General features: G+C 52.4%; 2 protein-coding genes and 1 pseudogene across 5 annotated transcripts; 2 read left to right on the forward strand and 1 right to left on the reverse strand.

Annotated features, from left to right (window-relative positions):
* The first annotated feature begins 4636 nt into the window (after nucleotides 1-4636).
* Nucleotides 4637-12043, forward strand: MMP9 (matrix metallopeptidase 9). The gene is made up of 13 exons (XM_012467334.2): nucleotides 4637-4857; nucleotides 5706-5938; nucleotides 6320-6468; nucleotides 6756-6884; nucleotides 6976-7149; nucleotides 7406-7579; nucleotides 7971-8147; nucleotides 8261-8416; nucleotides 9072-9339; nucleotides 9461-9600; nucleotides 9930-10080; nucleotides 10181-10284; nucleotides 11729-12043. The coding sequence occupies exons 1-13, from the start codon at nucleotides 4720-4722 to the stop codon at nucleotides 11845-11847; spliced, it is 2112 nt and encodes a 703-aa protein (XP_012322757.1). The 5' UTR covers nucleotides 4637-4719; the 3' UTR covers nucleotides 11848-12043.
* LOC105727475 (U6 snRNA-associated Sm-like protein LSm3) lies at nucleotides 10191-14573 on the reverse strand (annotated as a pseudogene).
* Nucleotides 14574-18673: 4100 nt separating this feature from the next.
* SLC12A5 (solute carrier family 12 member 5) lies at nucleotides 18674-55766 on the forward strand. Of its 4 annotated transcripts, none has more exons than XM_064382485.1 (26): nucleotides 18674-18695; nucleotides 30545-30639; nucleotides 30991-31122; nucleotides 31357-31503; nucleotides 32326-32380; nucleotides 32860-32990; nucleotides 35703-35944; nucleotides 36662-36873; nucleotides 38763-38933; nucleotides 39242-39340; nucleotides 39485-39542; nucleotides 40563-40737; nucleotides 41373-41491; nucleotides 41829-41927; nucleotides 43224-43343; nucleotides 43764-43868; nucleotides 45259-45427; nucleotides 47365-47560; nucleotides 48657-48826; nucleotides 49269-49400; nucleotides 50599-50706; nucleotides 51818-51940; nucleotides 52033-52232; nucleotides 52565-52579; nucleotides 52835-52968; nucleotides 53177-55766. In XM_064382485.1, exons 2-26 carry the CDS (start codon nucleotides 30625-30627, stop codon nucleotides 53266-53268), a joined length of 3219 nt encoding a protein of 1072 aa, XP_064238555.1. In that variant the 5' UTR covers nucleotides 18674-18695; nucleotides 30545-30624; the 3' UTR covers nucleotides 53269-55766. The 4 variants fall into 4 exon arrangements, with proteins under 4 accessions (XP_064238555.1, XP_064238554.1, XP_064238552.1 ...); XM_064382484.1 differs by lacking the exon at nucleotides 18674-18695 and adding an exon at nucleotides 24733-24755; XM_064382482.1 differs by lacking the exon at nucleotides 18674-18695 and adding an exon at nucleotides 24829-25022.
* The last annotated feature ends 411 nt before the right edge of the window (nucleotides 55767-56177 follow it).

The raw sequence follows: 56177 nt of genomic DNA on the forward strand, positions 1-56177 counted from the left end.
CAAAAACAAAAACAAAAACACCTACATTTGACTGTTCTCTGCCCTGCCAGCTACCTCATTCTTATTTTCCTTTTTTATCTCCCACTTTCTTTTTCCTACAAATTCCAGCCAAATACCTCACATCTGTTCTCTCTGTTGATTCCTAGACATAACTCCTCCAGTCTGGCTTCTGGGCAAGCACCCCTCCCTGCCACTAGACTGCTGCCCCTATGGACTTCCTGTTTGCTAGAGCCAGTGATCTGATCTTAGCACGGGATTTGGAGTCAGAAGGCCTAGGCAGGTGCTGTGTCACTTGCCAGCTGTGTGACCGTGACCAACTTAAAGCACTTCTCTGAGCTGTGGGTCTGAATGTTAATTTGTAAAGTTGAGATGAGAGCACTAGAGTAACAGAATCATAATAGCTAACCTTTGTGTGAGCACATGCGTGTGAGCGTGTGTGTGTGTGAGCGTGTGTGTGTGTGTGAGCGTGTGTGTGTGTGTACTTGCTAAGAGCCAGGCACTGTGCTGAGAATTTGCAATGTATAATCACATTTAATCCCCACTACAACACCTCCAATTGAGGTCTGCTCCTTTCCCCACTTTAAATGAGAAAATGGAGGCATAGTGAGGTAAAGTGATTTGCCTAAAGTCACACAACCAGTAAATGATAGGTACTAGAACTTGAACTCAGGAGGTCTGATTCCAAAGTCTATGCCCTGTGGCTTCCCTACTGATGGTGCTCAGTACAGATAAGTGGGAGGTGTGACTTAGTGTTAATGGGGACTCATCACCCTGAAGCTAGGGATGGCAGCTGTGTTTGTGGGTGGGGGGTGGGACACTTTTGAGTGATGCTCTCCCCTGAGGCAATGTCTTATAGAATACACACCTTTCTATTTCATCTCAGACTTCAGTGTCTCTTCCACATCCTGCCAGAGCCTCTCTGGCCTGGCTGGCACTCCCCTTTCTGGGTGGTTTGGGAGAAAGAGGCTTGGAGTTCCCCCATCCTAGATAGCAGGACAGATTCCTCATCTTGTGAGGCTGACCTTGGTCTGGGGGTATGGAGTTATTAATAGTGGCCTGCAGGGCTGTGTCATCCAGCTAGTGACTCAGGGCTCCAGGGGTGCATAAGCTACCTCAGGGCATAAGCTACCTCAGTGAGCGGCTTAGGGTCCAAGCTATGACTGTACTTGAGGGTATATCCTGTTCTCTGCCTGCACTCCCAGGGTCTTGGCTAAACTCTGTTGTGGTATTAAAAAGAGAGGCTGGGGGAAGTGGGGAAGGGGATGTGGTAACTAGAACCACTTCCTGCCACTGCAGTGTTGAAAGCCAAGCTCTGTCCAAGTTCCCCTTGATGGGGGTTGGGGAGTCAGGGGGTAAAGGAGGAAGTTGATGGGAGTGGGGGCGGGGAGGTTAAGAAAAGGAGAATTCTTGTTTGGATTGACTCCAGGAATCCAGATCTGGATTTCCTAGCTGCTCTCTCCCTACTCCCATTTGGTAAAAACAGCTGCTGTCCTGAAGGTGATCCTTACAACCACCCCATGAAGGAAGCACTATAATTATTCCAATTTTACAGATGGGGAAACTGAGGCAATTAAATGGTTGTGTCAATTGCCCCTTCCACATAACAAGTCAGTGGCAGAGCTGAGATTTGAACTTAGGCAGCCTGGCTCCAGAGTGCAGGCTCTTGCTCTGTGACCACTATGAGTCTCCGTTTCCTCATTGCATGTTGAGGGTAATTGGAATACAGAAATACACCTTCCTTTTGTGATGTCTGCCTGTCTGGTAACTAATTATTCATTCAATTTCTCCCCTTGCTGAACTCTCAGTTCCATGAGCAATGAGACAAAGGCTATCTTGGTCACTACTTGTATTCCCAGTTCTTAGTATAATGATTGGCCTGGAAAAACTCAACAAGAATGTGTTGAGTAAATGACCTTTAAAAGGTTTGAAGATCATCAACAATGGTTGTTTGAGTATCTGATAAAAGTTTTAGACCCTTTACATAGAAAAATCAACATATACCATTAGCTGGGGGTGAGTCTGCCCTTCCCACTCGCCCAGGGTGCATTTGGCAATGTTTGGTAACTTTTCTGGTTGTCACAACTGGCAACTGGGGGAGGTGCTACTGGCATCCAGTGGGTAGAGGTCAGGTATGCTGCTAAGCATCCTGCAATGCACCTCACAGCCCAAAGTGTCAATAGTTCTAAGTTTGAGATATGTGACCTACATACATAGATATATATGTATGCCATATTTGGTACCACTGATGGCAAGTTGGGGGTAGTTATTGGATTTTTCCTAAAAGCCTGTGTTTGCCATCCAGATGAAGATTCCCCCAGATTGGAGGATCTCTTCCTCTTAAATCATGTTGCTGTATGACCTCACATTCCCGAGTCTAGAATCTAGTTCCTCGTGGGTCCCCTGTCCCAGCCTCTGATTCCCTAAATGCCTGGGCCTCCTCTCTTACCTTCAGTGGGTAGCAGGGGATCAAAGGAGAAGGATCCAGGTTTTACGTGCTGCCCCTCTCACCGCATCCATCTACTCACGTCTATACTGGGGTCATCATGGTTCCCTGTAAATGGTAATAAAGATGAAAAGCTTCAGAACCAGGCAGTTCTGGGCTTGAACCTAGTTCTGTGGATTAACTTGCTCTGTGATCACAGGCAAGTCCCTTAACTCTCTGAGCCTTAGTTTCCACCTCAAAACAGGAGGGATACTCATTGAACCTACCTTACAGGTGGTGAGGATGAAACGAGAGGCTTGTAGATAATTTATTATGGTGCTTTACATAGTAAATCTCAAAAAATGCATTATTATTATTATAGTTCAGATAAGTGACTTGCCCAAGGTCACATAGCTGGGAAATGGCAGAGCTGGGACTGAAATCCAGGACTTCGTGACTCCAAAGCAAATGTTTATTAGTGAACTTTAGAACTTCAGCTTTTCTGTAAAGGAAGTTAATTATCTCCATCTCACAGACTCATTTATTAGATAAGCATATAAAGTGCCTGGCACATAGTAGGTCCTTTAAATATAGCTTGTTGGGCTGGGCGCTATGACTCATGTCTGTAATCCTAGCACTTTGAGAGCCCAGGTGGGCAGATCACTTGAGGTCAGGAGTTTGAAACCAGCCTGGCCAATATGATGAAACCCCGTCTCTACTAAAAATACAAAAAAATTAGCCAGGCATGGTAGTGTGCGCCTATAATTCCAGCTACTTGGGATGCTGAGGTAGGAGAATCGCCTGAACCCAGGAGGTAGAGGTTGCAGTGAGCTGAGATCGTGTCATGCACTCCAGCCTGGGTGACAGAGTGAGACTCCATATAAATAAATAAATACAGCTCATTGAGTTGTTAGCATGTTTTCTCAAATAGGGCTTTGAAGAAGGTGAATATAGACCCCATCTGACATTGACTGGCTAGGAAGCAAGGAGGGAGGGAGGCTTGGCATAAGTGTGATAATTGGGGCTGGAGCTTTGGCTGCATGGAGATGGGCTGGAGGACCAAAAGAGTTCCTAGAGATCGTTTTTCCCCTGCATCCTGCCCCGATTTGCAGTTGATGACTCCTAAGCTGAGAAAGGGGAAGACGTTTGCTCCAGGTTACACTGCAGCTTAGAGCCCAATAACCCAGTCTCCTGATTCCAAGCTGGAATCATAGTCTTTTGGCAGGGTCTGGTCTGTCCCCCAGGCTGGAGTACAGTGACATAGTCAGGGCTCACTGTATCCTTGACCTGCTGGGCTCAAGCGATCCTCCCTCCCACCTTGACCTCCCAAAGTGCTAAGATTATAGGAATGAGCCACCGCACCTGGCCTAGAATCAGTCTTGGCCTCAGTAATTAAACCAATCACCACCATCCGTTGAGGACTTACAACCTACAGTGTACTAAACATTTTATAAGTTTGATTTCATTTTATCCTCATGTCAATCTAGGGACAAAGAGTCCCCCCTCCAACTTTTTTTTTTTTTTTTTAACAGCTGAGGAAACAAGTTCAGAGTGGTAGGACATTTACCCGAGGTCCTGAAGGAAGAGAGTAAAGCCATGTCTGCTGGTTTTTAGAGGCTGCTACTCTCCCCTTTACTACCCTGAAGATTCAGCCTGTGGAAAACATGGGGTTGCCCTGGTGGAATTCCCCAGTCCCTGCCTAGCAGAGCCCACTCCCTCCACCCCCAGATGAAGCAGGGAGAGGAAGCTGAGTCAAAGAAGGCTGTCAGGGAGGGGAAAAGAGGACAGAGCCTGGAGTGTGGGGAGGGGTTCGGGGAGGAGATCTGACCAGGAAAGGGGTGTTGGAAAAGGCCAAAGATGGGCCAGGGGGATCCTTAGATTCAGAAAGAAGTCTCAGGGAGTCTTCCATCAATTTCCCTCGGCTGACTTCTGGAGGCTTTCAGACGGAGGGATGGGGGAGTCCTCCAGCTTCATCCCCATCCCTCCCTTTCATACAGTTCCCACAAGCTCTGCAGTTTGCAAAACCCTACCCCTCCCCTGAGGGCCTGCGGTTTCCTGCGGGTCTGGGGTCTTGCCTGACTTGGCAGTGGAGACTGTGGGCAGTGGAAAGAGGAGGAGGTGGTGTAAGCCCTTTCTCATGCTGGGGCTGCCACACACACACACACACACACACACACACGCCCCACACACCCTGTCCCCTGAGTCAGCACCCGCCTGTCAAGGAGGGGTGGGGTCACAGGAGCACCTCCTTAAAGCCCCCACAACAGCAGCTGCAGTCAGACACTGCCACCCTCACCATGAGCCTCTGGCAGCCCCTGGTACTGGCACTCCTGGCACTGGGCTGCTGCTCTGCTGCCCCCCGACGGCGCCAGCCCACCCGAGTGGTCTTCCCTGGAGACCTGAGGACCAATCTCACTGACAGGCAGCTGGCAGAGGTGGGCAAATACCTAGTCTAGAGTTGGGGAGGGCTGTCCAGGACGGTGCTGAGTGTCCCAGAGAGGATACAGGGCTTCAGAGGAGATGCTTTAGGGGTGTGTTGGTGGTGATGGGCATATCTGAAGAACAGAGGTGTCCAGGGTTAGGCAATGGGGGGTCTTGTGGAGCCTTTGAGCAGTGATGGCCAGAAATGGGGAATGGGGCTTTCCTAGGTGGGAAATGGGAAATGTTTTGGGGTCGGGGAGGCATTGGAGGGTCCTGGGGTAAGCATGGGCTGGGAGTGAACAGGGGTAAATCTTATGCAGCTGTGGGGTAGAAATGGGCTAGCGACATCCAGGGGTGAGAAAGAGCTGAGGATGTGTAAGGGAGGGGAGATTCCTGGGTGGTCAGAAAGCACTGGTGTCTGGAAAGCATTTATACTTTATTAAATGCTAGTCCCTGCTGGGCATGGTGGCTCGCACCTGTAATCCCAGCACTTTGGGAGGCCGAGGTGGTAGGATCGCTTGAGCTCAGGAGTTTCAGCCCAGCCTAGGCAACATAATAGGATCCAGTCTCTACAAAAAGTTAAAGATATAGCCAAGCACAGTGGTGAGCACCTGTAGTTCCAGCTATGCAGAAGGCTGAGGTGGGAAGATCGATTGAGGCCAGGAGGTTGAGGCTGCAGTGAGCTATGATTGGGTGCCACTGCATTCCAGCCTGGGTGACAGAGTAAGAGACCCTGTCTCTTCAAGAAAACAACAACAACAACAACAAAGACTCCCTCCATGAGTGTCTAGAGGGAGTCCTCGCGCAGTTGGGTAGAGAAAGCGGTCAGAGCGCTGACATGTGTCTGCCCCTGCACCCACAGGAATATCTGTACCGCTATGGTTACACTCGGGTGGCAGAGATGCGTGGGGAGTCGAAGTCTCTGGGGCCTGCCCTGCTGCTTCTCCAGAAGCAACTGTCCCTGCCCGAGACCGGTGAGCTGGACAGCGCCACGCTGAAGGCCATGCGGACCCCACGGTGCGGGGTCCCAGACCTGGGCAAGTTTCAAACCTTTGAGGGTGACCTCAAGTGGCACCACCACAACATCACTTATTGGTGAGCCGGGACTGCGGGGGCGGCGGGGTGGGGCAGGGAGGACGGGTCTGGCTCCTGGGCCAGCGGTGAACATGTCCTGTCTTGGACGTGTCCCTGGGTTTCTCTACTTAATGTGTGGCCTGTGGGGAAGCGTCTCCACCTCTGAGCCTCTGTTTTCCCTTCAGGGAAATGGCTCTTGCCATCCAAGTCTTCCTGCCAGGGCCATTGTGAGGGTCTAAATAGAAAACAAAATCCAAAAAACAGTCTGGAAGCGATTTATAGATGAGAGCGTGGACGGCAGGGAGCATTGTGTATGTTGAAGTCTCTATGATATGGGGTGTCCCTGCTGCCCCGCTCCAACCTCTCACTTCTGACCTCTTTCCTCTGGCTCTTCCCCTACAGGATCCAAAACTACTCGGAGGACTTGCCGCGGGCGGTGATTGACGACGCCTTTGCCCGAGCCTTCGCGCTGTGGAGCGCGGTGACGCCGCTCACCTTCACTCGTGTGGACAGCCCGGACGCAGACATCGTCATTCTGTTTGGTGTTGCGGGTGAGAGCGCGAGGAGGGAAAATCCAGGAGAACTGGGAGGGGTCAGGGAAGGGAGGACCACGGAGAGCGTGGAAGCAGCTGCGGCGCCGGCTTCCTCTTTGCCGGCGCGGCCCTGGCTTATGCGGCCCCTCCCGCCAGACAGTGCTCAGGGCCAGGGCGCCAGGCTCGGAGAGCTTCGCGCAGGCGGGATTTCAGCCCGCACTTATTTCGGAGTCCTTGCCGTGGGCAGCGCACAATCTGCGCAGCAGTACTCGGCGAATCCTCTTCCTCTTCACCGGTTTCTTCAGAGCATGGAGACGGGTATCCCTTCGACGGGAAGGACGGGCTCCTGGCACACGCCTTTCCTCCTGGCCCCGGCATTCAAGGAGACGCCCATTTCGACGATGAAGAGTTGTGGACGCTGGGCAAGGGTGTCGGTGAGATCCTGAAGCGTCCTGGCTCCCCGATTCCCTTTTCCTCTCCCTCCCATCACCAGCCGCCCTGACTCCGGTCCCCCTCCTCCCGCAGTGGTTCCAACTCAGTTTGGAAACGCAGATGGCGCCGCCTGCCACTTCCCCTTCACCTTCGAGGGCCGCTCCTACTATGCCTGCACCACCGACGGTCGCTCCGACGGCGTGCCCTGGTGCAGTACCACGGCCAACTACGACAACGACCGCCGGTTTGGCTTCTGCCCCAGCGAGAGTGAGTGTGGGGGCGCGCCGAGGGCTGGGGGCGCCCACCACCCTTGATAGTCTTGGGTTCTAATCCCAGCTCTGCCACTAGTGCTGTGTGGCTTGCAATTCACCCTCCCGCATTCTGGGCCCAATTTTCTCATCCGAGAAACGAGGAGAGGAAGGATGAACTGCAGACCGTCCATGGGTCAAAGAACAGGACACACTGGGGGTAATAATATGCTCTCTCCGCCTTCTCCCTCTTTCCCACCTCCTCCTCGCCCCAGGACTCTACACCCAGGACGGCAATGGGGACGGGAAACCCTGCCAGTTTCCATTCATCTTCCAAGGCCAATCCTACTCCGACTGCACCACGGACGGTCGCTCGGACGGCTACCGCTGGTGCGCCACCACCTCCAACTATGACCAGGACAAGCTGTACGGCTTCTGCCCGACCCGAGGTACCTCGGCCCAGTCTAACAGGTTCAGCCCCGCCCTCTCATCACGCATTGGCCCCCGAACGCGGCTCTTTCGCCCATCAGTTTGTCTTTCCACTCTCATTGGTCCTCAGGACGGCCGTGACTCCGCCCACTTCCACCACATTTCCCCCCCTCCCCACCGTCTCTGAATTCCAATGGCCCCGCCCCATCCCCGAGGCTCGGCCTTTTCTGCTCAGCTGGCAGCCTCTTCCTTGGTCTGGTGTCCCAGGCCCCGCCCACGGGTCTAGCCTCGTCTCGAGTGCTCTACAGCGCCCCCTAGGCCACCAAGATTGTCTAGCTCCCTATGGGGTCGGCTCCTGGTTCCCTATTGGTCTCATCGACCTGGCTCATCCAAAGCCTTGGGTCTCTCCAGCCGACTCGACAGTGATCGGGGGCAACTCGGCGGGGCAGCCGTGCGTCTTCCCCTTCACCTTCCTGGGTAAGGTGTACTCATCTTGTACCAGCGAGGGCCGCGGAGATGGGCGCCTCTGGTGCGCTACTACCTCGAACTTTGACAGCGACAAGAAGTGGGGCTTCTGCCCAGACCAAGGTGGGCGGGGTCCTGAGGCTCTGGGGCTGGGGTTCCCGGCTGTGGTGGTGGTGGGGTGGCCAGGGCTGGGGCCTCGGCCCGGTGCTCACATTTCAGGTTCCCTCTCCCTCCAGGATACAGTCTGTTCCTCGTGGCGGCGCACGAGTTCGGCCACGCGCTGGGCTTAGATCACTCCTCAGTGCCAGAGGCGCTCATGTACCCCATGTACCGCTTCACTGAGGAGCCCCCCTTGCATAAGGACGACGTGAAAGGCATCCAGCACCTCTATGGTAACGCTCTGGGGCAGGGATGGGAGGGGGGAGGAAAGGGTGTGGCTGTGGCGCGGTACCAAAGAATGGGGGTTTGGGGTTCGGGGGAGGAACAGTGGGTGCAGGAGAGGTGGGACCTCAACGTCTATCTGGAAGTAGAACTTGGGCCCAGTCGCTGCCATGTCAGTGCTTAGAGATGGTGTTAAAGAGACTCTAGAGAGAGAGAGCATGGCTTCAAAAGCCAGTCTAGGTTGGGCATGGTGGCTCATGCCTGTAATCCCAGCGCTTTGGGAGACCCAGGCGGGAGGATCGCTTGAGCCCAGGAGTTCCAGACCAGCCTCGGCAACACAGCCAGAATCCCATCTCTACAATAAATAAATTAGTCAGGCTTGAAGGCACATGTCTGTAGTCCTAGCTACTCTGTAGGCTGAGGAGGGATGATCCCTTGAGCCCAGGAGTTCGAGGCTGTAATGGGCTATTATTGCACCACTGCACTCCATTCTGGGCCATAGAGGATGTCGAAAAAAAAAAAAAGTCCTGTGGTTGGGGAAGGCAGGCTGAGTGAGAAGGAGTGTATGTGCCAGAGGGGACCTCACTGAGCAGCTTTGGGGAGCAGATGTTCTAGGGGTGCAGAGGTATGCGGGAATACGGAGTGTCTCATCACATGTCTCTTTAGGTTCTCGCCCTGAACCTGAGCCACGGCCTCCGACCACCACTACACCGCAGCCCACGGCTCCCCCGACGGTCTGCCCCACCGGACCCCCCACTGTCCGCCCCTCAGCCGGCCCCACAGGTCCCCCCTCAGCCGGCCCCACTGGTCCCCCGACTGCTGGCCCTTCTGCGGCCACTACTGTGCCTTTGGATCCGGTGGACAATGCCTGCAACGTGAATATCTTCGACGCCATCGCGGAAATTGGGAACCAGCTGTATTTCTTCAAGGATGGGTGAGGAGGCAGGGATGTGTGGATGCGGGAGGGGGCTGGTGGAGGGGCTGCCCGTCCCTCCCCGCCCACTGGCCCTGGGTGCAAGGCTCAGAGCCCGTCCTTTCCCTCCTCGCGTCCTCAGGAGGTACTGGCGATTCTCTGAGGGCAGGGGGAGCCGGCCGCAGGGCCCCTTCCCTATCGCCGACACGTGGCCCGCGCTGCCCCGCAAGCTGGACTCGGCCTTTGAGGAGCCGCTCTCCAAGAAGGTTTTCTTCTTCTCTGGTTAGTTCCCTTCTCCCCCTCCGCCGCTGCGTCAATCCCCATCAGTCAAGGAGGCCCAAGAGACCATCGATAATCCACGAAACGTCTTGTGCGTTTTAGAAAAAGACGCCCCCTGGCGGACGCAGTTTAGCAAACGTCAGGGCGGCTGAGTTTCTGCCCCCTCCTCTCCACGCCCTCGCGTCCCCCAACCCAGCGCCTCTGGCCCTACGGTGCAGGGACTGCGGGCACGCGGGCTAGGAAGGGCCCCGCCAGGATCTCTCTCCTCGAGTTCTAGAAGAGTGCGTGCGCCCTCTGCGCCCCCAGACCGACGTGACCCTCCTCCCCTGCAGGGCGCCAGGTGTGGGTGTACACAGGCGCGTCGGTTCTGGGCCCGAGGCGCTTGGACAAGCTGGGCCTGGGCGCCGACGTGGCCCAGGTGACCGGGGCCCTCCCGCGCGGCGCGGGGAAGATGCTGCTGTTCAGCGGGAGGCGTGTCTGGAGGTGAGCGCCGCCGCGGCCGCCGGCAGGGGGAGCCCGGGCGCCGTCCGCCGCCCGCCCGCCTGCCCGCCGGCTCAGCACGTCTCCTGGCGCCTGCCCGCAGGTTCGACGTGAAGGCGCAGATGGTGGATCCCCGGAGCGCCAGCGAGGTGGACCGGATATTCCCCGGAGTGCCCTTGGACACGCATGACGTCTTCCAGTACCGAGGTGAGGGCTGAAGATGAGGGCAGGGGAGGGTCCCTTCATGAGACACCACGCTAGGCTCCTCTGTCTTAGTGATTGGTCAAATTCTGAGTGAGGAAGAACAAGCCCTTGGAAATGGAAGCAAGTGCCCCAGCCCAGACAAGGTCCCAGTAGAGGCAGCGGCCTTCTCCAGGTCATATAGGAAGTCAGGGATGCAACCAAGACCAGGACCCAGATTTCCTGCCTCCCTGGCTGGAAGCTCTTTCCCCTTCAGTACAGGACACAGGTGGTTTGCATGGAAGCTTATTTGACAACAGTCATCAAGTGCTGACAATGTGCCAGACAATGTGCTACAGCGAGAGATAGACAATTCACAGCTGTGTGACTTTGGGCAAGTCACTGGTTCTCTACTCTTAGAGCCTCAGTTTCCCCATCTGTAATATGGGGATGATAGCTGGAATTACACTTGACTTCCCTTTCTCCTCAGTCACATCCAAGCAGTTGACAAGGTGAACAAAATTTTCTGCCACTAAAATCTTTTTTAAGTCTGTCGTCTTTTGCCATCTTCTTTATAAACACCCCAGCCCAAACCATACTGGTTGTCCAGGACCTTTAACATATTCCATGAGATTAGGGAGGGGGTAGGAGTGGAGGGCAATAGTCTTGGGAGTGACCCCAGATCCATTCCAAGGTCAAAGAAACTAACAGGATCTGACCTGACCCCTGTGTTCTCATCTCTTCCCACTACTCCTGTTATTTACTCTGTTCCACCCACACTGGCTGCTCTTTGAACAGATCAAGGACATTCCCAGCTTAGAGCCTTTGTGCCAGTTGTTCCCTCTGTCTGGAAGGCTTTCCCTCCAGATTGTCACCGGGCCGTCCCCCTGTCTTCCTTCAGGTTTCAGTGCTAAGGCCACTGCTTCAGTGAGGCCTTCTCTGATGCTTATTATCTATTTACTTGTGTTCATTTTCTCCATAGCTTTCTCTACTTTCAAAACCAATCTTATTTATTTATGTGTTGGCTTGTTAATTGTCTCTTGCCTCACTAGAGTGTAAGCACCAAGATAAATGAGATCATGCCTGCATTTTTTTCTGCTTACCCTAGTGTCTTGAACAGAGCACATAGTAGGTGTTGATGAATGAACAGATTTGTTCAATGAATGAGCGTTGAATGGATTGTTCTGAGCATTAAGATAGTTGGTCTACTCATTTGCTAGTTCATTCACAAAATGTATATATTGTACCTACTGTGTGCTAGGCTCTGTGGCAGTGATTTGGGCCTTGAGGTCTGTGCCCTCCAGCATCTCACAGACAGGTGCGGGGGGGGGGATGGAGCTGTTATGTGAAAACCTTAGAAAGTTCTAGAAATGGCAGAAGCGATGGTTGTAAAGAACTTGTTCCTATTTCTGTACATGTGGGAGAATTAGAAATTAGAATCACTCCTCTCATGTCTGCCCATCTCCTGCAGAGAAAGCCTATTTCTGCCAGGACCGCTTCTACTGGCGCGTGAGTTCCCGGAATGAGGTGAACCAGGTGGACCAAGTGGGCTACGTGACCTATGACATCCTGCAGTGCCCTGAGGACTAGGGCTCCCGTCCTGCTTTGGCAGTGCCATGTAAATCCCCACGGGGACCAACCCTGGGGAAGGAGCCAGTTTGCCGGATACGAACTGGTGTTGTGTTTTGGAGTGCAGGGAGGAGTGGCGGTGGGCTGGGCCCTGTCTTCCCACCTTCCTTTTCTGTTGGAGTGTTTCTAATAAACTTGGATTATCTAACCTTTAGAAGCAGACTTTATTTATATATGTATGCACATATATATGCATGTATGCGTTTAACTGATAGAGTGCAAAAGAAAAAGAAATAACTGATAGAGTGCTTTCTACGTGCCAGAAAGTGTTCTAGGAGCTGTAATTGTTAACATATTCAATCCTCCCTATTAGGAAAGTATGATGTGATTATTTCTATTTTATAGTCAAGAATGATGAACCTGTTTGATGAATATTCATCAAACATTTATTAAGCCCCTACATAGAGCCAGAGCCTGTACTGGGCACTGGGGATAGAGAAATGAGTTAGACTTTCGAATGCATAAGATTGCCCTTGGAACTTACTTAAAATGAATGCAACTCCAGGCTCCACCTCCAGAGAGTCTAACTTATTTACAAGGGTAATTCTATGGCTGGTGGGGGTGGGATCACACTTGGGGAGTGTGCAGTGTATGATCTTTTATTCAATAATAATGAAGTGTATGTGTGTATGTGCGTGTGCGTGTGCGCGTGCTTGTGTGTGTCTATGTGTTATGGCTGAGGTCCAGGAATGTTTCTCAGTCAAGATGACATCTCAAGTGGAATTGAATCAAGAAGGATGAATGAGAGCTTCTTCTTGTGCAAGGGACAGTCTTCTTAGAGGGTAATTTACCAAGAACCACTAAACCTAAAAATGTAACTACTTTCTGACCCTCACACACATGCACAAGACAACACATAGAAGGATGTTGATTGCAGCATTGCTTGTTAGTGAAAAACTGGCAATAACCTATGTGCCCAGGAGTAAGGCAGTGGATAAATAAAATATGGATCATATACCTGATGATGGTAGCTACCCCTTGTACAGCACGATGTACCAGGCACTGTTCTATGTGCATTATGTGTGCTAAAACAACCAGATGAGATAGGTACTCCTATTACTTTGTAGGTCTATTATTATTGCCATCATCAAATCCTTGCTTTACAGATGAGGAAACTAAGGCACAGAGGATTATGCAGCTCACCCAAAAAGTCTCATAGCTAGTGAGTGGTAACAGTGAGATTTGAACGTGGGTTCTTGGTGCAAGTGCTGGGAGAAGAAAAAGCAGTGGCTGTCTGGAGAATTTCAAATGGCTCAGAACTCGAACGTGGGGTAGTAGCAGGTAGATAAGGGGGAATGGAGATGATTCTGGAATGGTTAAGATAGGAGTGCTAGCTTGGGCTAGATGAGAGAAGTCCTGAATGCCAGGCTGAGTATGAATTTGACCTTCAGGATCAAAATCAGCAAAGGGACTTGACTGAAAGATTGGGGCCCATGAGTGGAGGTGATGGGTTTGATCAGAGATGATCATCTGGACCCACAGCCCACATGGGAATTTAAGGAGGCGTCCAGAGAACTGCCCTCCTGAGTTTCCTCTCTTATCTGTTTCTTGCTCACAAATGACCCACTCCCACTGGTGTACAAACATTCCCCGCCATAGCTTGTTTGCAATCTCTCTTAACTCCTGCTTCCCTGTAGGTAGTAGTCCATTTCTCTACCCTTCCCACCCCTATTTATGAGAAAACTTCCCAAAAGCATAGTCTCTACTCACTGCCTCCACTTCTTCAATCCCCATTCTGTCCTCAGCCATTTCCAGCCTGGCTCCCACCCCACTATGCAACCAAAGTCACCCTCTTCAAAGCTATTTGTGACCTTCTTGTAGCCAGATGTGACAGGAGCTCCTCTGCTCATCCCACACCAACTCTCCCCACATTGACATAGTGGATCCTGCCCTTCTTCCTGAAACCCTCGGCTTCTGGAACCTTACTTCCAGGTCTCCTCCTACCTCACTGGGTGGATCTTCCTCTTTCCGGTGACAAAGACACCCTTGTGCTCAATCCTGGGAATTCTCTGCTCTGCGTATACTCATTCCCTGTGATGTCTGGTAGCCCACAGCCTTTTTTCTTTTTCTTTTTCTCTTGTTTTGCATCTTGGTGGTCGTATTTATTGGAAGAGCTTGAGAAAAATGAAAATACCATTTAGCTTAAGAAGTTGTGAGTTACTGCACATCAACTCATTTCAGGAGTGGAAGAATCCCTGGAATTATTTCTTAATATCAAAATGTATGCAGGTTTCTCTTTTGAATGTCTTGTACATTTAGAGAAGCCATTGCACAAAGCCTCCTGTTTTCCATACAGAAGAAGTTCTTCGTTTCAGTCAACTCTCAGTGGAGGGGCAACCAGGACAACGCCATCTCCCTGGACAAAGAGCACTGGAATATTCCGTTTGTTGATTTATATATCTCTTCCTATGTTTCATCATCAATTTCTATAGTACTTACGGTTTCTTCCACATCTCCCAAGATCACATGTAAATGTTGATCATAAGCATGTAATCTGCCTTGAAGCTCTCGGCCATTTCTCATTTTCACATAAAATCGCTCGTCTAGGCTGAGCCTGACAAGATCCAGGGGCTCCTCTGCAGTGTTGGTAGTTTGTTGCTCGTCTACATCGTCTGCCATGTTTCACGTCCAAAGCCTTAAATAGCATCTCTCTGCTAAAGACCTGACATTTACACTCCCTGCCTTAACCTCCTCTCCCCTGCCCCGAGCTCCAGACTCCTATGTTCAACTGCCTACTCCACATTGCTCCTTAGCTGCCTAACAGGCCTCTCAACCTAATGGGTCCAAACGGAACTTCTGGGCTCCACCTTCCAAACGTGCTCCTCTGTTTTTAACTACCTTAATAAGAGACCACATCATCCACCCTCAATCAAGCTGAACACCTAATCAGTCCTAAAATCTAGGAATCAGTTATTTAAACTTCTTTTCTAGTTCAGGGCTTCTTAGCCTCTACACTATTGACATTTTGGGCTGGATCCTTTGTTGTGGGGGATTGTCTGACACTGTACGTCTACCCTGTACCTTGTAGCATGTTCGATGTCTTCCCCTAGGAGGTGGCAGGATCCATGGCCAGATGCCAGGCCCATTCAGGGTCAACTCCCTCTGCTAAGAAAGGCCCCAGTATGGGGATAGGGTGCAGCAGGGTAATGTTGAACTGTGACTCATGGCCAGGCAGCCCTGGTACAAGCCCAGATGGCCCAAGAGGCCTTTAGCCCCTAGATGCTACCCCCGGCTCCAGTTGTGATAACCAAAAATGTCTCTGAATATTGCCAAACGTTCCCTGGTGGCAACATTGCCCCCAGTTGAGAACCATTGCTTTAATATAATAAATATACAAAGGTATCTATCACAAGTGTACATTTGAAGACATTTTCACAAATGGAACACAAGTGTATAACCTGCACCAAGTCAAGAAACAAGAGACTGGGCGTGATGGCTCATGTCTGTAATCCCAGCACTTTAAGAGGCCAAAGCAGGTAAATCATCTGAGGTCAGGAATTCGAAACCAGCCTGGCCAAAATGGTGAAGACTCGTCTCTACTAAAAATACAAAAATTAGCTGGGTGTGGTGGTGGGCACCTGTAATCCCAACTACTTGGGAGACTGAGGTAGGAGAATTGCTTGAACCGGGAGGTGGAGGTTGCAGTGAGCTGAGATCATGCCACTGTACTCCAGCCTAGGTGACAGAGTGAGACTTTGTCTCAACAACAAGAAAGAAAGAAATATAACATCATTATCAGAACCCTAGAAGCCTGCTTGCAATCACTACCTCTTCTCCCCAAGGGGTACCACTATCATTACTTCTAACAGCTTAGACTTTGACTATTTTTTTACTGTATTTAAAATAGTGTTATAGGGTATGTCTTCTTTTGGGTCTGGACTCTTTTTCTCAAGGTTCTATTTGTGAGATTCATCCATATTGTTCTGAGAATTGTAGATGATATTCCATTGTGTGAAGGTACTACAACTTATTTCTCCATTTTACTGTTGACAAGCATTTGGGTAGATCCCATGTTGGGGTATTATGAACAATGCCCCAGGAACATTCATGGTAAATGTCTTTTGGTGAACACGGGCAGTCATTTCTTTTGGGTATATACCTAGAAGGAAAACTGCTGCGTTGAAGAATGTGTGTATGTTCAGCTTTAGCAGATGTTACCAAACAGTTTCCCAAAGTAGTTTTTGCCTAACTACACTCTCACCAGCGATGTGTGAATTGCCAGGATTTCTCCTTGACTTCACTTTTATGGTCACGCGCCACATCCGATCCATCAGCAGGTCCTGATGGTTTCACTTTCAAAACCTAACTGGAATCAGGCAACTGCCACCACTCTAGTCTGCTGTCACCACTCCCCAGCTGGGGGGCTGCAGGAGCCTCCTAATTAGACTCCCAGCTGCTACTCTTGCCATTCTTTTTTTTTTTTTTTGAGGCTCTGTCACCCAGGCTGGAGTGCAGTGGCTTGATCTTGGCTCACTGCAACCTCTACCTCCTGGTTTCAGGTGATTCTCCTGCCTCAGCCTCCCAAGTGGCTGGGATTACAGGCATGTGCCACCACGCCCAGCTAATTTTTGTATTTTTAGTAAAGACAGGGTTTCACCATGTTGCTCAGTATGGTCTCGAACTCCTGACCTTGTGATCTGCCCGCCTCGGCCTCCTAAAATGCTAGGATTACAGGCATGAGCCACTGCGCCTGGCCCTTGCCATTCTTTAGTTGAGCCTTCACCCAGCAGCCAGAATGATTCTGTTAAATTATAAATCAGATCGCATCATTCCCCTGCTCAAAAAATCCAGACTCCACCCCAAAGCCTTCAGAAGACCACATGATCTGCCCTTCTGTCTTCCCTCATCTCCATTCAGTCTCTTCCAGACACAATGGCCTTGCTGTTTCTTGGACAGTCGGGGTTCCTTCTCACCCCAGGTTTCTGCACTTGCTGTTTCTTCTTCTAGAGAACTCTTTCCCCTAGATGTCTGCATAGCTGGCTCTTCTCATCAGTGAGGTTTCAGCTCAAATACCACATCTTCTAGGAGGCCTTCTCAGACCACCCCTAAAGTAGTCTTCCCTCCTACCCATTATCCTATGGCCCTATTTTTAAACATACACCCAATCTCAAATGATCTCATCTATGAGTTTGCTCACGTATAATCTTTCTCTCCTTATTAGAATTTAAGCCACGTGAGGGCAAGAAGCCAGTGGATCTCATTAACAGACGTATCCCTCGCACTATTACCTGAAACACAGGAGTGCTATCCACATGTGCTGAATGAATGAATGAATGAATGAGCCCCAGGTGTTTAGGAAGACCCTAGCAGAGGTGCCCCCATTGTAGGGACGACTCTCACCTGCAGGTGTCCTCCTCAGGCCCTTCGGGTGGCACTGGGAGCACAGGGCCTCCCAGCGAAGAGGCCAGATTCAGGAACCCTCCGCGCAGCGGGCACTAGGACCCTGCGCAGCGCCGCGTCTGGCAGGGGGCGGCGGGCGGGGGGTGGGGGGGATCCGCTCTTTCTCCCTCCTAGAACCCGACTGCAGCCACTTGTGCGATCCGGGCCCTCGCCGCGGCCGCCTGGCCTCTTTCGGCGCCATGAGCCGCAGGTTCACCGTCACCTCGCTGCCCCCGGCAGGGCTCGCCAGAAGCCCTGACCCGGAGTCCCGCCGGCATTCGGTCGCAGACCCCCGCCACCTCCCGGGGGAAGACGTCAAAGGTAGAGGCCTCAGGGGGCGGGGCTTACCGGTGCCAGGCGGGGCGACGAGGGGGAGGGGCCGGGGCGGACCGTCTGTTGGAGGGGGCGGGACCAGGACCGGGGGCGGGGAGGGGTCCCAGCTCTAGGCCTGAGAGGGGAACGGAGCCGGGACCAGGAAACCGTGAAGGGGAGGAGCCAGACGTGAGGTGGGCGTGACCACAAGGGAAAGGGGTGGGGCCAGGGAAGGAGTTGGGACGGAGGCGAAGGGGGCGGGTCTGGTGATGGAAGGGCGGGAGGTCAAGGCGGAGACTAGGCCGGATGGCACTAAAGGGGCGGGGGCATCTCGAGTAGGGAGCGGGATCAGAGCTGGGAGGTGGCACTAGGGAAAGAGAGGGCTGTGTGTTGAAGCGGGGTGGTCAGGAGCCTCTAAAAGGGAGGCGGCGGGACTAGGTCGGTTTGGGGTCAGGAAAGGTCAGGAAAGGTCAGGACCCGTGGGGAATGAGTTGGGCCAGGAGGATGGGAGTAGGGCCAGGGAGAGGGATGGGGTCGAGGGCAGGAGGAAAACTGAGTCAGGGTTGCGGAGGCAGGTGCCGAGTCAGCGGGTCCTCGGTGCCTGGCAGGTCCTCCAATCCTCTACCTCACTGGAGGCGTGGCGGACAGCGACTAGGGATCCCGGGAAGGAGACAGGAGGCAGGGAAGTTAGTGTGGAACCTGGGCAGCTAGATCCAGGGAGGATGCCGTAGGGTCGCTGATCCCGACCCTCGGGGACCCACTTAGCTCCTTGTCTGCTCCAGCTCCGTAAGAGTTGGTAGAAGCCGGCATAGGCGAGGTTGGGGCGTCTTCCTCGCGGGCCCTGTGCAGGGGTCTTGTAATGGAAGTTACACGCAGGGCACAGAGTAGAGGGGAAGGGAAAAATCCTTCTGGCCTTCTATGGAGAAGTAGCATCCTGGGTGCGTGCACAGTGTCCCCGCAGGGGCACTCATCAGGGGACCTCTCCCTGGCTCTTAGGCCCTCGGGTCTGGAAGGAACAAGGCGAATCGGCTTGTAGTGGCCCCAGCAAGGGGAGGAGGAGGAGGAGGAGGAGGAGGAGGAGCCTCCCCAAGCCGCCAGGGGTCGCTGCCGAGCCGCAGGTGAGCTCGCCCCGAAGCTAACCCAAGCGCCGAAACCCCTAGAGTAGCCCTTAGGGGGTTATCTGGCGAACCTCCTCATTGTACAGATGACCAAATTGAGGCCTAGAATTCTGAACGGCTCAGTCTCGTGAATCGAACGCCTCCTGGTTGTGGCCACTTGGATTTCTTGGGCTCCTGCTACTCTTCATCTTTCTCATAATCCATCTCTTTACTCATTTTCATGAATGACCTTACCAGCCTCCCAGATTCGAAAGTCAGAAATTATGGAGCCATTCTCAACCCTTCCTCTTCTCTTTCCAGCAAATCCACTGGTCCTCACGTCTTGGCCATTCGTCTCTGAAACTTACCCTGAATCTGGCAGCATTGGTCCCCCTCTGTCATCATTACCCTGCTCCAAGCCTCACGTGGCCATGACCACATCCTCTCCACTGGCCTCCCTGCCTCCAGTCCTGCCCTAGCCCTCCTCCACAAAAGCTCTCCATCACTTGCAAAATAAAGGCCAAATCCCTAAGTCTGTCATTCTCTTTCCTCATTTGCTTCTGGTGTTCTTGTCCACATTCATTCTCCCACCTCCATCAGCCAGGAAAACTCCTACTCATTTTGTAAGTTATAGCTCATTTAACCTTTTCCAAAAACTGTTTTCAGTTTCCTCTTCGACCCACCCACTGCACCATTAGTGCACAAGTCCCAGGGGATGGCAGTCATTTTCTTTACTTATGGATATCCTCCATTGGAACATCTCAAGGACAGGGACCATCTCCTTTATCTTTGTGTTCTGAGTTCCAGACCCAGAACCTGACACTTGGTAGGTGCATAATGCTCATCAGAGGAGAGGAGGGTGGCTGTGGGATCCTGCGTCTCTACCCCTGCCTTCTCTTCTCTCACGCCCCATCCCCTGGCTTAGGAATAAGACGGCCCTCTCTCATGTCCCAAGGTGATTGCTGTTTTCCCATTCACACTCTCAGGCTCCTGCACAGTTGAAGTGAAACACAGCCCCCAGGCTTTGTGTGTGCAGGTGTGTGTGAGCCTGGAATGCTGTGTGCTGTGGCAGGAGCTGTGTGTGTGTGTCTTGTGGGAGGAGCATCCCCCATTGGTTCTGATGACCTGTGGGGTGGTCAGTGACTCACGCAGTTCTTTTATTTGTCACTGTATTGGCAGCATGTTGAAGGGTGTGCTGATGTGTGCATTTCTGCATCTGAGAGGTGGGTACCTGTGTGCAGGAGTGTATTGGAAGTTCCATCTGGACAATGATTTGGGTGACTTTTAACCTTTTAAGCCTGAAACAGCATCAAGCACCTCCTCTTTGGTAGATCACTGCATGGGGAAGTAGACAAGGTCTCCTCAGGGGAACCCAGCATCTGGTGGTATCTTTCCCACAGCTGTTCTTGTATCAGCCCTCTAGCCTGATAGATTCTCTTCCCACCTCTTGTCATCACCCAAAGGGAGGGATGGCAGCACATCTATGATTGGGAAAGGTTAGGGGGGAGATGGGGTGTGTGTGTGTGTGTGTGTGTGTGTGTATGTGTGATTGTGTGATTATCTTTTATTTTGGGCCAAAGGAGCAGGGTTTGCCAGTTGGGGTGCTTTCTGCTGCCAGAGGATGAGCTATAGGTGAGAACATGACTTACAGGGAGTGAAAGAAGCAAGGTGAGGCCGAGCCTCAAATCCAGCACTAACCCTGGATTGTGAGTCACACACCTCACTTGCTTCACCTGTGTCATGGGAGATTGATTGGTGGTGACTTGGATGAACAGAAGTAGACCTGGTGACAGTTGTTACAACTCTGAGATGCTCACCTATTCCTTTACCTGATCCCCCACTGTGCCTCAGTTTCTCAGGGAGTCAGGGCCCTAAAAAGAGCCCTGGGCCTGGTAAGACTAACAGGAGTTGGGATATGTCCCCATGGAGGGGGAGGGAGCTAACTTATACTGGGAGGATGGAGCAAGACCACAATATAGCCCATCTGTGTCCCAGCTCAGACTCTGTTGTGTGACCTTGGGCACAGTGCTTCCCCTCTCTGGGCCTCAATATACCCATCTGTAGTATAAAGGAGTTGAACAGGAAGCTATCTAAGGGTTCTTCTAGCCATAAAAATGCTAAGATTTTGTGACAGTTTGAAAGAATGAAGTTCTCTGCCTCCTCTAGACCCTAACCTCATGTTTCACTCTCTCCATCTGTAAATTGGGAAGAATAATGCTGTTGTTGGTATAGATATCGGATCTGGAGATCTCCAGTCATCCCATCCCCAAGCCAGAACTCAGAACCACACTGCCCAGTACCTCAGCCCAAGGTGAGCCCCAGGAATCTCCATGGCAACAAACTGGTTATGAACGGGGCTGCAGTTGCCATGGTGACAGGCTGCTCTCTCTTTCTCTCTCTCTCATCCTCGTCCTCTCCCCTCCCCTCTTCTCAATGAACCAGAGCAATCTTTAGGCCTCAGTTCTCCAGGTGGGGTGGGGGTGGGGGGTGAGTGTAGTGAGAAAGGAGTCCAGATTGGGAAAGAGGAAAGATAGGCTGACTCTGCAGGGGAATGAGGGGCTGTTGGGGTGCTGTTGCTATAGTGATGGGGCTGCAGCCTGTTAATTAAACCCCCGGTTGCCACGGAGACGGTGGTGGTTGACGTGCTCCGCAGTGAGCCCTGTGTGTGTGGGGTATGCTTTGCACTGGACTCATCAATTCACTGCTAAGGTTTTGGGTCCAAGGATGGAGCATGAGGGTGGGAGAGAAGAAGAGTGAAGGAGGGCATTCAGGGCCTTGGGCCTGTGAGGCCACAGCTAGGGGTGGGTGGGTTAGGTTGTGGGGATAAGGCAGTGGAGATGTAGAGTGAGAGGGATTGAGCAGTAAGGGGGAATGCTATGCCTGCCTCCTGTGAAAAGAGGACCCAGTTCAGTGGCTCTAGCTTCCTCCAGACAGCCCCTAATTCTGGTTCAGTGGATGGAGTCCTGGGCAGGAGGTCAGGGGACTGAATTCTCGTCCCCAGTCTGTTACAAGTTCACCACATGAAGAAAATGTAAACCTTTCCATTTTCAGACTCCAATTTCTCAATATGTGGAGAATGGAAAAAAATAATTTATAATGTCTCTTCCAGTTCCCAAATCCTGACACTCAGGAGGCAGCTTCTCTGAGCTTTTTTCTCTCTGAGACATATGGTGGGAGGGGGTATGAGTTTGAGAAACTCAGAGTTTAGAAATAGGACCCTCCCTAGCTCTGCATCTTGTGCTGCTTTAATGAGAGGGTTTCCCTGGCCCCAGATTTCCCCAGGGTTCTTGGTGGGGAGGGGATGCTGTGCTGGCAGCCAGATTCCTGGGGCTCCGAGCTGCAGGTCACCTTTTCCTGGCCAGTGCCAGACTGGCAATGTAGCAGATTCCTGCCATGTGTTTCTAAACCTCACCACAGAGAGTTGGCTGGAGGCCAGAATAGGGCACAGTCTTCCTGAGAAGTGAGAGGTGTCAATGGAGGGGCTGGGGTCTCCCCTTGGGACTGTCTGTTCACTTGATATGGCCCCCTCAGGAAGGGATATGTGGCTTTGGTCTGAGATTAGTAGAGAGAGCACTAAGTTTTCAGAGCAGGAAGAAGTGCCATGGATTATGCAACCTAACTCACTTTTACAGACGGGATACTGAGGCCCACAGAGAGAAGTCCAATTTTGCCCAGGGATACACAGAGAATTTGGGGGCAGAGGATACGATAGAACCACTATCTTTTGAATCTCAGATGGCCCTTGAGATGGGAACTCTAGTGAAGGTGGACAGATGGGTTACCCAGGGGAAGAGGAATCACTACTGCCTTCACCTATATTCCCTAGAATCCTCATGCATGGACCCAGTCCCTGAGTGGCCAGAGCTGGACCACAAATGAAGGAAAATAACCCCAGGGGAACATGCAGACTTGGGATTGCTGAAAAACCTCAGCATCTTCTTCATTCCACAGCACTTCTCAGAAAAACATGCTACACGTGTTTTACTATGTTATGCATCTCTGCAGAGTAGTAGACCACACTGCTGCTGCTGCTGCTGCTGGGGTGTGTGTGTGTGTGTGTGTGTGTGTGTGTGTGTGTAGTGGAATGCTTAAAAATTTTTGAACACTGGCCTTCTCATCTGCTATTCTTTTAACCTCTGTCACCAAACTCGTCTTACCCTTTTGGTGGTTTTCTTTTTGGGAGAGCCAAGAATACCCATGCCCACAACTTGTCTGAATAGCTAACTCTTCACCCTAAAGGGTCCTTTGGGTATCCGAAAAACCAAGTGGCAGCGATACTTGGTTGGTAGGTCCCTCAGAGGCATCTTTGAGTCAGCTGCTGAAGACTCCACGGTTGACCCAGACTAAAGCCACTGACAAATTTTATCAATACAAGTAAAGCTGAGCCCTGGGCCCTGTCCATGGTTCTGAAAAAGTGCTGTCCTATATCCTGGTCTCCAGGTATATGAATGGCTCTTTAGGATCCTTGCAGGTTTTCTGGAGGCTTCCCCTTCAGTTGCAAGCCAAGAGTCCATTCTAGCCCTGCACTTCTGAAGCCTGAGCACAAGAAAAGGAAGAAAGCGCATCTCAGACCTAGTCCCCGTTTCTTTTCTTTTCTTTTCTTTTTTCAGGAGCGAATGATCAGCAGCTGCTGAGGGGCTTGGGTATGACTGCACCCTTGTCTCTTTTACGGAGGCAAGACAGATTTTATAAGTTCTATTGATGACACGAGTCCTAAACTGGAGTGAGGCAAACTGGATGCTAGACCAAATTCTGCCATTCACTGGCATTATGTCCACAGGCAGTCATTTTCCCACTGTGAGCCTTAGTTTTTTCATCTGTGAAATGGAAGCTGTGTGTAAGATACAATGACTGATCCTTTCCCAACCCTAGAACTCCTCTGGAATTTAGAGGACCAGTGAGAGAGCTAGTGTGAGTCTGAAAATTGTTTACCTCGATCAGCTCTCACCCTCAGATGTTTAGATCTTCCAGAGACTGAAAGCTTGCAAGCCTCTGATGCCAATTCCTGAGACATCTGCACCACTGGCTCAAACCTGGACCCTAGGGGCGCTGAGGGGTCCCAGGATGATCAAGCTTTTGGGGGATTGGCCTCAGGGGAGGGGGGAGGAGGACAGAGAGCATGTAGGCTCTGGAAGCCTCAGAAAGCAATCCTGGATTAGGGGATTAGACACTTCTGCCCCAGGAGAAAATCTGGTCTCAAACCGACAGGCGGCCTCATTCCCCCCTCCCCCACTCTGTCCCTGGCCAGCCTCGGGACCGGCCTGTCCTCCCTAGAGGCTGCACCATCCCTGGTGGAAAGTCAGTGCTCCCTGGAACCTCACTGCTGCCTCTTCTCCTCCTTACCAGGTCTTATCCCTAGATCAGTCTGCAGTCAGAAGGTCTCTGGCTGTGGGCTCCAGGGATTTGTCTTGGGAGTGGGATGCTGGGACTCCTGTCAGTCTAAGCACAATGAGAGAGTTCCTTGTAACTCCTCAGGCGCTACCGCCCTCCATTTTAAGACAGGTTGGGTCAGACAGTCAACCCAGTGACCTGAATGCCCCTGGGGGTAGCACATTGCTTTAGTTATGGGCCCTGGGCTCTACATGCCTCCAGCTCCAATCTCTTGAACAGTGGTATGAAAGAGGGTCTGGCTCTCCTCCCCCACTTCAGGGCTGGCCTCTCCAGTCTTGCAGAGAGGCTTCCCAAGGGCCCCATATTCCATGGCGCACCTCCATTGCCACTTCAGTGCCTTTTATTTTCCCCCTGGGGGTTACCCCAGACCCCCAATCGGGCAGCCGCTGCGGGGCCGCCTCCCCGCGGCCGCGACCTAGTTCCCTGCCGTTATTTTTAGGGCGCGGGATGGCACCTGCCCACGTGCCGGGCCCCGCCCGGAGAGTGGGTGGGGGGAGCTGCGTCTGCTCAAGGGAGGCGAGGCCCTGTCCCCTGAAGCACCCCCTTCATCCCACCCACGCAATCCCCCAGTTTTCGTGCAAGGGGGCCACTAGTCGCGCTCTGCCCGCCCCTCATCTTCTGTTCTCTCTCCCTCCCGCTCTCCCCCCCAAAACCCCGCCAGTGGCTCACGCCTCCTGCATACGGGATGAGGTGAGCAGCGCCGCTGCTGAGAGGGGGCGCGCGCGGGTGTGAGCGTGTGTCCGTGTGCGAGTGTGTGTGCGCCGGGCGGGCGGGCACTGCAGCTTCTTCCTCCGTGGAGCGGAGAGCGAGAGCGAGCTAGAGCGAACGAGAGAGCGGCGAAGGCAGGCAGAGGGGTGCAGGCGAGGCGGCGCAGCCATCCCCGGACCAGCGGCCGCGCCGCCACCATGCTAAACAACCTGACGGACTGCGAGGACGGTGATGGGGGAGCAAACCCGGGTAAGCTGTGGTCCGGGGGCGGCGGGGGAGGGGGCAGCGAGGAGAGGAGGCAGCTCTGGGGTTAGAGGCGGAGCGGGGGCCACCTCCTTCAGAGAGGAGAGTGGGACTGACCCAGGCGGTGGGCGCCGGCAGAAGCCTGGAGTCCAGCTCCATTGGAATGCTCCGGCCGCTGTCCAAGGTGCTGGAATGCGCCGCGCCCGGGGGCAGAGCTGGGGGCCGGGGGACTGTCGCTGTCCACGGCTTCGGGCCGACTTGCGTTAGCTAAACCGAGGAGGTGGTGGGAAGGGGATAGAGGAGCTAGAATGGGCTGACGTGGAGCTCGACGGCCAGAGGAGGGCTCCTTTCCCCGACAGGGGACCCCGGCGTCCTGGCGCAGAGCGGGCACCGGTGGTGCCGGGGGGCGCAGTCTGCTGCAGTCCCCGGTTCTAAGACTTCCATCTGGAAGATGGGGGAAGAGGTGGCTGTGTGTGTGTGTGTGTGTGTGTGTGTGTGTGTGTGTGTGTATAAGGGGTTGGGGCTATATGACAGCCCTCGTCCGGGCTGCGGTGTCTCCTTAAGGGAACCCTTGGTGCAATCTGGGACCCTTCCCCCAAAGCTTCCCAAGGTCCGACCTCAGACTGAAGCATACCTCCTCCATTGATTTTCAGCTCTACTTTGCAGAATCTCCCCCCGTCTCTCTCGCTTTCCCGTGGGTTCCTCTTCAGGACGGGAAGAAAGATCACCCTCCTTTCTTCCCTCTTTCCCCCTCCTCTCAGTTCTCTGGGGCGGTCCAGGGTGGGGCGGGGGGTTCTTTTCAGTTAGCTCTGCTAGTTCCCCCAGTGAGGCCTCAGAAATGGGGTCCCAGCGGCTGAATCCTCAGCGCCGCGGCGCGGACACTGCGGACGCGCTGCGGTGGGTGCGGAGACTCGCAAGGAGCCGAGGGGCTTGGGACAAGTCCTTTTGCTGCTCCCAATCTCCCCCGCCCTCCTCTGCGGTTTCCTTGCTCCGAGGTCTTGGGGCCAGCCACCCCCTCAGGCTCCCAGGTCCCCCGCCGCCCCCCAGCGGTCTCAGCCATCCATCACGGCTGTCAGCCGCCCCCACCCCCCACTCTCCAGAGGCGCTGCGTCCCCTGCGCACTAGCGCGCCTCCCGCTCCTGCTGTCTGCGCTCAGCGCCTTCAAACGTTCCCCTGGGCACTGCTTGACCCTATGAGCCGACTCCCGCAGATCCCTCTGGGGGATGGCCCCTAGGGCTGAAAGAGCAGGGTCTTCTAGGGATTGGCAACCTTGACTCTGAGGTCCTTCTGATCCTGGTTACTGAATCTCAATCAGGGCCAGTGGCCACTTGGAAAAGCTGGGGACACCAGGGTCCCTGATCCTTTGTCTGACCCCCACCCCCCGCAACTACTCATTTCTCTTGGGGGCTGAGTGGTATACAGGTGCCAGAACTCCTAGCTGGCCAGCTTATCCACCTCCCCAGTGACCCTGGGATCACCTCATCCAGCATCCACCCCCTCCCCCGCGGGCTTCTGGCTGGAGGGGGAGGGGGTTTGGCAAAGTTGAGTCTGCGGCAGCGCCAGGCATCCTGACGCGGATGTTTCCATCTGGGATCCCCTTCAGATGCCTCCACTTTGAAAGGGGGACTCAGATGAGAGAGCATCTCTCTGTTCCCTCGGACACCGGGTATGGTCCTATACCCCAGCAGCCGCTTTCTCTGCTAAGGTTTCACCAGGCCTTGGGGTTTCCATGGGGTCTTAGGAGGCCTAGAAAAGAGGCATCAATGTGTATGAGGCAAGAGTTGAACTGGGAACTCGCTTCAGTTCTATCCCCTCTCTGTTAGTTTCTAGACACTGAGTGCAGCGCACCCGTTTGGAGACCTTCTTTCTATACATAGGGTCCAGGACCTGGAACTCCAGTGGCCAGAACCTGGGTCAGGTGCTCTGGGTCCCAGAGAGAGAGGATCTCCACCCCCCCCCCACCCTTCAGTGGTGCCTGGAGATGGTGGTAAGAGGTGCTAAGGACCTTATGGACTTGAGGGAGGACCATCAGGCCAAGAACCCCTGACATCTCTGATTCTAGATTCTTGGGGATGTACGGGAAGGAACTGGTTGCTGACCTCGGTGGCAGGTGGGAATGGCCCAAGTAAGTGGGCACTTCTGGACTAAAGAAGAACCCAGGGATGTGTCCTGGTCTCCTTTCCCCTTGTGGTCTGACGCCCCCTCTCCCTCTCGGAGCTGGCCTAGGGATTCCCCCAGGCCCAGCCCCAGGCCCCGGGGAGGCTTCTTAGCCTGCGCCGCTCGCCTGTTTCCTCTCCGGGAGCTCTGGCCGCCGCAGCTTAATTGAAAGCCGATTCGGGTTGAGAGCTCCCAGGGGGCGGGGGCGGGGAGGGCTCAGCCTCAGTCTGGCCCTGCCTCTCTCGCGCGCCGCTCGGCGCTCCCGCATCACCCTTACTCTTGGCTCTGGGGAATCAGGGCGAGTTTCCCCTTAGCTGTTCTGGTTCTTTGAGAACTCGGAAGCTCATTCCCCATCCCCCTCAACCAGTGTTCCTGGCGTTCCAGGGAGGGGACGAAATCAGCCCTGGCTGACAAGTCCTGGGAGCCTGGCGTCCCGCCCAGGCAGCTAGTGGAAAGGCGGGACCCAGGATGAGCCTACCTAGCCGCCCTCTCCTTTGCCCTCATCTCCTGGCCCGGATCCGGCCTGGAGTCTGGCTCTGCGCTGCGCGCCGCGTTACATAAGCGGCTGCGGGCGCGCGGCCCGCTAGACTCGGCGCTGCGCTCTCGGCCTGCGCGGTCGCCATGGAGACCGGCGCGGGGCACCTAGTTGCAGGGTCTCGGGCCCAGACGCCCCCATTCCCGTCCCCTGAGTGCCACCCGCCCCTGCGAAGGAGGAGGCGCTTGGGAGGGGGCGTGAAAGGCAGAGGGGAGGGGTTCTCTGGTCTTGTCCTGGCCCTAAAAGGGAACCCTGGGAGGAAAGGGACCCAGCTCCATAGGAGACAGGACCCCTAAATCTTATGGCTGGTGGTGCGGTATGGGATGGGGAGCCCAGGCTGGGGGGGCACCAAGTATGTTAATAATAATCGCAATTGCAATAGTAGCAGCAATAGCCACACTTGTGGCGGACACATCTAACATGCATGATTTAATTTAATCCCCTCAAAGCCCTGTGAGTTAAGCTTGGTTAGTATCCTTTTGCAAAGGAGGAAACTGAGGCGTAGAGAGTTTGTGACTTGCTGAAAGTGACGACACAGCCAGTGAAGCTGGAACTGGAATGTCTGTTTCTATAATTCCAGCCCCCTTTCTTAACCGTTAGGAAACTTCCTCTCACCTCAGGTCCCCTTAACTTCTCTAGTCCACACCATGGTGTACTGAGAACAGGAGGCGTACTGGCAGCATTTTAACAGGAGCGTGAATCTACTTCATCCTTGTTTCTCCTGTTCTCTGGCTCCAGAGAGTTATTCTGAGATCCTGGCGTCCAAAGGGGAGCCCCGGATAATTTAGTCCCAAATACTTTTTCCTGACCACCTATTATGCGCTGGGCTCCCACTGGGAGGATAGGTCTGTTATTCCCAGGAACTCACATATATGAGAAGAAAGAGCTGACGCCCCCTATTTGGCAACCAGGAGTTTCTGCCTTGATGGATGAGGTGGAGGTGGTGGCAGAAGACTTGGTGGTGGGTTTCCTTGGAGCAGGTGAGGCATCATTCCTCCTGGCCCAATTTTTAGTCAGGAAGAGATTGGTTTTATAACAGAGACAGGCCATGCTCTGGCTGGGTGATTGAGGAAGGTTTCCAGGAGGTAGAGAGGAGGACCAGGAAGATACAGATGAATGGAGATGGGGAGAGAGGGATGTCAGCTGTTGAGGGGACAGGAGAATCAAGGTGTGTAGGCCCTCAATTTCACGTGGAATTTGGTCAGTGGGGAGTTTCTCCAGTGTCCAGAGACATGTCAACTGCTGGAACTCAGCCCTGGAATTGAAGAAGGGTCATGGCTGAAGCCAAGGAAATGTACCTTTGGGGCCTCTTATATCTTCCTGAAGGGATCTTCCCCCTGGTGCCCAAGATACTTTCTCCTCGAGCGATCTCATCCAGGCACATGGCTTCACATGCATCCTACACATATTTACATGGCTTACCCCCACCTCTTTCTCCTGGCCAGCCTCTTTGCTGCATGTATCCTGATTCATATATCCAGGTGGCTTCTGGATGTATCCACTTGAGTGCCCTACAGTGCCTCACCCTCAGCTAAATTCAGCATCTTCTCCACCTCCAAACTCCTCCTCTTCTAGTCTTCCCATTTATTAAATAGCACCATCATCCAACCATTCACCCATGCTAGAAACCCCAGGCGTTATCCTAGATTCTTCTTCTCCCCCTCCCCAAACATCTGGCATTGAAATATGCCAGTAATTCTGTCTATTGCTCTACATTGCTCTGGTCAGGGACATCATCAGCCCTAACCTGGGTTACTGAAAGTCTCTAACTACCGTACTTTGTTTTCTTCACCTAAAAGCTCGAATGATGGCTCTAAAACATGGGTTTATTCATGGCACTTTTTAAAATTTTTTTTCTGAAACTCTTCAATGGTTCCCCATTGCCCTCTGGATGAGGTCCACATTCTTGAACATGACCTGCTAAATGCTTAAGGGCCCAGCCTACACTTCCCTTCCCAGGCTCACCTTTTCACTTTTCACTGCCCCTTCCACAGACTCCAGCCAGATAATACTTCACTCCTCTAACCCACTCTGTTTGCGCTCACCTCTGGGCCATTGAACATGCTGTTCTGCTATTCTGTCTGCCTGGAACACCCGCCCTGCCTCCCTCCCAGTCTAGCGCTTACTCATTCTTCAGTTCTCAATGGACATGTTGCTTCCTCTGGGAAGTCTCCCATGACCTCCCAGGCTCGGCTGGGTGCCTCTCCTGTGTCCCACAGCCCCTTGATCTTCTGTCATAGAATTTACCATGATGGATTGGAAATTCCTGGCTACTGGTTTGTCTCCCTGCACTTGGATTGGTCTCCTGAGAGCAAGGATGGTGTCTTCTGTGTTTTACCCTGCCTTCATCATGCCTGTATTGGCACCTGGTAGACACTTGGTAAACACATCATGAATGAAGATGACTAAAGGGCATTAGAGATGCCAGAGGGGGTCACCTCTTCAAGAAGTAGAGCATCTTTGGGGTTGTAGTGCTCCCAGAAGGCAGACCTTCCTTACTGACAAAGAACATGCTTCCACCCCAAACACCAGTATGAGCCCAGCTATAGTCAAGAAGGGAACTCTGGAGAGTCTTGGGGTGCCCTGGTAAATGGAATAGGACCCCAAAGAGCAAGGAAGCACTCACACTTCAATAAATACGCAGTGCATGCCAGCTAGTGCATTAGGCTCTTTATACATGCTGTCAACTACAACTCTGCAAGGAAGGTGGTATCAGCCCCATTTTCCCAATGGGCAAACTGAGATTCAGAGGGCTACCGTGGCCACATGAGTGTATGCCTAGGTGGTTAAACAAAAGCTGATTGGTGTCAGATCCCTGACTCCTCTGCCTTCTCAGGTGATGGCAACCCCAAGGAAAGCAGTCCCTTCATCAACAGCACCGACACAGAGAAGGGAAAGGAGTATGATGGCAAGAACATGGCCTTGTTTGAGGTGGGCTGCGAGGGCTGCTGGGCCCTGCCTACAACTCATCTTCCTGATTCATCAGCTGCTCCCTCCCTAGGGGACAGTACCCTTCTCTCCACCCGTCCCTTGAGCCCAACTTCCTTGAGTCTCCCCATCCCTCCTTCTCCCTCCTGGGCTTTACTCCCTCTGCTCCCTGCTCTCCTCTTCTCATCCTATCATTCTTATCCCTGTTCACCTTGCCTGTTCCTCCTTCTTTCCCATCTCATCCCAATTGAAATGGTTTGAGCTCCTTGTCCCTATCTCTCCCTCTGCCCCCTCACCCCCAGCTCACCCCACCTGCTTTCCCAGCCTCCTAGCACTGATACTCTCCCTCCATAGGAGGAGATGGACACCAGCCCTATGGTGTCCTCCTTGCTCAGTGGCCTGGCCAACTACACCAACCTGCCCCAGGGAAGTAGGGAACATGAAGAGGCAGAAAACAATGAAGGTGGAAAAAAGAAGCCCGTGCAGGTGAGGGTTTCGGGGGACAAGAAATGGAAGAAAAGAGATGGATGATGGGGAAGGACAGGGAGGAAAATGGATTTGAATGGAGGGAGGGAAAGGGGTTACGAATCAGAAAGAAGAGGGATGAAGGGATGGATAGAGAGAAGAGGAAGGTGGGGGTGGAGGAACACAGAGGAGGAGCACGCCTGGGGTGTTGGTAATGATGAGGGCTGCAGAGACTGATGCCGGCCTCCCTGGCAGGCCCCACGCATGGGCACCTTCATGGGCGTGTACCTGCCGTGCCTGCAGAACATCTTTGGCGTCATCCTCTTCCTGAGGCTCACCTGGGTGGTGGGCATTGCAGGCATCATGGAGTCCTTCTGCATGGTGTTCATCTGCTGCTCCTGTGTGAGTGACACCCCTCCCCTCACCACCCCCTGACAGCTGGGGCTTGGCAGAGGCCTGGGGGTGGGAGGTGGGAGGATGGAAGCATGAGACCCGAGCTTTTTATAGGAACCACTGCTTATGATCTTTGAGAGTAAATTAGGTCTGACTGGTCCTTCCTGCATCTCACAGCCTTGTCCCTGATGGCTGTTAACCATGTTTCACCTGGATCTCTCTCTGTGTGTAATTACACAAGTGATGCAGCTTCATTGATGAAAATGATAGGGGTAGAGAAGAAAATAAAATTCACCTGTAATCTTACACTAGTTAACATTTTGGTAGGTCCAGACTCACAAAAAATGAGATTACGTGTTGCAAACAGCATTGTAACCAAATTCTTTCCATTCTCTCTGAAAAATCAAATATTCACCAAATGCCTTCTTCTTGACACATTTATGTATCCTCATACATAAACTTGAGACAGCTCTGCATGTGAGGTACCCAGTGTCGGAGCTGTTACGCCTATTCCATAGATGGACAAACTGAGGCTTGGAGAAGTGAAGTGAGTTGTCTCAGGTCAGGCAGCTGGTCAGAGATGAGGCTGGGATTTCCAGAGCTCTCTTATGCTGTGGCTTGCTTGGGCTCCTTCCGTTCACATGGTGAATAAGAGGTTTTCTTAAGAAGAAGGACTTGGCAGGAGTAGAAGTTGGAACGGGCCCAGGGAGCAGCTCAGTGGAAGAGAACCTGTGGGTTTGGCTGGTGTTTATGGGGTACAAGCCTTGGCCCCCACCCAGGCCACTGCGGTCCCCACCCCAGCCACTGCTCTGATGATCTTTTTTCTCACAGACGATGCTCACGGCCATCTCAATGAGTGCAATTGCAACGAATGGTGTTGTGCCTGGTAGGTAATTGGGGCTTCGTGGGGACAGGGGATGGCTGGGTGGAAGGAGGGATAGTACCTTGGGTTTTGGAGGACATTGGGACCCAAAAGAGGTAATATTATAGACTAGGGGGCTGGGCTGTATCTGTTTATGGGATAGGTAGGAGCAGCCCTATTGGGGGCAGAGGAGGAGGAGGCAGTTGCTGGTGTTGAATAGAGCAGCCCTCCCCCCACTCAGCCTGAGACCCTCCTCTCTACCATTTGATTTTCTGAGCCATGATCTCTTTAAAGGGGTAATTAGCAACAGGGTAATTAGTGCTGCAAAATCCAGGCAGAGTGGTTACCTGGGTCTCCAACCAGTCCCCTTTCTAGGGCTGCAGCCTGTAAGCCTATGAGGCCCGGAGCAACCCCCTTTCTGCCTCTGTCACTGAACACCCCTCACCCCTTACGGCAGCTCAGTGCGCCTTGACCCTCTCGCTGATACCAGATTCTCTCTGCAGCTGGAGGCTCCTACTACATGATTTCCAGGTCTCTGGGCCCGGAGTTTGGGGGCGCCGTGGGCCTCTGTTTCTACTTGGGCACTACCTTTGCTGGGGCCATGTACATCCTGGGCACCATCGAAATCCTGCTGGTGAGAGGGGCTGAGGAGGAGGTGTGGGACTCCGGGCTATCAGTCGATCAGTGCTCCCTGGACGCCTCCTATAGGCCAGGCCATTCAGTGAGGCCAAAGTCAGATGTGGTTCTGTTTCTAAAGAGTTCACAGTCTAGTTGGGGAGACAAGATACAATAATTATGTAACATACACAGCTGTCATTTATCAGGCACCCACTGAGCTCTCAGCATCCTTCCAAGTGCTTTCCAGCCATTCTCTTGAATCCTTATGAGGTTTAAGTATTATGATGCCCATTTTAAAATGAAAAGCTCAGAGAGGCGAGATAACTTGCTCAAGGTCACTCAGCTCTCAGGTAGGTGGCAGAGGTGGGTTGATGAGTTAAAATATGGCAGAAATATTAACAGTAATGTAATGCAGCAGCTACCATTGTGTGATTGCCTCCCACGGGCCGCAGACTGTGCTAGGTACTCTATGATGTTAATGGTAGATGGCTGATGGCTACTGGATTGCAAAAGAGAAGAACCAGGGGAGTGACCTGTGTGAAGAGATCTGTTGGGAATAGTGACTAACGGAGAGAAACCAGGTTACTGGGCAGTGCTTGAAGGCCAGGAGTGGTGACTTAGGTCTGCATTCTTCCTCCCCTCCCCTTCCTGTAGGGCGTGGGTGCTGATGAGGGTTCCCTGGTGGATAGGAAGTGGAGCTGACATGTCCCAAGCCTATGCAGGCCCCAAGGCTTGAAGTATATCATTTTATTTTATCCTCACGACTCTCTCATGAGGAAAGGTGGCCATTTTGTTTTATTTTTTATGTTTTTTGAGATGGGGTCTCACTCTGTTGCCTGGGCTGGAGTACAGTGGTGCAATCGTGGCTCACTGTAGCCTTGACCTCCCAGGTTCAAATGATCCTCTCATTTCAGCCTCCCAAATAGCTGGTATGCACCACTATGCCCAGCTCATTTTTGTATGTTTTTGTAGAGATAGGAGTCTCACTGTGTTGCTCAGGCTGGTCTCAAACTCCTGAGTTCAAGTGATGCTCCCGCCTTGGCCTCCCAAAGTGCTGGGATGACAGGCATGTGCCACTGTGCCTGGTTAAAAGGTGGCCATTTTACAGATGAGGAGAGCAAGGCTCAGAGCTTAAGGAATGAGTGGAAGGAATATGAACCTTGGTCTTTCTGACTTCCAGAGCCTGTGCTTGTCCATTAGACCACACTGCCTTGGAAACCTAGAACGAGAAGGTGCCACAGCAATTAGTTTTGCAGTGGGATGGAAGAGAGCAGGACAGGGAGGATGGATGGGGCATGAAAGGCCTGAGGAGGCAAATGATGAGGGAGAATAATAGACCTCCATTACTTTTAAGAATCAAAATATTTGAAAAATTGTTGTAAAAAAAATTCCACCCATTGCAGAAAATTGGGAAAATATCCAAGTCATAAAAAAATGTAAAGAAGGATATAAGTTACCCAAAGAAAATCACCACTAACATTTTGGTGTATTGCCTTCTAGTTTTTGTTTTTCTATGTGGTATTGTTTTCTATGTAAAATATAACCCTATATCATAAATGTTTCCCTAAGCAATTAATATTCTCTTGGTATATATTGTTTACAGTGAAAATAACCCTTGGAAGAATGTCAACACTAATATTTAGCGTGAGAATTTTAGAAAATGCAGATGTGCACAGAGAATAGATTATCCACATTTTTTATGATTCAGGAAAACTGATAACATTTTGATGTACCTATGAAAACACATATAGACATATACTAATATAGGTATATCTCTTCACATATAAGTTTATAAAAATGAGATAATAAGACGTATTCTTTTTCAAAAACCTGATTGTGTTCACCTAATGTACCATGGGTAGCTTTTAAAGTTAATCCATATAAACATATGTTATCTGGCAGTGACTTATGCCTGTAATCCCAGCACTTTGGGAGGCCAAGGTGGTTGTATCACCTGAGGTCAGGAGTTCAAGACCAGCCTGACTGATATGGTGAAACCTCGTCTCTACTAAAATTACAAAAACTAGCCGGGCATGGTGGTGGGTACCTGTAATCCCAGCTACCTGGGAGGCTGAGGCAGGAGAATTGTTTGAACCCAGGAGGTGGAGGTTGCAGTGAGCTGAGATTGCGCCATTGTACTCCAGCCTGGGCAACAAGAGTGAACTCTATCTCAGAAAAAAAAAATCTATGTTATCTTTTTAAATAGCTCCATAGTCTGTGTGGGGATATCATGATTTATTCACCCAACCTCTAGTGATGAACATTTATTTCCACCATTCCATTAGAAATTATAAAAATGACAAATAATTATTAAGAATTATAATTAACAAAAATGACAGAAGTAATCACTCCCAGCATCCTTGCAGTGCCATTTAAAAAATGTATTCTATATTAGTTTTTGAGATGGGGTCTCGTTATATTGCCCAGGGTGGTCTTGAACTCCTGGCTTCAAGTGATCCTCCCACCTTGGCCTCTCAAAACATTGGGATCACAGATGTGAGCCACCGTGCCTGGCCTTGCAATGTCATTTTAAAATGGCTGCATCATAGTCCTTACAGGACAGGCCATGCCTTCTTTAGCAATTCTCCTATTACTGGATGTCATTTCCAGTCTAGCACCACTGTGATTGTGCTGTGATGAGGATCTTTTTTTTTTTTTTTTTAATCCCTGCCTCTAGTGTGAAGAGCCGCTGACTTAAGTCTCTGTTCTTCCTGCCCCTTTCCCATAGGCTTACCTCTTCCCAGCCATGGCAATCTTCAAGGCGGAAGATGCCAGTGGGGAGGCAGCAGCCATGCTGAACAACATGCGTGTGTATGGTACCTGTGTGCTCACCTGCATGGCCACTGTGGTGTTTGTGGGCGTCAAGTATGTCAACAAGTTTGCCCTTGTCTTCCTGGGCTGTGTCATCCTCTCCATCTTGGCCATCTATGCTGGGGTCATCAAGTCTGCCTTCGACCCACCCAACTTCCCGTGAGTGCTGCCAGTCTGAGCCCAAGGAATTGTCCTCTTACCTTCCCTGGCTCTGTTTCAGAGTCTGTATGACAGTCTCTGCCAAACTCCCTCTTTGTGCCCCTCAGAATCTGAGTGCTGTGGGTTGGGAGCAACTTCCCTTGGAAGGGAAAATCTCTCTTGGTTTGGGGACAGTCTCTTCAGAGTGGGGCAACTTTTCTGGAGGAGGGAACAATTTCCCTTTTAAGAGTCAACTGCTTGCTGGTGGGGTGGACTTAGAAAGAATTAAGTGGGAATGAATTCCGAAGCAATGAATATTCTCTGTGGTAGGGAAACCTTTCCTGGGTGGGGACAACCTCCTGAAATGGGGCAATCTCCTAGTGTTGGACAATTTTTCAGGATGGGAAAAGACACAGAAGTTCTAGAGAGTTCAGGGGCTCAGATCCGAGTCCCTCCATCCACTGCTCGGGGAGGAGGGCTTCCCCCAAGACCGCTGTCCGCTGTGCTGAAACAGCGTGGCGCTAATGCCGTGGTTCTCCACCTTGGCTGCTTATTAGAATCACTAGGGGAGCTTAAAGAAAAAAAATGCCAATGACCAGCCTTCATTTAAATTAAACGAGGAACTCTGGATATGGGGACCTGGTGTCCATGTGTTTGAAAGCTCTCCTGGTGGGTGTAGTGTGCAGTCAGGGCAAGGTTATGTGGCTTCCCACCTTCCTCCCTTGTTTCTCTCCCTAGGATCTGCCTCCTGGGTAACCGCACTCTGTCTCGCCATGGCTTTGATGTCTGTGCCAAGCTGGCTTGGGAAGGAAATGAGACAGTGACCACACGGCTGTGGGGCCTTTTCTGCTCCTCTCGCTTCCTCAACGCCACCTGTGATGAATACTTCACCCGAAACAATGTCACAGAGATCCAGGGTATCCCTGGTGCTGCTAGTGGCCTCATCAAAGGTCTGTGGCGGGGGGGCGGGAGGATAAGGGCTGACATCCAGGGAACGCTGCAGGGATTGTAGGCTAAGCGGTCAGGATTAAGGGGCCCTCTTTGGGATTCAGCTAAATTCAGTCAGCTTTAATTGAGCACCTACTCTGGGTTACATTCTGTCCTTGTCATCAGGGAGGAGTAGAGGTGAAAAGGAGAAAAGTGTCTCACCGCTGGTAGGAAACAAAGTCATCAATGTAAGAAGCAGTCACTGAGTACCTATGGAGTGCCCAGCATTGTGCTGAGTGCTAGGAACACGAAATAAATAAGCCACAGTTCCTGGCTTCAAGGAGATTAATGGCAGAGATGGATGTGTTAGCAAATACATTATGCCATATGTAGATGTGCATTCAGTGCACAGAGAATGCTCAGGGGAGGGACAGTGGGAGAATTCATGTGTATAAGATGGCAATAGGCTTCCTGGACTCACCTGAGGAGGATTTTGAAGGACAAATGAAAGATCTTCAGTTCTATGAGAGGAATAAAGAAATTGCAACCAGAGAACAGCTTGCCTAAAAGCACGCAGATGCAGAAGAGTATATTGTGTCCTTCCAACCACAAGTAATTTGGTATGATTGGGGCACAAAGAGCAAAGGAAGGTGGGGAAAGGAGTGATGTAGCAGAGGCTGGCATGAGCTGATTGTGGCTGGCTTCGAAGCCATATTGGAGAGTTAGTGCCATATTATGAAGGCAATGAGCCACTGAGGGATTTTGGGAAAGGGAGGGATATGGTGAGATCTTCATTTTGAAGGTTCATTCTGGCTGCTAATGTGGATGGGCTAAGGGGGTGAGAGGAGAGAGTCAGGGGGCCCAGGAAGGGGCTGATGCTGTGAGTCCAGGAGAGAGAGATGGTGGTTTTCTGAATGAGAGTGATGGAGTGATGTCTGTGGCCGTTACTGCAGTGCTTCTCAACCAGGGCTGTTTTGCCACCCAGGAAACACTTGGCTGTGTCTGCAGACAGTTTTGGTTATCAAAACTGGAGGACACTTTGGGAGGCTGAGGTGGGTGGATCACGAGGTCGAGAGATCGAGACCATCCTGGTCAACATTGTGAAACCCCGTCTCTACTAATACAAAAAAAATTAGCTGGGCATGGTGGCGCGTGCCTGTAATCCCAGCTACTCAGGAGGCTGAGGCAGGAGAATTGCCTGAACCCAGGAGGCGGAGGTTGCGGTGAGCTGAGATCGCGCCATTGCACTCCAGCCTGGGTAACGAGAGCAAAACTCCGTCTCAAAAAAAAAAAAAAAAAACTGGAGGAGTGCACCTGGCATGTAGTAGGTAGAGGCCAGGATGCTGCTAAACTTCCTACAATGCTATAGGTCAGTCCTTTGCAGCAAAGAATTATCTGGCCAGGAAGATCACAGTGGAGGGACCTTGGAATGGAGAGAAGGGGCATATTTAAGAAATATTAAGGAGGGGTTAAGGGACAGAAGTTGGAGGTAGTATTGAAGTTGGGGAAAGGAAGAGGGAGCAGTTGAGGGCAGGGCATCAGAATTGATGATGGTGCCATTTACTGGGATATGGGATGCAGGAAAGGAGCTGGTTTCAGGTGGGTGGATGGTGAGATCAATTTGGGACACATTGAGTCAATCTGAGATAGGTCTTTATGTGCCCATTTGCTCTACTAGATTGGACTATTTGACAATAGGGAATGGGTCTGATTAGTCTGTGAAAGCCTGCCTGTGGCCTGGCCCAAAGCAGGAGCTTAGGAAATGTCAGCGGAAATGAAATAGAGCCAAGGCCGAGGAGAGTCAGATGGGGTTGATCTTGACCCTGACTTTTTGCCCCCCTCCTACCTCCTGGTCCCAGAGCTCTGGTACCCTGATAGCTGGCCTCCCTCTGAGCATTCTATCTCCCCACAGAGAACCTCTGGAGCTCCTACCTGACCAAGGGTGTGATTGTGGAGAGGAGCGGGATGACCTCGGTGGGCCTGGCCGATGGCACTCCTATCGACATGGACCACCCTTATGTCTTCAGTGATATGACCTCCTACTTCACCCTGCTGGTTGGCATCTACTTCCCCTCAGTCACAGGTGAAGGGGAGCTCAGAGAGGGAAGGCTCTGCCTGGGAGTGGATGGGGAGGAGAGAGTTGATGATGATGCTGGGAATTTCTTAGTCCAACAACACCATCACGTAAGCAGGGGCCCGCATTTCACTTCCCATTGGACACATGAGGGAATTAAGGCCAGGAGAAGCCAAGTTACATGCCCAAGATCTCACACAAGTCAGTACGCTAGGACTAGATCCCAGGCTCATTGACCCTGAGGCTGGTGCCTTTTTTCTCATCTGTCTGGTCTCCTGTGGCCCTGACTTGAGTCCTAGCTGCACTTCTGTTTGCAGGGATCATGGCTGGTTCTAACCGCTCTGGGGACCTGAGGGATGCCCAGAAGTCAATCCCCACTGGCACCATCCTGGCCATCGCCACCACCTCTGCTGTCTGTATCCTGCACAGCTACACTGGGACCACCCTCGGGGGTGGGCTAGAGGGAGGGCGGCTAATGTTGCTGCCGTACCTGCTGGTGCAGAAGGGGTGGGGAGGAAAGGTACTGAACCTTGGGGATTTTCCTTTATCCTCTGCTGCAGACATCAGCTCCGTTGTTCTGTTTGGGGCCTGCATTGAGGGGGTCGTACTGCGGGACAAGTAAGAGAATTGGGGTTGATCCTATTCTGGGGATGGGTAGGCATCGAAGACTGAGTTCTGGGAAACAGACCCAGCAGGAGGTGCTGGGACCTGTGGGAGGGGCCTGTGGGAGGGAGGCCACAGGGGTTGCTTGCAAGATCGTCTTCTTCTATTTTATCTTCCTTCTGTCGCTCCAGTTTGAGAAGCTTGAATGACATCTCATTTCCTTTAGGATAATGATACTTTCCTTTTCTTTTCTTTAAAACGGATTAAGTCAGTAGTGTATCTAACATTTACTGAATGTCCATGTGTTGGTCACATACACAGGAGTGTTACTTATCTGTGCTCCCTCCAAGATTCTGGAGGGAGCACAGATAAGTAACACACGGGTTTTGTCCTGAAGGAGCTCTTTTGGGTGGGCCTCTGCTGGCCAACAGACTTTGTGTGCAGTCAGTAGGGACGGCCATACAGGAAGGCCTGGGGGCTTCAGTCCAGTCCTTAGGGGTCTTCCCGGGGAAGTCTTCTCAGAGGAAGGGAGGCTAGAAGTGTCTTATACACTTTATCTCATTTATCCTTCCTTCTTTCAAGGTTGAGCAGAGATTAGACAGCTTGGAGGAAGGGCATTCCAGGCAATGGGGAGCCAGGGTGGAGGGGAGAAACGCGTGCCTGCAGCTGTAAGTGCTCAGTGCCCCGGAGCACTCACTTCTGAAGGGCATGGGCACACGCAACTGGCCGGGTGGTGTGGGAGCGCTTCTCAGAGTCACTTTCCACTGCTACCGCCAGGCTTCTGTAAAGGAACGCAGTGGAACTGGGACCTATGCTGGAGCCAGGCCTAGAGGCCTGGTTTTCAGTATCAGAAAATTAGAGATTGATTTTATTAAGGAAAAACAATGGAACATTTCGGGCTCTGCCTCCCCTGTCACCCTTACAGAGCTTAGTCCTGTGGCAGGCAGGAAGTTGGTTCTGCAGTTGGTATGGACACCTGCCCTGGAAATCCAGGTGGCACTGCTCACCTGACATCTCCTGTCCACTTCATTCCAGGTTTGGTGAAGCTGTGAATGGCAACCTGGTGGTGGGCACACTGGCCTGGCCATCTCCGTGGGTCATTGTCATCGGGTCCTTCTTCTCCACCTGTGGGGCTGGGCTGCAGAGCCTCACGGGGGCCCCACGCCTGCTGCAGGCTATCTCGAGGGATGGCATCGTGCCCTTCCTGCAGGTCAGTGTGGAAGCAGAACAGCCCACCCCTGGTAGCCCAGCCAGTCGGGCCCCTTCCCAGAGAGACCACACAGTGACCAGGGCCATGGCCAGCCTTGGACTTCCTCCTGTGCCACTTCCGCTCCGCACTGCACAAAGGAGAATGAGTGTGTCTTACTTGGGATTTGGTCCCTGGTCAATGCATCTCATGAAGCACTGTCTGCTCTTGGGGAGAAAACAAATGGTCCTGTTTTGGCGCAGTGGTTGGTCAGAGCCTTGGGGAGGCAGTCAAAGGGCAAGAAAAGGGTAGCTTTCACCATGGTGCAAAAAAAAAAAAAAAGACTAATGGACAACAGGGTCTTGGTGGCTTGCTGGCTTCCTGACAGGTCCTCTCCCATCTGGTCCCCTTCAGCTGCTTTCCCCCTCTAGGGATCACTTGAACTTCATTGTACTGGGGTGCCCATGTCAGGGTGGGCAAGACATAGCAAAAGCCTGTTATCCATTTGCGTTCTCCTAGAGAAAGAGAAATGCATCTTCTCCCTACCTCCTCACTGGTGGTAGGATTCCTGCCTCTACTCCACTGACTCCCAAGATAAGGGGAGAGGGCTGAGAAGTCATTAAGGTCTCAGTCCCCCATGATGATTGCTCTGTCCTCAGGTCTTTGGCCATGGCAAGGCCAATGGAGAGCCGACCTGGGCCCTGCTCCTGACTGCCTGCATCTGCGAGATTGGCATCCTCATTGCATCTCTCGACGAGGTGGCCCCCATCCTCTCTATGTGCGTGCCTGACTTCTTGCCCTCCTCACTGGCTCAGGGTGTTTCTGTATCTGAATCCTGCAGCCATGACCCATGACAACCCACCCAAACACTTTAACAACCCCAGGAATTTCCCCACTGGTCGTAGAAGCCCATCGTTTGTTATAGAGAGAGTCACTTGCATGTGTTATCAGGGTGTATTGTAAGGGTATTTGGCTTTGAACTTCCTAAGCACCAGAGCGTGATCCAGTCACCTGCTGACTTCCTGCCCCCTTTCCCCCTTTCTCTCTGGATGCTGCTGTTTCTGTTTCTGCCTCACTTTGCATCTCTGTCTCCCGGGGGCCTTCCTGTGTTCCAGGTTCTTCCTGATGTGCTACATGTTTGTGAATCTGGCCTGTGCAGTACAGACGCTGCTGAGGACACCCAACTGGAGGCCACGCTTTCGATATTACCACTGGTGGGTGCTCCGTCCCCACACTCCCACGGAGCCACGCCTCCACCCCAGTCCTTACCTCACTCCAGCCTATCCCTTCTGGGTCTAAGGACCCCAAACCTGAAGAGGACATTCTTTTTTCTCCAGCTTTTGTTGACCAACTCACATGAGGAAGGTCCTGTAGCAGGTCTTCTAACAATCATAAATAAAAACATAGGGCCAGGTGCGGTGGCTCACACCTGTAATCCCAGCACTTTGGGAGGCCAAGGCAGGTGGATCACTTGAGGTCAGGAGTTTGAACCAGCCTGGCTAACATGGTGAAACCCTGTCTCTACCAAAAATACAAAAATTAGCTGGGTGTGGTGGCAGAGGCCTGTAGTCCCAGCTACTTGGGAGGCTGAGGCAGGAGAGTCACTTGAATCTGGAGGCAGAGGTTGCAGTGAGCTGAGATCATGCCATTGCACTCCAGCCTGACAACAGTGAGACTTTGTCTCAAAAACTAAATTAAAAAATTAAATAATAACATAGCAGCATATACGCGGTCTCAGCTGGAATCCCTCTCCTGTCCGTGATGCCCAATAGCCCACAATATAGCAGGGAGGCTGAGGTCAGCCAACCGGAGTTCAAATCATGACTCTGCACTTCCTAGCTATGAGACCTTGGACTGGTGATGTAGCTTCTCAGAAACTCAGTTTCCTCAGCTGTGAAATGGGCATGATAGCTGCAGCTGCCTTGTGGGGTTCTTGTGAGCACTACAGTACATGGCAGATGCTTGCTGCACAGAAACTCCAGTTTCTCTCACCATTTTCCTCTATGGCTTTTCATCCTCCCCTCAGGGGCAGGCAGAGCAGAAATGATCGTGCTTGTTCTACAAAAGGAAACTGAGGCCCAAAGAGGGAAAGCCAGACTGTGGCATAACTGGGCTAGAAATGGGGCTGCCCACTCCTGTCTGGATGCTCCAGCTTTGCTGGCGACCTCCTTTGGGAGGTCCTGTTTCCACATGAGAAACAAGACCCATGAGACCTTGGCCTCAGAACGCACCTGGCCAGGCCTGTCTGGCAGGGCCTAACGCACAGGGACAGGGTGGTGTGGGGTGTCAGGAGTTGGGCAGGGCATGGCGTTGTGCCCTGTCTGTGGCTTCTCCTTCACCCAGAAGGTCCCATATCCCCTGGTCCTCATGGGTATGATGGTGTGAGTTCCCCGAGACTGGGCTGTCACCTCCCGGGTCTTGCCCATGCCCTGCCCCATCTCCCTCTTGCTGTCTAAACCCAGCAACAGCCCTGCTGGGGCTCACAGGCTGGCTCTTCCCACCTTGTCCAGGACCCTCTCCTTCCTGGGCATGAGCCTCTGCCTGGCCCTCATGTTCATCTGCTCCTGGTATTATGCACTGGTGGCCATGCTCATTGCTGGACTTATCTACAAGTACATTGAGTACCGAGGGTGAGTGTCGGGAGTGGAGTGGGGCGGTGGCTAGGGAAGGCTGAGGGGTGGTGGGAAGGAGAGGGAAGGGATCATGAGGGACTGGGGTTGTGAGGGCGAGATGAAGTAGGGAGTGGGAGAGAATGGGGCTGGAGCGGAAGGAGAGGGTGATATGGGGTGACATTGCAAGATGGGGGTTGGGGGCAGAGGCTTTGAGAAATGGACAGGAATGGTGAGAGAGAATGGATTTAGAAGCTATTTTCCAAGGAAACTTATCCAAGGCTTGATTGAGTCTGTTGGCAGGAGCGACACTTATGTCCTTTCTGAGCCTGAGAGATGGCTCTGCCCTGGGGTAGCCAGTGCGGCTTAGATGGCTCTCCCCACCCCCTCCTGGCTTTCTGCCCTCATGTGATCCTCCTTCCCATGATCCTTCTCCCCCAGGGCGGAGAAGGAGTGGGGCGATGGGATCCGAGGTCTGTCTCTCAGCGCGGCTCGCTATGCCCTTTTACGCCTGGAGGAAGGGCCCCCACACACAAAGAACTGGAGGTAAGTGGTGAGAACACAGGTGTGCATGAGTGTGTGTGTGCATGTGTGCAAGGCTCAGGAGATAGGGGTGGGGGAGTAGGGAGGGAGCAGGGCCTGACTTATCTCGCTTGCTTTGTTTTGCTGAGTGGTGCCCTAAAAGCCCAGCCTTGTCTGATTCCTTCCCCACTAAAACACTTGTCCTCTAACCCCACCTACCATGCTATCCTCCTGAGCATCCATCCCTTCATTCATTTCATCATTTCCATCATTTGTTCATAAAATATATGAATGCCTGATGTATGGCAAGTCCCTTCTAGTCTCTGGGGATGTAGGAAGCACGCAGTTTTGTGGACAGACAAACATCAGATCATGTAGCATTTGCTCTGGGACAGGTGGAATCATTCCCTTTGAGAGTTATAGGGGCTCTTAACCCTTTGGGAGGCCAAGGTGGGCGGATCACGTGAGACCAGGAGTTCAGGACCAGCCTGGACAACATGGTGAGACCCCGTCTCTGCTAAAAATACAAAAATTAGCTGGGCATGGTGGTGCGCACTTGTAGTCCCAGCTACTCAGCACACTGAGGCAGAATAGCTTAAACCTAGGAGGCAGAGGTTGTAGTGAGCTGAGGTTGCACCACTGCATTCCAGCCTGGGCAACAGAGTGAGATCCTGTCTCAAAAAAAAAAAAAAAAAAGGAAATCAGAGGTCAGAGAGGATCTCACAGGTCACAGAAGGCAGAACTGGAGCTGGAATCCTCACTCCCTACCTCAGTCCTGGTTGCTACATGCCCAACCCCTCATTCATCTCCCTGTGTTTCACTTTGCCAAGAGTAGAGCCTGGAACTCTGATCAAGCCGATGTTTACTAAACTGGGCTCTCAGAACTTGGGGCTCTGCATTATTTATCTGTGAATTCCCAAATGTTCAGCACAGGGTCTAGCCCAGAGTAGGTGCTTAGAGAATGCTGTGAAGTTGATGGGTGGTTGGAGGGCTAGGAAGGCTGGATGACTAAGGAAAGGGATGCATAAATAGATGGGTGGATGGATAAGTGTATGTACATGTGGGAGGGCAAAAGGGTGAATAGATGGATGTAGGAATGGGCGATAGGTAGGTAGATGTGTGGATAATTGAGTGAATAATGCATGTACAGGTAAAGAAATATGTCTGTGAGTGGATGACTGAAGGATAGAATAGGTGAGTGGGTGGTTGAATGGGTAGATAGGTGAGTGAGGTGAATGGAGAGATGGGTCGATGGCTAGATGGGTGGATGTTTAGATGGATGGATGAGCGGTGTGGGTATAGGTGGATGGGACAGAGGGTTATAGAGGGCAGATGGTTAGGTGATCTGCTGATGGGTGTATGGCATGTGGATGGTTAGGGGCATATCGATCATGTGACTCTGCACTCTTTTCAGGCCACAGTTGCTCGTGCTGGTGCGTGTGGACCAAGACCAGAATGTGGTGCACCCCCAGCTGCTCTCATTGACCTCCCAGCTCAAGGCAGGGAAGGGCCTGACCATCGTGGGCTCTGTCCTTGAGGGCACCTTTCTGGAAAATCATCCCCAGGCCCAGCGGGCAGAAGAGGTGAGTAGAGGCCCTGGTGGGCTTGGGGAAAGGGCAGGATGCTTAGGAAGACGTTCTCTGTCCATCTATTCACCCCTTTGCCCTCCCACATGTACATAAGCTTATCCTTCCTTGGAAGACGTTCTCTGTCCATCTATTCACCCCTTTGCCCTCCCACATGTACATAAGCTTATCCTTCCTTATCACCTTCGGGGTCAAAGGAGGGGCAGGCTTTTCTGTTTCCTCCCTTAGAGGAGGAGCCTAAGGCCCCAGAGAGTGAGTTCTTTAGAATTCAACTCACAGCATGAAAGACCATCAGAGGCAGAAGGGCCCATTTTATGGATAAGGAAACTGAGGCTTAGAGAAATCAGGTCATGTGTGTAAGGACAGAAAATGAAGATTCAAATTAGGACTCCTGGAACTCCTACTCTAGATTCTTTCCTGCCAAAGTATAAATCTTTCAAGGTGATTTCCCAGTCATAGGCTCTTGATCCCTACAGTTTGGGGTTGACAGGATGAGTATCTACATTTGGTACAGGAAGAAACTGAGGCCCAGAGAGGGAAAGCCGCTTGCTGAAAGTCACAAAGCTGGTGGGAAATAATGTCAGGATTTGAACCCAGGCCCCTGCTCTGTGTCACCTGCTCTTGGCTTCGCCCATTAGTCCATGCCTACAGAGCCACCGTGGGCTGCGGCAGCCAGTGTCTGCATTAATCACACAAGGAGGTGATTGGATCCTGGGGGTAGTAGAAGAAGTAGGTTCTGTCTGAGGGTTAGGCCTTTCTCCCATCAGTGGAGAGACTAAAAGAGGCCCGAGGGAGCAGAGGTGCGATGGGGAGGGGCACCCCTGATGGCTTGCGACAGTGGCTGCTTCTGCCTCACTGGGCTGTTCACACCGATCTGTCAGGGCCCAGAGCTGGAGGCCTTGACCGGTCAGTTCCATTCAACATGCGGTGGCTGAGAATGTGCAGTGCACCAGGCATTGGGCGAGGCACAGGGGAGATGGAGATGTTCAAGACAAAGTCCCAGCCCTCGAGGTGCTCACAGCCTGGTGGGAAAAACAGCATGCACAGAAGGCTCTCAGAGCCACCGACGTCGATAAATGCTGTTAGAGTTAATAACATAGCACAACGTGTTGAGTGTTTACGGTTCCTCAGGCAGGAAACTAAGCCCTGTGCGCTCCATGGCATGTGGATGGTTAGGACTAAATGAGGTAGCTGTCCTGACCCCTGTTTGACAGATAAAAAAACCAAGACTCATAGAGGTTAGGCGACTCACCCAAGGTCACACAGCCAGGAGGTGGCAGAGATAGCAATTGAACTTCTGTCTGTTTGATATCAGGGTGGCGGTTAAGAGTGTGGGGGTTGGAGTCAGACTTCCCTGACTTGAATCCTCACAATAACATTAGCTATGTATCCTTAAACAAGTCTTCATTTCTCCAAGCCTCAATTTCCTCATCTATGGGAGTAATAAGACTATTTCCCTCATAGTGCAGATTAAATGGGGTGCCTTTAAAATACTTATCATGCTACTTTAAAAAATTGTTGAAACAAATTGGCTGTGCAGAGAAGCCCCGTTTAATTCTGGTCTGGGTGGGGTGGTATCTGAAGACAGTGACATTTGAACTGGGCCAGACAGGGCGCCCTGTGCAGTTTAGCAGGGACGTGTGTCAGGGTGGTGGTGGAGAGCATGTTGGGGAGGGGTATATGTGCACAGTGGCAGGGTGGCAGAAAATGTGCAGTCAGATCATGAAGAGCCTCAATCGATCAATAAGGAATGGGGTACAGAGATGATGGGGAGCCACGTGCCATTCTGGTGCCAGAGACAAACATGATCAGAGCTGAGCTTCAGGAAGACTGGGATGAAAGGAGGGGAGAGATGGGAGGGAAGGAGACTACAACAGGCCCAAGCAGGGCCAGGGAGGTCTGAGGCTGGTCCTTGTCTGGTCCTCCTTCCCCAGTCTATCCGGCGCCTGATGGAGGCAGAGAAGGTGAAGGGCTTCTGCCAGGTAGTGATCTCCTCCAACCTGCGTGATGGCGTGTCCCATTTGATCCAGTCTGGGGGCCTTGGGGGGCTGCAGCACAATACTGTGCTTGTCGGCTGGCCCCGCAACTGGCGCCAGAAGGAAGATCACCAGACGTGGAGGAACTTCATCGGTAACGCTGTGGGGGGCTGGGGGTGGAAGAGAGGTGGGGCTGGGGACAGTAGAGGGGTGGAACTGGATTTCCACTCCTTTGGGCCTGAGGGGTTTCCCAAGCACTGCACGCCAAGTGTGGATTCAGCATATGCAGGTGACAGCAGTCACGGCTGGCCACGTGCCAGCCACTGTGCTGGGCGCTGGGGACTCCGCTGTGAACGAGACGGTCTTGGCTCCTGCAGCGCTTACAGGCCCTGGGAGGAACACAGAGCAGGGCAGTGGGAAGAACTATAGCTCTGAAGTCACAGTGGCTGGGTCCACACCTCAGCTCTGGTCCTTCGTAGCTGAGTGATTGTGCACATGTGACTTGCTCCGTCTGAGCATCAGATTTCTTGGTAATAGTAGGTAATAGTATATGTAATAACTAACATTTCTAGAATGAGTTCTGTGTGCCAGCAAGTTGAGGCTTTTTCTAATTCTCTCATCAGTCCTAGGAGGGCTAGGCATTGTTATCTCCATCTTTTTTGGTGTGAAACTGAGGCACAGAGAGATTAAGAAGTTTGCTCTGGTCGAGTGCCGTGGCTCACGCCTGTAATCCTAGCACTTTGGGAGGCCAAGGCAGACGGATTGCTTGAGCTCAGGAGTTGGAGCTGGGCAACATGGCAAAACCCCATCTCTACAGAAAAAAGGAAAAAGAAATTTGCTCCAAGTCACAATATGGGGAAGCCAGGTTACGAACCAGCCCAGAGGCTGCACTGTGAACTCCAAGCTATTCTGCCTCCTTTATAAGTAGATCATGGTTACAAGGTGTTGGGATGATTCAGTGAGGTCATACATGATGGGTTCTTCATAATCAGAAAGGGCAAGTGGTGTTATTGCCATTTGACAGTTGGGGAAACTGAGGCCCAGAGAGGTTGAGTGACTTTCCCAGATCCAAACAATAAATATGTGATGGGGCCCAGGTAGATGCTGGTTTTCTGACCACTCAGCTCATGGCCAAGGCCAGGTGGAGTGGGGTAGAGTGCTGGATGCCGGGAGCCCTTGTGGCTGCTGCTGGGTGTTGGGGGAACCAGAGTCACTGTTTCCCCTCTGGCCTTCTCCTCGGCCTCCCTCAGAGCTGGTCCGGGAAACCACAGCTGGCCACTTAGCCCTGCTGGTCACCAAGAACGTTTGCATGTTTCCTGGGAACCCTGAGCGCTTCTCTGAGGGCAGCATCGATGTTTGGTGGATTGTACACGATGGGGGCATGCTTATGCTGCTGCCCTTCCTGCTGCGGCACCACAAGGTGAGTTGTGTACGTGAGTGTGTCGTGTGAGTGTGTGTGTGTATGCATTTGTGCGCTTGTGTGCACAACCACAGGTCAGACTCATGGGCTCTGGCCAGGGTCAGCTTCCCTGTCCTTCCTCACCTGTGAGCTCCTGGGAAAAGGATCTGCTGACCTTCTTCATTTTGAGATTTAGTAACTGATGGTGTCTCCTCTTGCGGGTGCACTGCTCTAAGGAGAGCAATGCTTAGCCTGAGCCAGTGATGCTTTTTTAATGGGGGACCCTCAGACCTAAGCAGGGAAGGTTTTGTAGAGAGTGGCCCCCAAGACAGAGGATTTGGGGTCTGCATGTATGTGTGAGAAGTGGGTGGGAAGAGGGGAAGGGTGAGGGGATGGGGTCTGGCCCTGGATCTCCTCATCGCATCTGGGCTGGACCTTTCTGGATCCCTTTCACCACCTGCAGGTGTGGCGGAAGTGCAAGATGCGCATCTTCACTGTGGCCCAGATGGACGACAATAGCATCCAGATGAAGAAGGATCTGACCACATTTCTGTACCATTTACGCATCACTGCGGAGGTCGAGGTGGTGGAGATGGTGAGTCCTCAGGAGATGCCACTGGGGTTCCACCTGGCCCTCTTGGCCCCAGCACCAAGTAGGGCAACTCTAACACCCGTCAGCTTATGATGCTGGATCCCTTCCCTGATCCACCTCTTAGCCTCTCACATATTCAGCTACCCTGCTCTTCTCCATAAAAATAGCCATGTCTAGTAATGCTTATTATATGCAGGGCCCTGTTCTATGCACTTCATATGTATATCAATTCCAACAACAACCAATGAGATAGATACAGTTGTCAGCATTTCCATGTTACAGATTAGGAAAATGAAGCACAGAGAAGTTAAGTACAGTCATGCTTCATTGCTTAACAAAGGGATGTGTTCTGAGAAATGTGCTGTTTGGTGATTTTGTTGTGTGAATATCACAGAGTGTGCCTATACACACTAGATTGTCCAGCCTACCACACACATAGGCTTATGGCTCCTAGGCTGCAAACTGTATAGCATGTTACTGTACTGAGTACTGTAGACAATGGCAATGCAGTGGGAAGTATTTGTGTGTCTAAACCATATCTAAACAAATACAGCAAAAATGCAGCACTCTAATCTTATGGGACCACCATTTTATGGACAGTCTGCCATTGACGCACATATAATGGTGTTATTTGGCATATGACTGTAATTTGCCCAAAAACACGTAGTATATGGTGGAGCCAGGATTCAAACCCAGGTAGGCTGCTCTAGAGTCTGTGCCCCTGGCAATTATCCTATAGAACCTCTTGTCCAACCATCCTCTCAATTCATGTATCCATCCACCCATCCCTCTATGTATTCATTAATCTACCCATGTATTCATTGAAGTGTTCATTCACTCACTCTTCCATTCATCCATGCATGTATCCATTCATCCCTTTGTTCCTTTTCTTCTTTCCCTTTTCCATTCACCCAGGTGATTAATTAATCCACTCATTCATTAGTTCATCCATTCACATGCCTGGTCCTGTGCTGGGCTGAGGAGGGAATCAGCTGCTTGCCTTGCAAGAGCATTGCCCTCTCCGCTCCGTCCTTGCCTCCCACAACCCTTGATGAAATTAATGACTGGGTAGGGAAGCCCTAGGTTGCCAGAAGGAAAGGGGTCTGGCTTCCTTCCCCTGGCCTTTCACTGGGGCTCAGACCTCATGCTTTCCTCCTTGTCCCTCTCCCCACCCCCAACCCCAACCTCTGTTTGCCCACAGCATGAGAGCGACATCTCTGCTTATACCTATGAGAAGACGTTGGTGATGGAACAGCGCTCCCAGATCCTCAAACAGATGCATTTAACCAAGAATGAGCGGGAGCGGGAGGTGAGGTTGCCCTGGCTGGGCCTTGAGAGCCTCAAACTGCTGCCAGTTCTGGGTCTGCAGGTTTATGATGGCTCAAGGCTGACACTCCTGGCATTTCTACCTTCACCCTCATCTCTCTGATTCCCAAACCACACCTCCTGACACTGATCTCCCTGACAGTGGGAGTACACACTGCAGCTTCCCCTGCCAACCTCCCAGCCAGGAGGCAGAGGGACTTTGGCATGACAGAGCTTCTCCTATGTATGTGACTTCTGGGGCCTGAGAGAGAAGAGTGAATGCTAAATACATGTGGATGAAGAGTCCTTGGGGGTGTGGGCTGGCAGCGTGAGGGACAAGGGCTCATGTAGAAACCCTCGGAGTGGGTAACAGATGGGTATTTAGGGATATAACTGATGCATGGAAGTTAGGGGCAAATCCCCTAGGGTGTGATTGTGTAATGGTGATGAGCCCCTCACAGGGTGTGGGCGGAATCTCCTAGGTGTGGGTGATGTGGGACCACCAGAGTACGGATGAAAGACTCACCTGAGGGAGTGGAGTCCTTGGAAAAATGAGTGGTGCTACCCCAGCTGGGGACCGAAGGGCTCCTGGAGGTGGGTGATAAGTTGCCTGGGGAATGGGTGGAAATCCTACAAGTGAAGGTAATAGAGCCATGGGTTTGAGTCTCCCAGGGGTGGGTAATATACTTCTCAGAATGTGGCTGATGGATCCTCAGGGGAATGAGTGATGGGTACTTTGAGCTGGGAAGGATGGATCCTCCAAGGCTGGGAGTGTTATCCAAGGGAGGTAGTAAAAATGGTAAAACATGGCATGGGCACTGACCAGTGGACTGTCAGGACTGACATTGGACCATAGTGCTAGGGCAGAACCTTCCTGTGCCAAGGTTAACTCTTTTGTTGCCAGATGGTAGGGAGGTCTGGGGTTCTGGAGAGGAGCTGGGGCAGGCAAATCAGTGGTGCAGTAGCTATTTGGTCTCAAATCATAGCAATATTTCAACAACTGGTACAGTTCCAGACAGTGCATCCTGGCTGAACATCATCTCTAGTGATAGCTCTTTGCAGGGCATGGGTGGTGACTCTCAGCAGAGCTGGCAACAACCTATGTCACTCCCTAGATCCAGAGTATCACAGATGAGTCACGAGGCTCAATCCGGAGAAAGAATCCAGCCAATACTCGGCTCCGCCTCAATGTCCCAGAAGAGACAGCTGGTGACAGTGAAGAGAAGCCAGAGGAGGAGGTGTGCAGCTGGGGTGGTTTGGCCCCAGCCAGTGGGAGCAGAGCCCTCGGTCTCCAAAGGACTCACCTGCCATCTCTTCATTCATCCCTCAGGTGCAGCTGATCCATGATCAGAGTGCTCCCAGCTGCCCCAGCAGCTCCCCTTCCCCAGGGGAGGAGCCTGAGGGGGAGGGGGAGACAGATCCTGAGAAGGTGCATCTCACCTGGACCAAGGACAAGTCGGTGGCAGAGAAGAATAAGGGTCCCAGTCCTGTCTCCTCTGAGGGCATCAAGGACTTCTTCAGCATGAAGCCGTATGGGCCTGGGGGCTAAGGGCTGGGGGCTGGGGTGAGCTAAAGGGTCCTGCTCCCCATGACAGAGCAAGAGGGAAGAAGGCATCCTGGTCTGGCAGCCTGCAGACCCAGCTCAGACATTGTCTTGGTTTCCCCATCTGAGGATTTAGGGAGTTGGGCCTTGTTTGCTAAAGCTCAGAATTCCCAGTTGCAGGCAGAGGAAAGGTGAAGGGTGTGGGGGCTGGCAGAGCAGGACTCAGGGCAGGTGACCATGGCCCAAGCCCCCAGTGTCTTCCTCTTTTTCTGACTCTGCTCTTTTTCTTTTCTCTTTGCATCTCTTGTGTTTCCTGAAGGGAGTGGGAGAACTTGTAAGTGCTTCAGCATTTTTTCATTCTCTTCTAGGATGGCCAGGCTTCCCTACCCTCCTCACTGTATTGTGAGCCCCTGATTGGTGCCGCGACCTCTGGGATCTCTGAATAGCCTAGCCTGGAGAGGTTTAGGATTGGTGGTCCTGGGCTTGCAAGAACCAGGCCCCAGCAGCCCAGTTCGGGCTGGAAGGGCGACTGGCTCCAATCTCCCCTCCCCCAGGCTCACGCGCTCTCTATCCTTCCCTCCTCCCGCAGGAACCAGTCCAATGTGCGGCGCATGCACACGGCCGTGCGGCTGAACGAGGTCATCGTGAAGAAATCCCGGGACGCCAAGCTTGTTTTGCTCAACATGCCTGGGCCTCCCCGCAACCGTAATGGTGACGAAAACTGTATCCTGGAATTAAAATTGGGGGAAAGAGGGAGGTGGACGTCAGGGAAGCTGGTCCTGTCCTTGGGATGGAAGAGCTGAGCTGTTCCTGCCTCCGGATTAGCACCTCGGACGGGGACATGGGCGCGAGAGGTCGCTGGCAGCCTAGCGCTACCCCAATTTCATCGGGAGGGAAGGAGATCGGGTCTTTCTCCTTGACCGGCTCACAGACATGGAGTTCCTCGAGGTCCTCACAGAGCACCTGGACCGGGTGATGCTGGTCCGCGGCGGCGGCCGCGAGGTCATCACCATCTACTCCTGAGAGCCAGGACCTGCCACCCGGGCCCGAGCGCGCCCGAATCGCGGCTCCGGAGCCCTCGCCGCGCCCCCTGCCGCTGTCACCGTTTACATACAGACCCTGTGCCCGTGCCCTGGCCCCTTACCCCGCTGCCTGAAGCCTGGAGGCCACGCCTGTGGGGGCTGACTCGGAGAGGGCGCCCCGCCGCGAGGAGACCAGAGCTCTTCAGTGCCCGGTTGGCCTGCGGGTCCGCGCTGCCCTTTTTGTAAGCCCGGCCTTGTCTCGTCGGAGGAGACGCTGCAATAAAGGTTGGGAGGAGGCGTGGAAAGGAGAGGAGCTGGGGCCTTGGGGACCCCCAGGTAGTCCATGCGGCCCATTCTGCCCCTTCCCACGCCTGCCCGCCGCGGTCCTCTCTCTGCGCTCCTCCGGCTCCCGGTGGCCCGAAGGCGCGCTGGGTGGGAAGGCGGCGCTTGCCGTCTCCGCCGCCCCTTCTCGCTGAGCCGCGGGGCGCGGGCGGCCGAGCCTATACATAGTGTACAGGAGACATCGCGTGTATTTTTAACGTCCCCATATTTATGTGACTAGAAGCGCAACAGACTTCTCGCTACAGTCGAGCTCTCCCGCTGGGGGCACTGCGGGGAGGCGGAGGCCTCGGGAAGCTTTTTCCTTGACGTCCAAGAGTTTGAGAGCAAAAGTGGTTTAGGCCCAGGCGGCGGTCGTGGTCCTGGTCCCTCCACACCCCCGTCCGGCTCTCGCCTCTTCGCCCTTTCCGCGCGCCCTTGGCTTCCCACCCTCCCTGCCAGTCCTTTTTCCGAGATGAGGTGAGACAAGGGTCCAACTTTTCCTGGATTCGCCTCCCAGCGGATGTGAGCTTCCACTGCGGCTGCAGAGACGCGCAACCTCTTCTCATCGGCTCTTATGCAAGTTGGGGCCAGGATTGGGGAGGGGCGCTCCTCAGGGGGAAGAAACCGAGAGGCCCGCGCCCCGCCGAGGAAGCCCCGCCCCGGTGCCTTTGCTGGGAAGCAGACGTCTCTCCTCAGTTGGCTTGTCGCCTGCTCCCCGTATCTCATGGCTCCTCGCCAAAGACTGAAATTGTGGAGCTGGAGGGCGCCCCCTCCCCGGAGTTTCCTCCCTGGGACAGGTCGGGGAGGAGGGGGCCGATTCTGGTTTAGGGGGCAGACCTGCTGGGAGGCCCCAGCGCCGCCCTTGGCGTTCCCTCCCCCATCCCCATCTGACAGCCGCCTTCTCTGTGCTCTGGGGCCGGGCCTCGCTGCTTAGCAGCGGCCTCTAGCTCCGTCTCCCGGGGGACCTGGGCCTGAGGGAGGGCTGGAGTCGCACGCGCTTCGTTCTTAGCGCCTGTGTGCTGTCCTCTAGGACCCAGGGCCTTTGGCTTCCCCAACTCGTCCTCGGCGCTTCCGCTCCACCAGCCTGGTCTGAGGCGTACTGTCCTTAGAAAAGGCGCAGTGGCCGGGTTCCCTTCCCCTAGGGCACGTTACTAAGGGGAACAGGCACTGTATGCTCGTTCCAGCACCATCTGGGACTGGGTACAGTACCTCAAGCCCCAGGGCCCTGACCTGCGTACCTAGTTAGACATCTCACTCACCTCCCAGAGCTGGGGCCACTGAGTACTCCTGACCTCATCACCTTTTTTCCTTTGAGCCTAAGGCAGAGCTGGAGCTGGCGCCACCTAGACAGGGTCAGGTGTGGCTGGGGGTAGGTTTGGAGGTCTGCCAGTTATGCCAAGGTCCCCCTGAGATTCGACCAGGGGACTGGATAGATTCTTTCAGGTACTCAATCAGGAAGCTGGAGGTGTTAAGATGCCAGTCCCCTGCATCCTTCAATGGACCTCCCTCTGAGAACCACAGCCAGGTCCTGCCTTCTGGGGGCCTGAATATTTCGGGGCTAATGTGGCGGGCTGTGCAGCAGGGGGCTGTATCAACATCAATTAGGGAACCAAAGTTGCACTATCTGGGCCCAGATTGTCTGGTTGGCAAGAGCAAAGTTTCTGTTGATGAACAGACATCCCACAACAAAAACCCAAGTTTTCTGTGCTACATGTGCAATATTTGTTATGAATGTTATGTCATTCATCAAATTATCTTTATAATCACTGTAGTTAGATGTTTCACGTCCATTCAAGTGACTTTTATTCTGAGTGCAATATTTCAATAGCCTTGTAGTGGTAACTAGTGTTGCTTTTGTTTTAGACGATCTATGTGCAGGGCAATGCAATGAAGTTGAAAACCCTTGTAAATAGGAGGTTGCAAACCAAATCAAGAGTATTTATTACTATTATTACTATTATCATTAGGCCTGCCTTTAATTTTCAGTGTAAGTGTTCAGTATTCCGCATCCTGCCTCAGTATTGATCTTGTGTTCTTTGTGCCAATATGAAAAGGAGAGGGTTGGTTCTTTCCTTTATTGTTGAATGCTCCCATTTAATGCTTTATGGCTTTTACTGTATTACTTTTTTAGACTCCCATCTGCACAAAATGCAATAAAAATAATTTTATTCTACCCTTCATGGCCTGAGATGTGCTGTTTGGACACTCCAGGGGGCCCTCCAGGACCCCACACTTTTTTTTGAGATGGAGTTTCACCATATTGGCCAGGCTGTTCTTGAATTCCTGACCTCAGGTGATCCACCTGCCTCAGCCTCCCAAAGTGCTGGGATTACAGGCGTGAGCCACCACACCAGACCAGATCCCACACTCTTAAATCAGAAACACCGACCCCCACGGACAGAAGAGATGGGCTAATGCCCCAGGTCTGGTAATTTACATACCCATAGCTTTGGGGCCCTGGCTTGGAGAGCAGCACTAACATCATCTCCTAAGACTGGTAGACACTAGGTGTCAGGCTGCACTGGCACTAGGAAGTAGTGAGCACTTTCTAAGTGTAGGTGTCAGGCTGCAGTGATATTCCCCATGAGG

Source organism: Aotus nancymaae, unplaced genomic scaffold, assembly GCF_030222135.1.
Source record: "Aotus nancymaae isolate 86718 unplaced genomic scaffold, 86718_ANA_hifiasm-v0.15.2.pri h1tg000029l, whole genome shotgun sequence".
NCBI classification, from domain to species: Eukaryota; Metazoa; Chordata; class Mammalia; order Primates; family Aotidae; genus Aotus; species Aotus nancymaae.

What these genes read in the sequence shown, in the direction of transcription:
- SLC12A5 (XM_064382482.1), top strand. Translation starts at nt 24,971, where the DNA reads ATGCTAAACAACCTGACGGACTGCGAGGACGGTGATGGGGGAGCAAAC. An exon ending in TTCGACCCACCCAACTTCCC is followed by an intron (nt 35,945 to 36,661) that starts GTGAGTGCTGCC and finishes TTCTCTCCCTAG; the next exon opens with GATCTGCCTCCTGGGTAACC. An exon ending in CGCTTTCGATATTACCACTG is followed by an intron (nt 41,928 to 43,223) that starts GTGGGTGCTCCG and finishes CACCTTGTCCAG; the next exon opens with GACCCTCTCCTTCCTGGGCA.
- MMP9 (XM_012467334.2), top strand. Translation starts at nt 4,720, where the DNA reads ATGAGCCTCTGGCAGCCCCTGGTACTGGCACTCCTGGCACTGGGCTGC. An exon ending in CATTCTGTTTGGTGTTGCGG is followed by an intron (nt 6,469 to 6,755) that starts GTGAGAGCGCGA and finishes CGGTTTCTTCAG; the next exon opens with AGCATGGAGACGGGTATCCC. An exon ending in AGGCATCCAGCACCTCTATG is followed by an intron (nt 8,417 to 9,071) that starts GTAACGCTCTGG and finishes ATGTCTCTTTAG; the next exon opens with GTTCTCGCCCTGAACCTGAG.